The sequence below is a fragment of the Talpa europaea genome, assembly GCF_964194135.1.
Source record: "Talpa europaea genome assembly, chromosome: 14".
Taxonomy (NCBI): domain Eukaryota; kingdom Metazoa; phylum Chordata; class Mammalia; order Eulipotyphla; family Talpidae; genus Talpa; species Talpa europaea.
Genome location: NC_140082.1, coordinates 73116481 through 73188569, shown reverse-complemented (window position 1 = coordinate 73188569; position 72089 = coordinate 73116481). Strand labels below are relative to the sequence as shown.

Here is a 72089-nt window from a genome sequence, read left to right as displayed (position 1 = left end):
CAGAGGCCGCCATTGTCACCGATGGACAAAGGTGGCGGGCTGGGGGTGCCTTGGTGGTGGGTGACTGCGCCTGGGTGGGGGGGGGGGGATCTGAAACTGACACAATGCTAACAGCTGTGTGAACTAACAGTAATTGGATGAAATTAAAAAAAAAAATTGCCTCTAATCAGAGTCTGAACCTACAAATAGACTAAGTTCTAAGAAAAATCTTGGAGGAAACTGCTGTTTGTTGGCAGCTATTTTCATTAGGATAAATTTTGAGTATCCTAACAGAGGCCCAAATAATCAGGACTTAAACAAAGTGGGTGTTGGTTTCTCTCTCCCAAAAAGCCCAGGCTGGTGAGAGCCCCAGCTGGAGGGGCAGCCCCCTGTGTCCAGGGACCAGGCTCCCCGTTCCATTGCTCCGCTGTCCCTATGGTGCTGACCATGTTGGCTTTCTCCAAAGGGCCTTGTTCCACCCCCTGTCTGGTCTAGGTAGCAGGACAGAGGAAGGGGTAGAAATTGATCACGCCAGGCCTCCCCTGGTGGCACAGGCGGTTGAGTACCACGCTATGAAGCTGTCCGTAGCCTCTGCAGTGCTGGCTCAATCCCGGCCGGCCAGCAAGGGTACCACATGGCGTGGCAGACCTCTACTGTCACACCCACTGCTCCCCTCAGCTGTGTATTTCGTCATTCGGCTTGTTCTGCTCCCCACTCTGTCTCTGGTGAATCCTCTCACCCTCCCGCGCCTCTGTCCTGTACCCCAGTTCTTGTATAAAATAAATAAATAAATCTTAAAAAAAAAAAATTGATCACGCCCCCTCCCTTTAAGCATATGACCCAGAAGTCCCACCTAACAATTTCACTTGCAGTCCTTTGGCCACAACTTAGTATCTAACCACACCCAGGGACAAGGGCCTTGATACTTCACTACCCAGATAAAAGCCCTATTACTACATAAGAAGGAACAAATGACTATGGGGCCACAGGGGTTGTCTAGAGTTTCTGCTACTGAAGCACTCCACTTAGAGCAATAAATCACACCTCTTTTGAGAGTCTGAAAAGAATGGCCTGAGAAAATGATGGACCAGAAACAAGACAAATGAGAGGAGCCCACAATTGGAGTGAGAGGACTGATTTATTTGTGGAATGAATTAATGAGTCTCCTGAAGGGTATTGGTTTGGGGCCCTTTAGAGACCTGGCCCAGGAGCTCAGAGGAAAGGACAGGCCTCAAAACCCAGATGACAGTCCTGATGATCAGCTCCCTGCAAAGGCCATGAGCGGAGGTGCCTTATCTGGAACTATCCATGGAGCTTGCATCACCATACTGTCAGCACATTCCTTGATGAGCTTCCAAGAGAAACTGTACATCCTGCCCTCCATCAGCACTCCTTGTTCTGAATGGCACTGGGGCTTACCCATGGTGGGAAAACATGCTTTTGACCCTTAATCAACAAGGAAGCTTTACTTAGCAAGCTGGTCCCTTTGGATGCCAGGCCCTCGGAGCATGTATGCACAGGGGTGGGAGGGAGGGGCAAAGACAAGAAAAGGGAAGAATCTCCAAGCCACCTACTGCCACACAAACTGCCTACTCTTTGGCATCACTGCTTTGGAGCATCTTGAAGATTCATTCCCCCATTGTTCAGCAATCCATTTTAAAATTGCAGACATAGGATGGGGTCAAGCAGACTGAGGGAGCAAGTTCACCTACCAGCACAGCTGGATTTCTGGCCATTGGGGAAGAAGTTGGATCCAGAGTATAAAGTGCTGCCTCCACCCCAGGCTGCTTAGCAAAGTTGCAGCTAAATTAGGGAGACAGTGGCCCACCCCTCTAGAAGACAGATGTAAATGTCAAGGGCTAAGGAATGTGTGCAAAATGTGGCCCAAGAAAGCAGATTGTGCCCACAAAAGCATGGAAGACTCTCAAAACATAACTGCAAGAGCACTGTTTCCACTAGTAGCCTTCTGATAATCAAAGATAAAGTTTTATATTGAATTATTTGTGTCATGGAGTAAGATCAGGAGTGTCATCTAGGATGTTTAGATCACCTGGGGTACTGGGAAAAACCAGTCGTGAAATGAAGTCAAACAGGCAGTGCAGGGACCAGATAAGTAAGAGAATCTCTAATTTTACTAGCTTTGAACTAATGAGGCAAATGTAATAAAGAGGCCTCTAATGTCTCTGCAGAAGGAAGTGAATATTTACTGAGAATTTATTACATGCTAGATGCCTTATATACACTATATCATTTATCATTCCAACAACCCTAAGGACTGATACTCTACAGATGATGAACCCAGCCTCTGAGAGGGTAAGCAACTTGCCTAAAGTCACATGGCTTATAAGCTATGTAACCCAGATGTGAGTCCAAGTCAGCCTTTGTGAGGTAACTTAGTTCAGTAGGAAGGAGGTTTGAGAATAATCTACAGTGAATTTATTTCAGCTTAATATTTATGCTGTGTCATTTTGATGGATCAGAATAAGACAAAACTTAGAAGTGAGGTATTGGATACCATCTCCTAGGTTGAAAGAGAAATTACAAAACACCCTGTCAAAAAGAAATGTGAAACGCAGACAGGAAAAGGAATTATTTTTAGGGAGTAGATGCAAGAGTAAAAAATATCATAAAGGAAATATAACCAGAATTTTGTATTAAAAAGTAATGTAGGGCCGCCCTGGTGGTGCAAGGGGTTAAGCACAGCACTGTGAAGCTATCTGCAGCCTATGCAGCATGAGTTCAAGTTCGAACCCTGGCCGGCCAGGAAGCTGACCCAGTGGCGTAGCAGACCTCTCCTGTCTCACCCGCTACTCCCCTCAGCAGTGTATTTCAGTCAGGCTGCCTGTTCTGTTCCCCACTCTGTCTCTGGTGAATCCTGTCACCCCTCCCCCGCACTTCTAGCCTGTACCCCGGTTCTTGTATGCATAAATAAATAAATATTTTTTAAATAAAAAGTAATGTATAAAATCCTGAAAGTAGGGTGTTCTTATAAAAATGTAGTATCTATAGCTGAGGAAGACTTAAAGATCTATTTTAAAAGTAAACGAAATGTACAGGGGCTATAACCAAGATGAAAATGCATGCATTGTACAAAAATGAAAAATCATGTAAAATATACACAATATTTAAAAAATAAATTAATTAATAAAATTGTACTTCAATTAAAAAAAGTAAATGAAGTGGAAAAGTAAAAAATATGACATGTGGCAGTAATTTATTAAAAGACATATAAAATATTAAAATTTACCACAGTGACTAAAAGTAGAAGATTAGAACAAAAACATCAAGTCAGGAAAGATTTAAAACAACTAGATTTAAACCACTTGGTGGGCATCTAAATTGGTTTTTTGGGTTTTTTTCACTACTTAACATTACTAAAATTAAACACACACCTACACTCCGAACCACTAATTCTACTCCTAGGTAAATACCAAATAAGTGCAGTGACTATCCAGTATCTGTGCATTCATAACAAGTTTATTTAAGATAATCAAAAACTGGAACTAACCCAAGTGTGTGCTGGGGTAGATGGACATTTCCAATCTCTTGACCTTAAGGCTCTGGTGATAGGCCATTGCCTCGGGAATCCCATTTACCCTCCGTTCCTCCATTCCTGTGACTTCAAAGCTCACAGTGCCAAACCCGAGCAGCACCTCTGAATCTCAGCACCCCGCCCCTGGCAGAGGAGAGGAATGAATTAGGTGGGTGATCCTCCACCTCGGGCAGTGGGGGGTCAAAGGATGAGTCGGGGAGAGTAGGGCTTGGGAGGGAGAGACAGAGAATTAATTACCCTGGGAAGTTTTGCAGGTTTATCTGCCCAAAGCAATGTGTTTACATTTCAAAGGGTAATAAAACCTGGATCCCTTCACTTCCTCTGCAAGGGCCATAAGCATCCCTAGACTCTGGTGTTGTGATTTCCAGAAGGAAGCAGCCAATTTACAAATGGGCTCATAAACATATAAAAATGTCTGAGCTCACCAATTTTTTTTAAAGGCCACAGAATCTGGATGTTTAGTTGTTCAATTTTTAATTTTTGTCACCATTTTTAAATCAATGTAAGCAGGTGTTTTGAGATGCTCTAATAACATCAAGTGTTGGGAGGAGGAGGTATGTCTTCTCACGCACTGGGGCTAGAAGGTGCTTTGCAATCAGTTATTAAACACCCTAACTAAGGCACATCCTTCCTCCCAAAGGGAATAATAGTGAATCCACTCAAAGATCACAGGCCCTTGGGCTTCATCACAGGATTATTTATGACAGAAAAATCTGGTAGCCCTAATAACCTAGTCATTGGTTAAATAAATGATGGAATATTTACTCATTTTCAAATGTGGCAGGAAGATATTTAGTGACATGAAAAGTGTGACACGAAGAGCAAGCTATAAACATGAGGCAAAGTTATAAATTCGCCTGAGTTTACCAACCAAATTGCTGAGAATACAGAATAATTAAACTTCCTTCTCCTTGTTTTCCAAGTTTTCTAAAATGGATACTCATTACTGCAGGATTAAGAAAGAATGAATGTTATATTGAATAATATAAAGGAGTCACGTGAGGACTGGCTGTAACCGGGTGGATCCCCGGGAGGGCTTCTGTCCCATCCCCCTTCCACCCCCCCACCTCCCCTTCAGAGCCAGCCCTTCCATGTGCCCTGCCAGGGCTGCTCTGCAGGGGAGAATGGGTTTGAGGGCAGGGAGCTTGTGAATCTCCTGGGGGGCTGGCGGGATGTGATCCCACCAATATCTGCTACACACAGTGGCCAGGTTTTAGAGTATTAATAGGCGCGTTCTCTGCAGGGTAAGGAGGTGAGCGCCACGTGCCCTAGCACCTCACTCACTGCCATATATGATGTCGCCTCTGTGAGAGGACATTTCAGCTTCCAAACAATGACTTAGTGAATTTTGCCATCTAACATACATATAAATTGAGAACGGCCAATGGACCACTTTGGGGAATTCAGAATTATTCACTAACAGGCAGCAAGGGGATTTCGTGAAGTGCTGTCCTCACAGGGCCTGCAGCCAACAGCCACCTCTTGCCACTGTCCTTATACTGACCTTGTAATGAAAACCCAGAGTCTGTGAAGATCTGAGGCTGCATCACAGCAGAATTAGTAACCCTTGTGGGGTCACCTGTCCTTTGCAATGAGTGGACGTGGAGGCTCACTGACTCAGTCCTAATCATTGCCTTGTCAGAGACGCAGCTGTGATTACCACATGGGCCACACGAGTTCTGTTGCCATAGGCCTTGTCCACTGGCTGAACAGTCATCCTAAGGTCAGCATCATAACTGGTTGCCCAGGGTGTCCAGCTGAGCTAGTCTGTGCTATGGCGCCCACCTGCAGCCCTCACCCTTTCCTGGAGGGATGCAGCCCTCACCTCCCACTGCTGACCCTCTAAAGTCACCCTCCCACCCTCTCCAGGGCTCCTGCTGAACCACTCACCCACATGGAAGCAAGCAGCTTTTTTTGTTTTTCTTCCAAAGAAGGTAAATACGAACATGAAAGGTGGGCAGCACTGTGACCGTGCAAAGGATAAGAAACCAGAAGAGCTGCTTTCGGATCCTCTACCCCTGCATGTGCCCAGAAGTGGCCCTGGGGACCAGTCACTGAGATTTGATTTTCCCAATTGACTGTCAGTTGATTGGCCAATAGTGAGGATCTTTAATTAATGTCTACTTAATCTTTAGTTACTTCATAATGAATAAATCTATGCCTACTGGTCATGATCCTTAGAAAACTCCATTTTAGAGCCTCCCTGGTGGTGCAAGAGGTTAAGCACAGCACTGTGAAGCTATCTGCAACCTCAGCAGCACGAGTTCAATCTCCCGACCAGCCAGGAAGCAACCACATGGCACAGCAGACCTCTCCTGTCTCGCCTGCTGCTCCCCTCATCAGTGTATTTCAGTCAGTCTGCCTGTTCTGTTCCCCGCTCTGTCTCTGGTGAATTCTCTCCCCCCGCCCCCAGCACCTCTGGCCTGTACCCCAGTTCTTTTATGCTAAAATAAATCTTCAAAAAAAAACATTTTACCCAAAAGGGAAGGAAGTGATTTAGCCCCTAAAGAAAGATTTCCTGAGCTTCCTTGAATTGTTAATGTGTCTTCTCTCTACTTGGTTAGAACAGCTGATTGAGCAAGAGCCCAGATAAATCAGAACCCTCAAACAGTCCTCTAGACTTGAGCCCCAACAAACTATGGTCCAAGGGTCTTTTGTAAATAAAATTTCATTGAAACACAAACATTCTCATTTGCTAACTATTGTCTGTGGCTACTTTTGCTGCTACTACTTGAGTTCGCAACAGAGGTTGTAAGACCCGCAAAGTCTAAAATATTTACTATCTGACTCCTTACAGAAAAAGCTTGTCAACTCCTGCTCTAGACAGCAGAAAACCCCTGAGCCCAGGTACAGCCTCCCATCCATCCCCCAACACCAGCATTACCAAAAAAACAGCACTGCTTTCAAGTCGAGATGTAGAGAGGTTGGGGGAAGGGAGCTTAAAAGAGAAACAAGTGAAAGGCAACTTAGCATCTTCAGAAAGAGAAGGAATACTAAAAAATACACAAAATTAATTTGAATATATAATTAGACATGCAAAACTACCATAAAATTTTGACTAGTGCCTAAATCAGGGTACATATGTTATACGTCAGTGAGCATAATAAAAATTATTATAAGAACAATAAACTATCTTGGATTTCTAGACTGACTTTCTTCTAGCAAGTTCAAAGCACTTTTCTCTAATCCTTCATCCCCCTTTATAACATTTATGAGAACTGTTGTTTGATTCATTGAACAGGTGAGAAAACAGATCAAGGTATAACAAAATTGAATTTTGAGCTCTCTTAACTTTACATGACCATATAATTTTTCGCCTCATAAGACTTTTTGTGAGGAAATGGGGGACTGTCATTAATAATTTCACTCAGGTAACAGGTGTAAACCAGAGCTGTCCCAGGGCACACAGTAACTCTCACTTTAAAAACTATATCCCAGAGAGCACAGGATGGGGAAACTTCAGTTTTTATGATTTTCAGCAAGTCAAACACAACCACATTCATTCATTTGTATTTGGAGTGTGGAAGATGAGAAATGGAATGTTTGTTCAGGAAAGCTCACCAGCCTGGAATCCCAGGAGGTGGCTGAGCACCTCAGTCCGGGCCTGGGGCCACTAGCAATTAGCCCATCAACCTGTCATTCAGACTTCAAAAGCAGGGAGAATTCTGAGAAGAGAAAGGAGTGAAGGCAGGGAAGCAATACTTGGAAACACTGAAATCCGCAGACTATCCTGACCTCCTTGGGAGGCCTGGGCCCAAAGCTAAAAGTTTATTTTCTTAGGTGAGAGAGTAGATTGGTGGCAACTAATTCTTCAAATTTTTCTTGTGTGTTAGCAGAAAGGAAGGAGTGGGGGGCATTGGGGGCAGGGTCACCAGTCTCTTCACCAGTCTCTTCATCTTTTTTTTTTTCCCAAAGATTTATTTATTTATTTATTTATTTATTTATTTATTTATTTATTTATTTATACAAGCACTGGGTACAGTCAGAAGCATGGGAGGGTGAGAGAATTCACCAGAGCCAGAGCGGGGAGCAGAGCAGGCAGAAGGACCGAAGTACACTGCTGAGGGGAGCAGCGGGCGGCAGGAGAGGTCTGCGCGCCATGTGGGACCCTCCTCCGGTGGCCGGGGAGCAGCTGGGGAACGAACTGGCGCTGCAGAGGCTGCGGGCAGCTTCGCAACCCAGCGCTCAACCGCTGCGCCACCGGGGAGGCCCGACTCTTCATCTTTGTGCCCCTTCCTGACACATAGGATACATCCCATCAATGTTTGATGAATGAATGATTGGCTGAATTTGTTTCTCTGAAAGACACTTAAGCAACAGAGTTTTGAGGTTCAATATCAGACCAGCATTTAGTCACAGACCAAGACTACAGAGGGCTCCATGACTTGTGCAATTTTTCTATATTTTAGTCCAGATATTTCGCCCAAGATCTGTAAAATGAGGATAATAGTAACATGTATATAACTTTATGATAGAGTTGATGTGATGCTTACAAGAGTTAGTGTAAATGTGAAGTGTTTAGAGCAATACCTACCTCATAGTGAACATTGTATCAGAGAAGGAGGAGGAAGAGGTGCTGGTGGTGGTGGTACCAAATCCTGATGTGAAACAAAAATCTGCACAATATTGTGGCATTGGCAATGTATGTAGATATGAAATATATGACAGTAACACAAAGGCTGGGAGGCAGAAGTAGAAGTAGCTGGTGTATGATTCTTACATTATATATGACGGTAGACTTTGATTAAAGATGGGTATTGTTGCCTAAAAATAGATGACTGGATCAAGAAGATGTGGTACATGTACACCATGGAATACTACTCAGCTATCAAAAAAGATAAACTCATGCAGTTTGCAGCAACATGGATGGAGCGAGAAGGGATCATGCTCAGTGAAATAAGTCAGAAAGAAAAAGAAAAATACCGGATGGTCTCACTCATAGCAGGAATTTAGAAAACCTAAATAAGGGACCAGGAAAAAGACTAATTAATGCAAAGTAAAAATCAAAATCAACAAGCAACTATAAACCAGAGAAACACTGTGGGGAGGGCGGGGAGAGGAAGGATAAGGGTCAAAATAAGGGAGGGTGCAATTGCATGGGGAATATAACCAAAATGAAAATGCATTCATTGTGCAAAAATGAAAAATGATGTAAGAATTATATAAAATAAAATATTAAAAAAATAAAACAAAGATAGGTATTGTTGACACTAGAGCAAACACTAAAAAATAATAACAAAAGAGTTAAAGTTGATGAACCAAGAGCCAAGAAAAAGTAGTATTGTAAAAAGTACTCACTTAATCTAAAAGAACATAGAGGGCCTCCCTGCTGGTGCGAGGGGTTAAGACGCAACCTACGAAGCTGTCGGCAGCCACTGCAGCACGAGTTCGATCCCCGGCCAGGGAGCTACCCACATGGCACAGCAGACCTCTCTGGACAAGGGTGGGAGTTGGGGAGGGAGGGGGAGGAGGCAGGGGAAGGAGGGAGGGGAGGGGGGAGGGGAGAGGAGAGAGGAGAGAGGGGAGCGGAGCCCAGGAGTAGAGAAAGACCAAGCAGGAATGTGGTTTGGGCCTCTGGTGGGAGCGGGTCCCTCTTCTCAAGACTCTGCCTGATCACTGCTCAGCCTCGCAGGGGCTCTGCTTTAAGTGAAGAGTTACTTTCCAGAGTGATGATTCTCTCCCTTCCTTTTTAAGATATGATGGGCGCTGACACCGGGCGAGGGGCCTCTGTTCTTCGTGGTGCAGGAAATACACTCAGGTGAAATATTTTTTAAAAAAGGATCCCTGGGTCTGACAGAATCTACAGGAAGCTTACAGTTCCCTTTAGTAAGTAAATTACGAGAGAGCTCGCTGACTGAGTCATGAGAATTAACTGACTGCGAGGGAAAAGCTCACCGGCCAGTGTGGGCATGGGATGGGGACTCTGCCAAAGTGGCGACTGTCAGACACGTCCACAGTGCCTGACTCTCAGGAGTGGGCAGGTGCAGCTGTGCTGGGTCCAATAAGTAGACCAGGGTGAGAGTGGCCATTCCAGAGACCAGGTCGTAAGGTCACAGTGACGTCCTCCTCTGTCCTCTCTCCTCCCCCCTCCTCGCATTCTCCTCCACCCCCCCATACCCATCCCCACACTCACCCCCACCCCCACCCCCACCGTGGCCAACAGCTCCACCCAAGGGAAGCCCTGAGCCAGGATTTCCCCTCACACACTCACCAAGCTAGTCCTGAATTCTCAACCCTTGGAGAAATGAAATATTTGTCATTTCAAACAGCTACATTTCAGGGTGAAGATAACTTGTACAAGGGAAATAAGGCAGAAAACACGAAGCTGTGGCTGGGGGCTATTTTCTTCCCATTTGACTTCAGATTCACTTCCTCCTCTCCCCCACCTGTGCTCTGCCTGCCCTCGGGGAGAGAAGCTCCCAGTGTGATGTGGAAATGAGGGGCCCCTCACAGAATAACCACTAGCACCACCTGTTGGAAGCAGGAGCCAGGGTCCTAGTGTTGAAACTGCAGGGTGAAGAAGGTGTGTTCAAGTATTCATTCATCTGTTCATTCATTTATTCTTTCTCTCGTTCACAATTGTGTGCTGGGCACCTGGGACCTGGTGCTGTGCCACAGGAAGGGGCAAAGTAGACAGGGCCTTTGCAGGCTAGTGTCTACACTCCAGTCTCCTCCTCTGTCCAGTCACCAGCAGACAACAACGCAAAGATGGAGACATCAGCACAGACTTAAGCACAGAATTTTCAACTGCTGGGTGTCCCCACATTCAAACAGGGCTCCAGAATGGTGAGAGGTACGCATGTTTTATTTTCTAGATCAGAAGTCAATCAGTGTCTTTCTGGAGGCAGAGAGACTCCCAAAAATTTAGTGGGAGGGAGCTAGCGGGAAAAAATTCAGCACCCAGCCTGCTGGTTTTGCTCTCTCTGACCACACCACCCTGGGGCACACACAGGCCCACCCATTCACCTCCCAAATAGGAGGCCCCTCCCCAGTGTTGCTCAGGTCCCCACACCTGTCATTTTGTATCTCCCTTCACAGCGCTACTGGGGAGTGAAGATGAAGCTGAGCTTGGAATGAAGATGAAACTGAGCTTGAACAGGACAGGTGATGGAGGACAAGAATAGAAAAACTGGAAAGGAGGCACCACAAGACCAGAAACCTGGCTCACACAAGGAGGTGGGTGTAGAAGGGATTAGCATAGCCATTGACCCAGCTATAGAAACCAAGATCCTTAGGTGCCAACACCTAGATTGCAAAGCATAAGACCCAAGCAGCTATCAGACTGCTGTGGGGAGTGTCTAGAGCACAGCCCCAAGGGTCAAGATACGGGGATTGAGCCCATTGTGGAATCTCTGGCCCCTTTCAGATTCTGCATAGTTATCCAAAATCAGCAAAAAAAGAAGGCTCACAAGGGGTGAGCCCCTCCCAAAGGGAAGTCTCTATCAGTGCAGTCTCTGCACAGGCTCGGGGCAGCACTCCCACTGCCCACCTGTGCCTATGCAGGTGCTTCTTTTCACCAACTCTCTCCCTCTACAGGGCAGCAGCTTCCCGCCTGCCCGTGACCTGTCCCAGGCCAGGGCTTCTCCTCACTGACCTCCCTCAGAGGAGGCCGCTCTCCTCAAGCCTGCCCACCTGCAACCAGGCAGGCCTCTCTCAGCAAACCTGTCCTTTTTGGGGCAGCTCTTCCTACCCGCTTGTGTCTATGTAAGTGTCTTTTATGCTCTGTCCCTTTCCTAATAAACCTGCTCTTTAAATATAACTAATGTCTCTGTCTCATGGAGAAACTCGCCTGGGGAACTCGGTGCTGGTGAAAGGGGAGCTCTGGTAAAACCAAGGACCCCGCGCTCCAAACCCACTAATTCCAAAAAAATGACCTCACAGGGCATTCAGCCAGCACAACAGCGAAAGCCAGGTGTACTCCTCACGCCCAGGACACTCAGATGTGCATGCAGACAAGGCTGTAGTCTTGGCAAACAAATCCTGCACAGCCCCTGAGATGCCCACCTCGGTCCCCACTCCTCTCAACTGACATGAGCTCCCCGGCTCCAAGTTCTGATCCATCATGTCATTTCCCTCACTCCCTCCCCCAGCTTTTCCCAGTTTCTCCCCAGATTCCTCCCCATCTGCACACCACCTTGGCATCCTCGTTCTGTAAGTGGCCACTCTGCTCCATTCATGCTGGTGGGTAATTCCACCCCGAGCCACACGGCCAGAAGAAAGAGGGTTCCCAGGGTCCAGGGAAAATCTCGAGGTTGCCTGAGAGCCCAAGAGATGAGCAGGATATGGGGGTGGTGGACTTGGCTGTGAACGCTGAGCTCATCACCCACGCCCTGACCTCTTACTCCCACGTGTGATTTGAGGTCGGACAAACCGCCATTGTTGTAAAGAAGGAGGCTGTGAGCCTCAAAGAACTACTTTATGCCTGTTTTATATGACAACAGAAGAGGGGAACTCCTTGCTGTTGCTCCAACAAGAGGAGAGTTCCCTTGATTTCTTAGCAGTGACAGCCACGCCAAGATGTAGGGCGGGAAATCTCTGTACATCTGTTAGCTCCCCAAAGCTCCAGCCTTCGGGGACAGCTCCGCCCACCCAGGCACTAGCCTAGGAGATTATCACTAAGTCCTAGAAGTGACAGTCTGCACTAGACCTGCAGGTCCTTCTTGTCAGCAATCAGGCTGCCGCAGAGCTTCCTGGAGACAAGGTCACTTGTTCTCATAGCCTGGCAGTGTTGCTTTCACCAACTTCAAGCTTAATAAAATGACATTATTAGGGGCCTCCCTGGTGGCGCAGCAGGTTGAATGCAGCGCTGTGAAGCTGTCCGCAGCCTCTGCAGTGCCAGTTCGATCCCGGCCAGCCGGTGAGAATCCCACATGGTGAGCAGATCTCTCCTGTGTCGTCCACTGCTCCCCTCAGCAGTGTATTTTGTCAGTCTGCCTGTGCTGTTCCCCGCTCTGTCTCTGGTGAATCCTCTCACTCTCCTGCAACTCTGGCCTGTACCCCAGCTCTTGTATAAATAAAAAAAAAAATCTTAAAAAAAAAAACCTTTAAAAAATAAACAAATAAAATGGCATTATTAGGACTTAAATCCAGAGCCATTGCATTTGAGTAATCAAAATGATCTGTTGAGCCCATCGATTCCTGCAAGTTCAGATGTTATGCACGAAAGTCAGCAAGCGCTATGTAGTGGTAGCTCAGGATAAGAGTCAGCCTCCTAAGTCACTTGGAAGTGGGTGAGTCTATAAGGCTCCTCAACCCCACCTGTAAATTGGGCAGAAACCAAGCCTCAGAGCTTTGGGATTACACTGTTCTCCCTGTCCCAGCCCCACTGTGCTCCTGTCAGTACAGGTAAGAGGCTTCTTGACAAAAGAATCAGTCCTGCCTAATCAGTCACTCGGCAAGTCTAGGAGTAAGATTCAGGAAATGAGAGCAGAGATGAAGTGCCTTCCTGTGCCCAAGAGCACTGGTGAAGCCTTAGTGTATCCATTCAAAACGCTATGTAGTGAGTACCTGTTCTGGGCCCACGTTGCTGGCACCGGGGCTGCCAATAAAGGCCGCCACATCTACTGCCCTTCAGGGGCTGTCTACCTGCACAAAGCATTATGGCACTGCCAAGGCCTACAGCACTCCTGCTCTGAGAGATGACTTATAATCTGGACTTTGAAGGATGAATAAGAGTTTACCAGGAATAGAGGAGGGGAACAGAACCATGGAGAGGTGACAGGTGTGGCATGTTAGAAGAATTTTGGAGTGGAGTGGCCAGAGTACACTGTTGAAGCTGGAAAGGAAAGGGCAGCTTATGAAAGGGCCTGTGCACCATTCTAAGAAGCTCATGGTTACCCTCTTTAGACAGTCTGACATTTAGTCTGGTTACACAATAAAAATCTGATGCTAACCTCGGGCGTTGGTCCTAAGTTTCACCCAGTCTCTGAAGGGTAAAAAGTGACTTTCTTAACTTACTTCTTTTCTCTCATTTTTCTTTCTTCAAACTTGCACTGAGGACTTTAACCACCATCATTTTTTGTTTCCACTTAGTCTGACTTGAAGCTTCTTAACAGTAGAATAATTCATTTCTTTATTTCTCACTGTTGCCCTTTTGAAGGTTTTCAACTTTCTACAAATCTGAATACTTTGGGTGATTGTTATTTAGGGAAAGCCTGAAGGCACTCAAAGTACAGCTGAGAGGCCAGTGTCCTGGGGACAAAGAGTCTGTGTTGGATGGAATCACGGACGTGCACTTGGCCCTACGAGCACTGGCAGCAAGATAAAAATGTAAAATCAAAAACTGCATAAAGGAGCGGGGGTGTAGACCTGAGGTGTGGGGGAGTGAGAGGATTCACCAGAGACAGTGGGGAGAAGAACAGACAGATCCACTGAAACACACTGCTGAGGGGAGCAGCAGGCAAGACAAGAGAGGTCTGCTGCACCATGTGGGTCACCTCCCTGGCCGGGTATTGAACTCAGGCTGTAGCTGTGATAGTGCTGATGTTTAGGCCCTAGGACACCAGGGAGGCTCCCCAGGAACATTTTTAAAGATGGTAGAGCCTTTCAGGTTCTCATAAAAAGTTCTCACTTCTCCCTGTAGGAACATCACGTGTTTCAAGAAAAGAGCCCAGGACACAGGATCAGAGCTCCTGGTTCCCGGTCGCCATTGAGTGGAGCATTAGGTGATGGGGTCTTTGCACACACTTTCCTTTTCAGATCTTGTGTGAAAAAATAAAAGTTGATTGTTTCAAGCCACTAGGCTTCGTGGTAACTTGTTACTGAGTAATAGATGACTGATTAACTTATTTCAGGACTCATTTGAGAAGTTTTCCTGATATTCTCCTTGATGATCTATCACACACGGACCCACCCGGGCACACTGACTCTGAAGTCTCGCTCTTAGCCCTCTGAGCCAACACACACGCTTCCTCCCAGCTTCCTCACAATCATATAATACCAGCACAGTGCTCTGCGATTCACACACTCACACTTCACCTCACAGGATCCATGGGGTATTAGGACGCTTACTTTTGCATTTCTTCATATTGTAGTTAAGAAAATAGAGACTCAGAGATGGTCTCATAGTAGTAAGTGGTATCTGGGACTAAACCGAGTCTTCTGAGTCTAAAGTCCAGAGTCTTTCTGTATTAGTTTGCTGGGGCTGTTGCAACAAAGAAATGCAAACTGAATGACTTAAAAGGAGTAGAAATTTATTCTCTCACAATTCTGAGCCTGGAAGTCCAAAATCAAGGTCTTAGCAGAGTAGGTTCCCTCTGGAGAGTCTGAGGGAGAATTTGTTCCGTGCCTGCAGCAGCTGCATCACTCCAATCTCTGCCTCCATGCTCACTTGACCCTCTCTCTTATGTGCCCAGTTCACGTCTTCTACAGACGCCAGCCACAGTGGATTAAGGACCTGATCTTAATTTACTTCTTAATTATATCTCAAAGACCCTGTTTTCATATAAAGTTACATTTACAGTACCAGGTCAGGACTTCACCCTATCTTTTGGAGGAACTCAAGTTAACCCATGACACTTTCATAAATCATAATCTTCCCTACAAGATAATCCCTGGAGAATCATAAGGCTGGGAATCCTTGGAATTGTCCTCCCTGGTTGAAGCGGAGCCTGAGAAACAAGCATTTTGGGAAAGTATAGCAAAGCATCCACCAGGGGGAACCACTCAACCAGAAAATAACTAATACTTGCGGATTTTATTGTCCCTTAATGAGTATTTTCTTGACTACTTACATTTGTTCCTTAACTTGATTTCTTCAATTAGGATCTTCTAATTCAATAGCCCAGGGATATTCAAAGGTTTCCTGATTTTTCAATAACATATTTCTGAGTAGTTTTTTTTTTTTTATTTTTTTTTTTTATTTTTTTTTTTTTTTATAGAGGCATGTTTTATTTATTTATTTGTTTGTTTGTTTTGTTTATACACGCACTGGGTACAGTCAGAAGCGCGGGAGGGCGAGAGAATTCACCAGAGCCAGAGCGGGGAGCAGAGCAGGCAGAAGGACCGAAGGACACTGCTGAGGGAAGCAGCGGGCGGCAGGAGAGGTCTGCGCGCCATGTGGGACCCTCCTCCGGTGGCCGGGGAGCAGCCGGGGATTGAACCGGCGCCGCAGAGGCCGCGGGCAGCTTCGCAACCCAGCGCTCAACCGCTGCGCCACCGGGAGGCCCATATTTCTGAGTAGTTTTAAAATTCATTGGTCTCGGGGGGTTTTGCAGTGGAGCTCATCTCACCCAGTGCTGGTAGATTCCTAGGGAGGAGAGAGGGAGCTCCTCAGAGTCCTTAAACGGGTACTTTCTGGGGGCCCCAGGAGATCTAAATTTGAAGTGGCAGGAGTTCCTGATGGATCCAAGATTCAAGCATGATCATGAATCTCTAAGATGAAGAAGCTTTGCGGGGCTGGATCAATCTCTCAGAGGTAATTTCAACTCTCAACAAAGAGCAGTCTTATTAAGCCATCACTGCCTTAGGGACCCCCTCACTGCACCCCTCCTTTCTGCTCAGACTCATGTCCTACAATTTGCCCCAAAAAGGAAATGGCACTAATGAAAATCTGAGTCTATACCAGGGGCTGAGGAGTCCTAGACAGGGTAACCATGTGGTAAATGGAAAATACTTGTTCTTATTACCTAAGTCTATCTAAAAGAGAGTTTGCTGGGAAACGTGGTATATACATGGAGTAGAGCATTATTCAGCCTTGAAAGGAAAAGAAATTCTGACACATGCAACAATATGGATGAACCGTGAGGACATTAAGTGAAAAAAGCTATTCACGAAAGGACAAACATGACTCCACTCACAGGAGGTATGGAAAGCTGGCAGGTGCAGTGCCAGAAAGCAAAATGGCAGTTTTCTGGGGGCTAAGGGAGGAAATGAGGGAGTTCATGTTTAATGGGGGCAGCACTGTTTTATAAGATGAAAAGTTTCTGTGAATGATGGCGCTGTGGCTGTGCATCAAGGTGAAGAATGCTAGGTGCCAAGAACTGTGGGCTTAGGTGGTTAAAGTGATACAGTTTATATTGTGTGTATTTTGCCAGAACTTTTAAAAAGAGAGAAAACTGCCTAAAGCAAAAAAAAAAAAAAAAAAGTATAGCAAAAATAACCTTTCATGTGAGGTATATAATCAATGTAGAAGCAGGACAAACACAGCAGAGTCGGTTGGGGCCAGGGGGAGGTTCTTAACTCTCCATGAAATCACACCTTACTTGAAGGTGGGCTGTGATAAGTTCGAGACCCATACTATAAACCCGAAAGCCACCACTGAAATCCCCTCACAAGAAGTCATCCGTAATAAGCAACATAGGAGATGAAACAGAAAAAAAAACTTCTGTCCCCTGGAAGGTCTAGAAGCAGAGATACGCCAGAAGCAATGAACACAGGTATGAACATACATCAATTATCAGTGTGTCCTTGAAATGTGCACAGTTTTGTCAACTATATGTCAATAAAGGGACAGTTGTCCACCTCACCTTCTTTTGTCTGAGACATCACAATAGCACACTCCCTGTTCGCTTTGAAATTTGGCAAGGCCGCATCCTTTGTTTTGGCCCAGAAAATGAAAACAGAAGCAATTCTATCAATTCCAGATGGATCTTCAAAACGGAATGCATGACTGGAGCCATCTCCCTCCTCCTGCCTGAGTGATGTAGATGCATGTGTTTAGGGGGGACCCCGTCACCCCACATGGAGTGGGGAGGACCATGTGGGAGAGAGATGAACTTCGACACCACAGGCACATTGGCGATCTTTGCGATCGCTGCCCATTTAGCCTGTCCTGATTGGACAGTCTCCCACAACCCATGTGTCCCCACCACAGAGGTGGCTTTGCTTGGCTCTTCCAGGTCTCTTCCAACTAGAAGACAAGAGTTCTCCGTCATAGGCATCACCAGCCTGGGTGTTTAACTGAGATAACCCTTTCAAGCTTCCAATTGCTTGTGGCAAAATTGACTTCTTCTGAAAATAACACCCAGATATTTCTGAGTCCCCAGGTACTCTGACCCAGCTTCATTTATGTTCAACTCCAGGAAAGCCACCATACAATAGAGGCTGGGCCCAGAGCCCTCTGCCCAGGAATGCCATTGCTCCCTGGGAAGTCGGAGTCAGGCTGAATTCTCCTTCCTAGGCCTCTCCAAGGCTCCCCTGGGGAAATGGGCCACTGTTCTAAGTCCAACCCTGTGCCTAGGAGTCCAGAAGTTGCCTTCAGTCATTGGCCATCTGTCCTCACTGTCCCCTGCAGAGTCAGTGCTGTCCCCACCTACATGGTTCTCAGCCAGTCCTCTGCCAGGACTCCTGATGGGGAGATGGCAGCCCTCTCAGCCTCCTGATTGGCCATCAGATGAAGCATGGGGAGGGGGAGGGGGGACAGGCAAGAAGGGATTTGCTAGCTATCTGCAGGGCCCACCAACCTGAGGACTGGGTGGGATCTATTCTGAAAGGAATCCTTCTTCCTTCATTCCCCTTAGACCAATCACCAATGGACTTAGGCTTCTGAAAACCTGCTTTCACCGTGCCACAGACAGACCTCTCCCAGAGAGAAAGGAGAAAATAATTTGAGAAGACAAAAGTTAATTTTGTTTAATAAGGTGTCTTTCCACACATCACAGAAATGCCTCGGAATCAAAGCAGTTTCCAAGAAAACGTAGGAAAAATTTATTTTCTGTAAGATCCAAAGTCTGCAAAGATACAAAGAATCTTTCATGTTACTATTCAAGAAAGGTTGCCTCCTTCAAAACTCAGCTCAGGGACTGGATATCACGTTATCTTGAAAAAACATAGACGTGTAAGTCTTTATGGAATGATTAAAAAAAAAAAAAAAACTCAGCTCAGGGATGTCCTCCCCTGCCCCCCCCCCCAGTGGTGATCTTTGTCTTTATATTTGCAAACTAGATGATTTGGGGGGGTGAATTTCCCAAAACAAAGACTTTCCCAAAGATTTATCTAAGTCTTCATTTTCCAAAGAACACAAGACTGCTCTTAGCTTTGAAATGACAGCTTAATTCTTAGTTCTATCACCCTGCCCATGCTTCAAACATCTCAAAACCCAGTAGATTCCTTTCTTAGTCACAGAAAGTTTCTGGCAGGGATCGCTTTCTTTCTGCTGAAATAGTATTCATCAGATTTATTCTGCTTTACTCAGTATAAATCAAACCTGCCAGCAAAATTCCAGACAAGAAGGCAACGAAGAAGCTGAGCCTCTGAACAAAATATATAAAATAACTCTCAGGAAATTATAGCTCCAGTATTTGAGCCTGGGCCTTCTCTGTGACTTTGAAACAAACACATTTCTTGGGTAGAAGGATCACAGAGGAGAATAAGACGCAGAGCCAAATAGCCATTGGAGAAGGCGGAGGAGTTCAGGTAAGGGCTGAAGCTAATTTATGTGAAGGATGGACTTGAAAAAAAAAAAATTGAGTTGAAATTGACTTGGAAAAAAAAACAACGTATTTTCCCCAAGGTTCAAGTCACTTAGGAGCACAGCCAACGCTTATTTTTAGTATTCTGTCTTTTGAGCAAGGTCGGGTCTTATGATGGGACGTGGGCAGATCACGCGCAGGTGGAGCAAACTCCCACCCCGAAGTCTCTTTTCAATAAATGTTTCTCTCCACATTTCCAGCAGAAGCGGAATCTGAATTCAGTTTAACCTCTTCATCCCAAACACCACGCCAGCGCTTCCCAGTCTCAGAAACGCAGCCCCGGCCGCAGGGCGGAGACGCGTCCCGCACCCGCCACGTTCCCGCAGCGCGAGCGGGAAAGTCCTCAGTGTCCAGGGCTCTCGGGTCAGGTCCGTTGTCAGCTTCTGCCGTTTTCCTCGGACGCCCGCTCGGCCTGGAGAGGGTCCGGGCAGGCTCCGGGGCGGCGGCTGCCCGGCAGGTGGGCGGCCTCGCGGCGCAGGGCGGGCCCGGGCTGGACGCCCCGCAGCTCGGGGCCCGCGCGGGGCCGGCAGCGCCGCCCGGGGAGTGTCCCGGCGAGAGCCGCAGAGGCCGCTCTCGCACGAGGGTTGTCTTGCTCCCCAGGGCGGGCACTTTGCCCTTCGGCCCAAGATCTCGCGGCCCCGGCCAACCGCACCCCGAGCTGCCAACCGCCGGCCCCTCCCGGGCCCCGCGGCGCGGGCTCGCCCAGCCGCGCCCCCCGCCCCCCGCCCCTTCCGCCCGCGCCCCCCGCCCCTTCCGCCCGCGCCCAGCCCAGCGCCGGGCTCCCCACGCCCCTCGGCCTGGCCCGGCGCCTCCCCGCGCCCCCCGCCGCCCCGCGCCCCCTCCGCCGCCCCGCCGCCCCCGGCCCGGCCCCCCGCCCCCCTCCGCGCCCGGGCGCCCCCGCGCACGCGCCCGCGGGCTGGGCCCGGCCTCGAGCTCCCGGCCTCTCCGCCGCCGCGTCCCCGCCCCGCGCGCCCCGCGGAAGCGGCCCCGAGGCCGAGCGCCTGCGCGAGCTGCGGGGTGGCGGGCGGTTGCCGGGGGACCGCGGGCCCCTCTCCTCCGCCCCCCCGCCCCCCCCGCGTCCGGGGCCGGCCCAGCCCCCTGCGCCGGCCGGGCGGGAGCTGCGGCGGCGGCGAGAGGCGGCGCCGCTCCAAGATGTCGCAGACGGCCATGTCCGAGACCTACGGTACGAGGCCGGGCCGGGCTCTCGGGGCAGCGGGCCGGGCCGGGCCGGGCCGGGGGGGCGCCGGAGCGCCGGGGCCGGAGTCCGGCTGCGGGGCCGCGAGTGTGGGGCGCGGGCCGGGGTGGCGGGGAGCGGGGTGCGGACCCCGAGTGCCCGGGCCCGGGCCTGCCGCCCAGTGTGCGGATGTGCCTTTTCAGGGTTCGTCTTGCTTTTCCTCCACTTACCCCGGCAGGCTTTTTCTTGGTCTCGTTTCGGTCGCTCGGTTCTGGGGGAGCCAGTTCAAGACCCAGTTTCCCGTGTGCTGCTGCCCCCCGCGCGGCGTGCGGAGGGCTTCGCCCGTCTGTCGGGGTGTTTCTCAGATACTCCAGTCTGACCTTTCCTGGCCTGGAATGCCTTTCTTTGTACTGGAATCCCAGTGGGTATTGACAGACTCATCTTGTTCTTTCTCCGACGACCTCTTGTCTCTTCTCTTTCTCTCATTTTTCATTCCTTTCTAGATGGCGTTGTGGTTGTTTATTAATGCCTTCCTAAGAGCTAAACACCTTGGAAGGCCCCTGCTTAGTCTTTACTTTTCCATAGAACCTGGAGATGCTCAGCAATTAAACAAAAGCCTTTCCAATAACTACACTGTGTTTTATTTTGTTTTTGCCCTGTGTGGTAAAAAATCAGCAATGCAGTGAACCTCTGCTTTGTTATCAGCGTTGAGATGTTTGTCACTCTCTGATCACTTTATCAGATACGTGCCTTCTCAGATGGAGGCTTTGATTTGGGCTTTTACAGTCCCACAGAGAGGCTCAAGTTCAAAGCCATGGATGCAGAGTAAGGTCAGGCTGGCTGCATTGGTCCCCTTCCCCTTCAACACATAGTGTGGAGTCTGGTTCTACAGATGCTGTAAATAGTGCAGGAGACACAACAGGTACTGCCTGGTCTCAGGGGCCTTTCACTGTGGTGGGAGAATAACAGTTCAATCCTGTTATGACACCAGTGAATAGTTAAAACCCAGGCGGGCTTTCTGAAACACCATGGTCTCTGAAGGAATCTTAGGAAAAAACCTGACCCAGATTGGAGGTGGGGTATCTCCACCGGTCAGCATGGCAGAGCAGGGAGCTCCAGGGAACTGGAGTTCCAGTGCCAGAAATGTGGTCCAGGCTGCATTGCCCTGAGAGACAGGTGAAGTGGCGCTGAGGCCTTTTCACCTGACGCTGATGCCTTTCTCCTGAGAGGGCTGGGGTCATGTGCATTTGCTTCTCCGGCAGCCACTCCTGTGACTGCGCCTGCTCTGTTCTTGGTGACACTTGGGGCATATGGTCTGTTTCTGGAGGGCTAAGGAAACCCTCAAGGAAGTCCTGGCTTCCTGGGGGCTCCTGCTGTCAGGCTGCACTTGCTGTCTGTCCTATGTCACATTTCTGTAGCGAACTACTGCCACACAGTTCGTAAAGATAATGTGTTTCTCCAGTAAATTTTGTTATACTTTAGCTTTTCTTTATTTTCAAGTGCTCCTTAGCTCAGACTTTTTTCTTGAATCCTGGGAGGGGTAGAAAGTCCAAATAAGAAAAACAAGTAGGGGCTAAGAAAACACTGAAGAGTTCAGGAGCGAGAGCTCTGTATGTTCCATTTGTCTTCGGTGAAATGATAACTTTGATAAGGTATTAATATACCACTGGCATCTCTGCTTCCCTTCAAATGCAGCTAATTGAACTTTTGAGCATCACAGATTAACTGATTAAATTCTGACCAGTAGACTTTGACCACTGGAATTCTATCATGGTGCCTTTCCAGTATGCTTTTCTTTTTTCTTTGAATTTAATCTTTAGCTCTAACAGAGAAAAGTAGAGAAACTAATAGAAAATTAGTTTTAGAGCAAGCTGAAATTGTCAACTTAAAAGTCACCCAAAACCAAGTCCTAAGCTATCATCGCCAGTTATCATCGACCATATTTGCACAGCATTGTTCCCTAAAATTAAAGCAGTCAGGTGACCTCCTTCTGGATGTTTGCCTCTTAGGTCCCTGGTGAAGGAATGTTTGCCTAACCCTTACACCCTATTGTAACTCTCTTCATTTTCTCTCTTCCAGAAAAGGAGACTTTGTCTAGCTTTACAGAAATAGCAAGCCAGTGCTTATAATGTACTGTTAATGAGCTATATTTACCTGCCTCTTAACACTATAAAGCAGTATTTCACTACATTTTGCTACTTGGAAAGCACTAACCATATGAATACTACACTTTATATAATACTAGAATACAAAATTGAAGTCTTAAGCAGGTTGCAGATGGAAGCCCTCAATGTGACTATCCCTAAACTGAAACAGTGTTTTCCAGGGCAAGAATATAAGAGAGCTCCCTTGCCAGAAATGGTGTTGGTATCTGGCATGGCCATGCTAGACGGGGCTTGGTAAAATTCATTTGGGGGCCAACTTACACCACAACTTCACAAGAAAATCATGACAATTTAAGTAAATGAGTTTTCCAAAACTTCTTGAGCACCTTGAAAAACATTTTGAGGTAAGCGTAGGTGTGACGTTTGCTTCCAAATATAGTATTGTAATATCTCTTAAGGACCATGTCACCAACTTTCCTTTAGAAGCACAGCATCCCACACTCTGGACCGTCTGTATAGAATGAGCCGTGACAGAAATCTTTTGCAATTGCCCAATACTGTAGTAATCACAGTATGTAATGTAACCAGGCACATGTGTTGATGGTCTCTGCTCTGAGTATTTCTTTAAAATGAGAAGAAAGCCTGTGTTGTTTCTTGAATTCCTTCTCTTAAACCATTTTCAAGAGATTTTTGAACTGATGTAATAGATATTTGTTCTCATTCCTAATAACTGCATTAGAATACTTGCCTCTGAAAATAGTTTGAGGGGAAAACCTTTGAATCCTCCTTGTCCTATACCCATGTCTTTGAATTTCACTGCTTTCTCTGCCATTCCTAATCTCGGTAATGGACAGTATTCTGTATGTTTGAAGAATAATACTTGACTTTGGCCTCTCTGTAGTTATGACTGTGGATTAAAAGCTAAAGTGACTTCCAAGGCATACTTGTTTAAGGGGTGGATAAAGGAAAGGCAAATATAAAGAACAGTACGACACATAAATCAGAGAAACACTGTATATCTACGAATTTTCTTCTCTAAGATTTCCAAGCAAACAAAAGCTTATATTAAGAAATTTTTAGCCAATACAAATAAATCCCTGATAATGAGGGACTAGATTCCTAGAGAAATGATGCTCCATACTTCTGTAACAACCAAATGCATCCATCCTGTGCTGATCAGAACAGTAAACCCTTGCCTGACAGTACTTAGTGACTTTAGTCTTTTAATTCTGTGTCTCTTATGTGCTGTGTTTTTGGCGTTTGCTAAGTCTTAAAAAGCAGCTAACAATATTAGATGTGACGAAAGGACACTATTCATAAAGGGCTTATAAATTATAAATGAGAGGAAGTATTTTAGAGGGAGGTTTATTAGTCTTTAAATATGAATTTTTAATCATGTAGAAGAAAATTGGAGGACTTAGAAACAAAGCAGCTGTCTCCCCTTTGTTATAATTAAATATATTATATGTAGTTTGCTCACTTAATTGCCACGCTGTTTTTCTTATTCATTTGCTCACATGGGCTATTACAGGAGTCCTCATCAGACAAACACATTTTGCTCTGCTTGTAGGGACTTTGCAGAACTATTCTGCAATTTCTTCAGCTCTCCATTGGACAAAGAAATACTTCTTACAAAACTAGACGATAAGCTCTCTGAAAGCAGGGGATTGCTTAAGGGCCTTTTGTCCCTGGTTCTGTGAATAGTTCTTGAATACAACCTTCAGAGGATCCTTAGGGTCCTTGATTTGATTCCATTTAAGAGATGATACGTTTTCCTCTCATACAGAATATGAAACAAATAACCAGGATAAATAGGAAAACTGACTTTAAGACAACAAGCTTTAGTTATTTTCTTCATGATAGACACTTAAAAGATTTTATATTGTTTATAATATAAATGCAACTCCAATTAAAACCTCTTGCATGGTCTGTACTGTCTGAATTAAGGAAGGCACACATGCTTTAAAAAAATGTGGATTTCCCTTAGAGAATTCAGATCTGAAGTCTGAATGGCGGTAAAAGAGCCATGGCGGTAAAAGAGCTCTGACTTTGGGATATCCATCAAGCACTGCAAGGGGATTCTAGTACCCTGGCTATTTCGGAGGCTGGGAGCACCCAGTGGCACATGAATGAATGATCTCACTCTGGTCACTAAACCTTCAAATGCCTAATATTTGGTAGTTATTAAGAGTTTGTTGAATGAACTCCCCTAGTTCTAAATCCATACTTAACACCCTCCTGATTATAAAGTGATTCTATATTACCAAAAATAAATAATTTTTTTAAATATTAGGCTTAACAGAAAATATCTGTTTAACAAATAATAGGTTATTAGCAATTTCTGTCATTTTGGAAGGTACAGTGCTTCCTAATGCAAACGGAGGAAAACGCAACTCAGAATGCCTAAGATAACATGAAAATGTATTTGTTCAAATACCTGTAGGTAGGATTTCAGAGCTGGTTGATCCAGAAGCTCGACTGTGTCAGCAAGGATCTAAGTCCTTCCCCTCTCTCCCTGGCAGTTTCGCCTCCTCCTCTCAGGCTGGCAGTGGCTGCTCTGTTATCTGGTGTTCCTGCCTGTTTACCTCCATGGGAAAAGGAGTCCTTTCCTGCATTTATGGAATAAAAGTCCTTCCGCCCTATATGGGCCATGTTAGGTCAAGTGCCCTACCTGGACAAGGGGACCAGGGGACTACCTTGCACTGATTTCAGATCCAGCCTCTGGCAGATGGGAGCGGGTAGGTTGATGATAATTGCTTTAACATGACCAACACCCAGCCTCCCTGGTGGCGCAAGGGGTTAAGCACCGCACTATGAAGCAATCCACAGCCTCTGCAGCATGAGTTGGATCCCCTGCTGGCCAGGGAGCAACCCACATGGGAGGCAGACCTCTCCTGTCTCGCCCGCTGCTCCCCTCAGCAGTGTGTTTCGGTCAGTCTGCCTGTTCTGTTCCCCACTCTATCTCTGGTGGATCCTCTCACCCGCCACGTCTCTGGCCTGTACCCCAGCTCTTATATGCACAAATAAATAAATCTTAAAAAAAAAAAAAAAGATGACGAACACCTGTCCTGGAGCTTCAGGTCGTGTTTCCCTGGATTCCTTCAGCTTCTTGGGGGAATGACTGTTAGGCTGACAACTGCTACAACAGCATCTGCAAAAATTATAAGCTGCAGTTCAGTTTCAACTTACTTGTTCTAGTTAGCAAGCTTCCTAAAGTAGGTGATGGACTTAAATGTCCCTTCCGCTTCCTTCCTTCAATGGGGAGGTCATCACAGAACGCACAGGCTTCAGTGTTGGGCACACGTAGGTTCAAATACCTTGTCCCCTTAGAAAGAGCAAAATTTCTCCTATGATTTTGCAAACACAATATATTTGCATTTGATCTTAGTTCCTACTGCCGTTGGGAACTTGTTTAAAAAAAATATTGGATGTTTTGAAGTCTGCATTCCTCATCAGAGCCATTTTGACTGATAATACTTTGGGGAGGAAAAATGGAAGTTAGCTATTTAGTGACTTTTGCTATTTCACACTTTTTACATCTTAGCACTTTAAGTAGGTTTAAAGTCCATATTTTGCATTATCTTTTTAATATTAAAATCGATAGAGATCTTCGTAGTCTTGGCACTGATAAAACTTTATCGGTAAACTGATATTAAAGTAAATTTTGTTATTAAATAAACAAGCACCTATAAATGTCCACAACTATAAAAGCACTATAGTTAAAAGCCGATCCATCCCTTATTTCTTCTGGCATGCACATTTAGCAATAAAGGTAATTTCCCCTATGTACGTTCTCCCATCAATAGTGTTATTTCTAGCTCCTGCATGACTAAAGAAGCTTTCAGGTCAAATCCCTGAATGTGCACTGACCAAAGATCCTTCTGGTATTAACCTATTGTTCTGTTTCCATTTCTGTACCAGGAAATCTTTCCTTACTGAGAAACCATTGGTGAATTTTATACCTAAGCTCTAGATAAAGTTTGGAGTTAGAATAAACTATACAAAGCTCTTTGTATCTATTCTCTCTAATCCCTACAAACACAGTGTGAGGCAAACACTGGGACCCACTTACAGGTCAGGAAAACTGAGAGATTGGGTGCCTGCCAGGGCCCAGGGCTCAGAGTTGTAGCGCTAGGATGTGAACTCAAATTGCCTCACATCTCCAAGCAGCTGAGTTCTCACCCTCCTTCCCATGCAGAAATCTCCATAAAATCTCTGAGTAGTGGTAACCCAGATTACACTACCCCCAGATCTCCTCTGGTGCATGTTGTAGATGAACACTGAACTATTAATCTGTGTCAAATTCCATCTCTGAACTCAGCAAAATTGGGGGTGGGGATCAAAGCTTGTACCTTCTAAACTAAGGCAGGAGACCTTTAACATTCACCAGGGGGCTTTCACAGGTCCATGTAATTTCTGTATTTATCCTCAAATAAAAAATTATCTGCTCAACTTTTCTTTTTGTAAAACTAGTTGGAACGTTCTCTCAGACATTTGGACAAAACCACCTGTCTTTATTTCTTCATAGGATTTTATATCTCCTCATATATCTAAATCAAATCTAAAATTCTACTTTTTATGGCCACAACTTCTTCCCTGGTGAAGGATAATTATTTTTATTTGGTCTCTTCATTTCTGGCTGCCTTCTGGCTGCTGCCTTTTCTGGGTCGTTCTCCAGTTTAGGAGAATAAGTTCTTAGGGTGGCGATTGAGCAGAAAGCAACTGAGAACTTAGCGTGTCAGTGGTGGGTGGCTGGTCAGGCTGCCCTCTGGCTGTGTGCACACACCAGCCCCCCTCCCCACCCCACCCCCCCATTTTGGTCCACATGACCTCCTCAGCAAAGCCTGAGGTCCTGACATGGTCCTCAAACAGTCCCCAGGGAGTCTGCAGTGCAGACATTAAATCCAGTGTCACAGGTCCCCTCTGCTCACATAGTCCTGGCTCACCACTGTCAGTTCTGCCTAGGACAGCAGTGGAGCTGGGATTATGTTCGGAGCTCACAGTCCAACTTAAGTGTGTGCTTCTAATCTGCTGTGGTCTGGCCCATTTGACAGTACAAGTTGCTCTAAGTGAATGTAAAGACAAGTCGGTAAGGTCCAAATGAGGTCTCGCCGTAGAATTCATCCTTCAGTCTGCGTTCACTATTTTCATGGCTTGGAAGCTGTTTTATCCTGGTCTGAATTTCGCCTGTGTTTTTGAGTGGCTGACATTTTCCCAAGACTGATACCTAATTATTTGATACCTTTCCTATTACCTCATTAAATGTTCCTCATGAAAAATCAAAAGTATGTGAGTAGCAAAGCACATACCCATTTTAGACTTTCTGTTTGCCCCCACCTTCAAGGTTCATTCTTTCCTATTGGATGTAATTATTATAAATTGGATGCAGTTTATTGCATGTGGTTTTGAGCCTGCAAATTAATACCCATTATAATAAAACCATACCATATCAATTAAAGTAGACAATCACTTAACTAGTTCACATCTAGTTTCTTATACAACCTGGACATTTTCCCCTCATTAATTACTCTGGCTATTTACCTGTTCCTGTGAGCCATTTTGTAGCTATTAAGCACCATACATTTGGCATATAAAACATACATATGCTACGCAGTGTTTATATTATTCAACTTCAAGCACGGAAAGCTAAGAAGTGGGAGGGAGGCAGGGACCAACAGAGTAGAAAAACAAAATAAGTTTTTTTTTTATGAACCAGAGACACTTTTAGGGGGGCGGGGGTGGGAGGGAAGGGATTGGGGTCAGAATGGGGGGGCTGCAATTGTATGGGGAATATAAAAATAAAATTTATTATTTAAAAAAAATAAAATAAAATAATTTTCCGTTAAATTATAAGATGAATTATTCACTTTCAAATGCAAAGTTAATGGTGACATATTCAGTTATATCAGCAGATCTTAGAGATATAAATCATCATGTAATAGGCAAGTATTCAGTTACTAAAATGGTTAACTCTTAAGGAAATCAACTATTTCATGAACTATTATAAAGAAAAATATTTTAAAAATAAAAAAAAAAAAGGGCCTCCCCGGTGGCGCAGCGGTTGAGCGCTGGGTTGCGAAACTGCGCGCGGCCTCTGCGGCGCCGGTTCGATCCCCGGCTGCTCCCCGGCCACCAGAGGAGGGTCCCACATGGCGTGCAGACCTCTCCTGCCGCCCGCTTAACCCCTCAGCAGTGTACTTCGGTCCTTCTGCCTGCTCTGCTCCCCGCTCTGGCTCTGGTGAATTCTCTCACCCTCCCGCGCTTCTGACTGTACCCAGTGCATGTATAAACAAAACAAACAAACAAACCAGCAAACAAATAAATAAAGCATGCCTCTATAAAAAAAAAAAAATTTAAAAAAAAAATAAAAAATAAAAAAAAAAAAGAAAAACAAAATAAGTAAAACCAGAACAAATTCTAACATCCCCATAGTGGGTGGGGACTTGATGTGTGAGATCCTCATTGCTGCAAGCCAGCAAACCTCAAACCCTATGAGAAGAGAACATAAAACTACGTCCCTACCCACACCCACTTTGCAGATGACTGTGTGGGGCTCCTGTCTCGGAGGCTTCGCTGCAAGGAGGTGAATGACATCCACATCCTTTTGTAAACAGGAGTATTAATTGAAATTCCTCATAAAGCTGGATTCTTGTAACCCTGCAAGGAATAATTTATTACCCATTGTGGGGCTTGGCTTTCTTCTGTGTTAGCCAGACACGTATATCTCCAGACAGACAATAACCTAATGGACTATGGCTTCTTCCCTGCCACTCCTTCCTCTGGGTACCATTTCCTCCTCGAACCACATTCCTTGGTAGTTCTTTCAGGTTAGGGCTGTACATTGTAAACTTAGAGTTGTCTGATAATATTACTATTTTTGTTCTTTTTCATTAAAATATTTGAGATAATTATCAGTTCACATACAGTTTTAAGAAAAAGTGTAGTCAGATTCCAGGGCACTGATGTTGCCACAGATACAGAACATTTCTGTCACCATAAAGATCTCTCCTGTTGCCCTTTTATAGGAACACACTCTTCCTTTTTCCCCTACCTCTTCCATAGCCCTTGGCAACCACTACTCTAGTCTTCATTTCTATAACTTCAAAAATGTCATATAAAAATGTCATGCAATGTGTCATCTTTCAGGGTTGACTTTTTCACTCATTGTGCTTCTCTGGAGATTCGTCCAGGTTATTGCAATATCAAGAGTTCATTCCTTTTTTACTGCTGAATAGTATTCCTTGTTATGAATGTGTCAGTGTAGTCATTCACCTGTTGAAGAACATCTGGGTTGTTTTCCAGTTTTTGACTGTTACAGCTAAAGCTGTATAAACGTTCATGTTCAGGATTTTGCATGAACATAATTCTTCATTCTTGCAGGGTACATGCCAAGGAGTGCGATTTCTGAGTCATATGGTAAATGCGTGTTTAGTTTTTCAGGAAACTGCTAAACTTATTTTCCAGAGTAGCACTACCATTTTATATTGACAGCAGTAATGTGTGAATGATCCAGTTTCTGTGTATACCTACCAGCATTTGGTGGTGTTATTATTCTTTTATTTTAGCCATCTGATAGATGGGTAAAGAGATCTCATTATGGTTTCAATTTGAATTTCCCTAAGTATTAGCTAACGATGTTAAACATATTTTCATGCACTCAATTGCATTTGTCATTTTCCATGAAGTGTCTCTTCATGTCTTATGCTCATTTTCTATTCCCTTAATAGTTCTAAGGCTATTTAAGTGATCTGTTTCATGTTGGGTGAATCCTGGTAGTTTGTGTTTTCAAAGAATTGATTCATTTCATCTAAGTTGTCACACTTATGTGTATAAAGTTGTTTTCTTTTTTTGTTAGCCTTTTGATGGCTGCAGTGTCTGTAGTGATATGCCCCATTTTGTGCCTGATATTGGCTATTTGTGTCTTTTTTTTTTTTCCTGTCAGTCTTTGTTATATAAATGGGTTAAAGACAGCCCCTAGACATGGGTCCCTGTTTCTTTCTTCTTCCCTCAAGCCGGGGTATTAGTTCAAAGCCTGTCAGCACCAAGCTCAAATTCTTATACACTCACTTGCTTTAAATGTTGGTCCAAAGAAGCATAATGTTTAGCTATTTAGAGAGTGCTGCTTTGCATGCCCTGTGAAATGGCACTCACCACTGCTGACCTGTGATAAGACTAATTCTGGGGCTAAGGTCTCAGAATGCTGTTGCCCATCAGGCTGCTGAGCAGCAGCAGTGCATCCTCTTTCCAGCTCCCTTTTCCCTCACAGATTCCCTTATACTAGCCCCCTTCTTGGGTGCCTTGTCTAGAAGGGTCTGCTGTAAGGGACATCCCCTCCCATGCAGCCTCGCCAAGTGTGTATGCTGCCCAAATAGTGTGCTGTTTGCCTGGTCCACTTCACCGTCATGTCTTTCCTCCACCTGCCCCAGATCCTTAAACTTGCTGCAGTTTTGCTAGAGGTTTGTCAATTTTACTGGTCTTTTCAACCAACCAGCTCTTTGTTTCATAGATTTTCTGGTTTGGGTTTTATTGATTTCTGCTCTTTAGTATTTCCTTTCTTGTGTTTGCTTTATTTTGTTCTCTTTTCTAGGTTCTTGATGGTAGGTGCTAAGATGATTAAGCCTTCTCTTCTTTTCAGATATTTGCATTTCACACTGTGAATTTTCCTTCCAGCACTGCTTTGATTGTATTCATTCTGCTCTTTTGTTCATTCTGTTCTGTAGCCCATTGTTGACTCTGTCATTTTAATGACTGAATTTTTTATTTCTAGATGCATTCTGGAAATTTATCTTCTCTTTCTTATTCCTATGGGTTAAATTCCTTTTTTATTCATCAATTGTCTTTCATATACTTTATCAGGTTCTTTTTTAAGTAAGTTCTTAAAAGTATAATCTCTCTGCAGATTGCTGACTCACTCATGGTGATCCTTCATTTTTTCTTGAATGTTTTATAATTTTGGGTTGTGAGCTCATCTTCAGAGGGGTCATATGTATGGGAATTCTGTAGACCTTGGGCTGTGGTCCTTCCAGAGTAATCTACATTTACTTCCAAGTGTCCCAGTAATAGCACATTCTGGAGTCACTTTTATTGTTATTTTCTTGAACTGGATGTTCATTGGCCTCTTGGATATTTAAATTTGAATTTCAAGTCCATCTGCAGCACCATCTGATGATTAATCTTCAAAGGGAGTGTTTTTCCCATTCTGCTGAGGGGCATGTAAGAGTATATTGAACAAGATTGAGAAAGTCAGATACTTTCATTGTAAGTTGTCAGTCTTAACCATCTTCCCTTCAATCTTGGATTATAAAAACTGTTCAATGAAAAGAATTAGCCTTGGCATATTTTTTTGGTCTGTGCAGGAAAATATACATAAGATTTACCATTTTAACCATTTTTAAACCTACAGCTTAGTGGTATTAAGTACATTCACATTGTTGTACAACCATCATCACCACTATCTCAAGAACTTATTCATCTTTCTAAGTGATATGCATATCCATTCACAATTACCCCATTTTCTCTTCCCTTAGCCCCTCAGCAAACGACTATGGTTTTGGAAACATGCTTTCTAGCTCTATGAGTTTGTGCTGGGTGCCTCATAGAAATGAAACCACCAAGTACTTGTCCTTTTCATTTAACATGAAGTCCTGAAGTTTCATGCATTGTTGTAGCATGTGTCAGAATTTCCTTCCCTTTGAAGGTTAAATAGTATTACATTGTATGTATATGCCATATTCTGTTTATCCATTTTTCTGTCCATGAATACTTCAGTGGCTTTCTTACTTTGGCTACTATGAATAATACTGCTTTGAGCATGGGTGTGGTGTGTTTTCAAACACATAATGCGAAGCTTAAAACTGTTGGTTCTTTAAAATGCTGACAATTCCAATAGTACTATTCTTTAAGTAATTATAACTATTTAAAAATCATGAGGGTGAAAAGGCTTAATGATTGATTGATGATGACTAGAGCTCTTCAATGGGGCTAGGGAAAGCATCAGAAAGAAGAGGACTATTTGAGAACTACACTGGGGGAAAGAAGGAGCTGGGGCAGAGTGTGCTTGTTCTGGGTCTGAAAAAGAAGGGTGGAGTAAACAGTTTCAAAGGGCCAGGAATGAGAGATCCAGAATATTGAGTGCAGGATCTTCAGGGCCAAAATGTGAGTGTGGTGGCATGAAGGCACAGGGGTTAGAGATGGTGGGTTAGGATCAAAGTGTGAGGGTGGGAAAGAGATTTGGTGCTCTGCAGCTCCTGGGCTGCGCAGAACTGACGTTCTTTGGTAGCAAGGAAAAAATGAACCTGGAAAGAGGGGATAAAGGAGGGGACTGATGCTATGTGGGCTCCCTGGCCCTCCTTATTCTCAGGATATTGTTTTGGTGCCCAGAGTTCCTGCTTGTCAACTAGATGTAGGGTCATGCAGGAAGCCTCTCTCTCATCCAGGCCAAAAGTCCTGGTATGAGGAACATACTGGGAAACCAGTATCTGCTGAAAACAGCAGGCAGATATTAGAATAGAGATAATATGCCTTGACTAGCAGGAGCAATGGAGCCCCCTGGCAATAGACCCTGGCACTCCACCCTAGCTTACATCCCCAGTACCACCCCCACATGTGTACACTCCTGGTGTACTTGCCCCACCTTTGTACCTGATTCCAGTAATTATAACTGCCTTCGGATGGGGGCTGCACACTACACACCTGTGTAGCCCCTCTAGGCTTCTCATTGCTCCACATGGACTTTGGGTAACTGTCATCCCAGCCGCTCCAACTCTGCTGCCCTATGAGGCGACAGTGCTACATAGTACTAATTAGCATATCCCATTCGGGAAATCCTTTATTTACATTTTATGGAAAATAAAATCCCAAGTTAAATATATCACACTATGTAAAGAAGGAGGCAAATCTCCATATTGAAGGAGGCAAATCTCACACTTCAGACTAAGCAGGCTAAGTCACAGTAGATGGGGAATAGGGCAAGACAACAATAATAATCTGCAAGCATGGGGGGAACTTATACCTGTTTTTAAAAAAGAAAAAGGAAGTAGGCTTTTAGTCCACCATATTTTTTCTTTTGTACAGAAAACACTTGAAATTTTTCTGGTCACTGTGTTGCTTATTTACTTGAGTGGTGGCTAGCAGAGGGACAGATTTTATTCATTACAAGAGTAGTTTTCAAATTTCTCACATCAAAGGAAATTGTGCTGAGAGCACAGTTTGAGAAAAATGACAAAATTAGCATGTGAGCCAAATATCAAAAAGGCAATTGGTAAGTTTACATGTTTATTGTCATTTTCACAAAATACTCAGGTTCCCTCCTTTATTATTGTTGTATTAAGTAACTAAGATTTCATTACATTTTATGATCGTAGTCTAAGAATAGATAAGTAGTAGCATCTGTTTAAGGTAAGTTTAAACAGTCTCTTCTTGTTTTTCAGATTTTTTGTTCAAGTTCTTGGTTATTGGAAATGCAGGAACTGGCAAGTCTTGCTTACTTCATCAGTTTATTGAAAAAAAATGTAAGTGACATCAAGTGGTCGGTGTCCCCCATATGTCGTCTTCTGCCGGTGCCCTCTTGCTCACATATGTCTTCCAAGTCTTTTTTCAGAAGAAAGGGTATAGTTTATAAATACTTAAAATAACATTAGACTTTTATTACTGAACTCTTAGTAAAAGATTGAGTTTTACTAAGTTAGCATATTAATTATATAGTGGTTCAACGTTCAGCATATAGTTACTCATAACTGTACATCTTCCAGATACAAAGCTAGAACACGGTGATGTGGAAGGCAGTCAAGGAATTCCATCTCCTGAGAGGGAGCCTCCCAGGAAGCCTTTAAACTACCTTTTGGATAAGATGATGTTTGGTCCTCGGTGGCCTTGTTTTGTAGTTAAGGCAGGTGTTGTCCTCAGTTCTGCTTTGCAGGTGAAGAAAAGAGGTCTAGAGAAGTTGGTGTGTGCTCTGGGGGGCTCACTTAATAGCTTGGTAGGCACATACCCAGGATTTTTGACCACAGAACCCGTCTTTTGCCATTGACTTGCACTGTTTTGGTGAGAGAGGTTGATTTTTTTTGTTCCAAAATATAGTAACAGAAAATGCCCTTCAAGTAAAGTGCTTTCTTAGTAACAGGAAGAATTGTGGAGAGCGACCTCCTTTGTGGCAGTCAGGTCAAGGCACAGACACCATTTGTTTCATTTCATGAAGTGCTGCTTAAGCAAGTGCACAAGATATCTGAGTGGTGGGTAAAGTGGTGAAAGAGACAGCTCAGGTGACTTGGCAAAGAGCTTTGAAGAATACATTTCTAAAAATGCATTCTGCTACTTCCGTCTTCATCAACCAAAAGAACAAGGTCACTAGCCCTCCATTTAGTGACGCCAACCAGCATGAGTTGGTCACAGAACCAGCCTTTGTAAGTGTAATGAGTATTTACTCACTGAGCAACTGGTTTTCCTTCTAAGACTTTGCATTGGACCCTCTCAGGAAAAACTAGCCAGAAGGTATTCAGGGCAAGTACCCAGGTTCTTAGTCTCTCCCTCCTCTGTGGTGAACTCTCCCTGCTAATCCTCCTCTGCTCCTCACAAGGGAGACCTGCATGCTTGCTTGGTTGGTCTCTGTGGCCTACAGCAGTAAGGGAAAGGTTTTACTTTCTTTATCTTGTGGCCATGTCAAGTCAGGATGCCCTTGGCCTTGGCTGTCACGCCTTGAAGACTTGTACTCTAAGGTTTGCCTCATAGTTTGTTCTAATAGAATGTCCATACCAGTTCTACACCATCTGGGCATGTGGCAGGTTGGCATAGTTCTCTCTCTCTCTCTCTCTCTCTCTCTCTCTCTCACACACACACACACACACACACACACACACACACACACACCAGAAAACAATAAACACAACTGTCAGGTGACTGCTATGATTTCTGATACAATTACATTTCATCCTACACTTACAAGAAAGACATAATCAATGGGCCATGTAGTCAAGACATTTGATTTTTACCTTATCCTCTCATCATCACAGATATTTACACTTACAGATAGCTTATTCCAGGAAAGTACTCTTTTGCTTGCCTCCCTGCCCATTCAAACAGATAGTATTGATTTCTCTAATAAATTAATCCCAAATAATGGCTGCACAATACTAAAATTCATGGAACACCATGGTTGCAGCATGCAGAGTTTTTGTCTTTGAGTTTGTTTTGAAATTTTTACTCCATCTCTTCCTCTTTTCCCCTTAATCTTTGGTGCCCATCAAGTTTCTTTTGTGGACCTCAGTGCTTTTCCTTCTTTTCACTTTTATGCCTTTAGAATATCTGTCCATTCAAATAGCTGAAACTGTTAGCACCTCCTCATTGACCAACCTGCAGGTCTGGGCACTAAGTCCTTAAAAATGGTGCCCAGGTATTTTATATAGTCGCCATTTGTGATCACCTTGAAGTGAAGGGTGGGTGTGCTTCTTGTTTGCTGTGGCCCCCTCCAAGCTTAGGCTTTAAAATGTTTGGCTTGTTTTAGGGCTTTTGAGAAAAAGCACTATTGCCTTTTGGAGAATTGAGACTATGTGTATTCTGTTTAAAACAGCGAGTGCTTCTTACCAGCTGACTGTCACAGAAATGAACAGCTAATGGCAATTATATTTTCCATTAAAACCCTGGATTTTAGTGTAACTTATTTATATCTGTAAAACTCTATCCTTAATGTTTTAATACTAAATCTCTTGTTGTTTTTCTTTTTCAGTCAAAGATGACTCAAATCATACAATAGGAGTGGAATTTGGCTCAAAGATAATAAATGTTGGTGGCAAATATGTAAAGTTACAGATATGGGATACAGCAGGCCAAGAACGATTCAGGTAGTTTTTTCTCTAACTTAGTAAAAATATTTGAAAATCGAATTTGAAATAATCAATTATATTCAGTTAATATATATACTTCTGGAAGTTTTAAGATTAACCAAAAGTCATTTTGTTTCTCCATGTAACATTAACTTTCTAAAGAAAGCATTAGAATGTCTTTCAAGTGATTTTATTCTAGTTCAGAGGTGAACTTATTTTGTGGGACTAGTGAGTACATTCAAAGGATATGGTATTGTATATTCCAAGTATACTTCTAGGTTAAAATCAAGGCAAAGAAATAGCACATGCAATTGTTCACTAAAGGAGAATTTTTTAGGTGTCTCTAGGGGTTTTGTCTGGTTTCACACTAACTAAAGCATGTTCTAATGATTGGCATATTATCCACAAGATGTTTTCTCCCTCACACCTTTATCACACTGCAGTCATAGCTGAGGTTTGGAATGATGGCCCCAGGTTGCTGCACATAAGCATATGTGTTTACTATTCTGCAACTACTAATAAGAAAGATTAATATTTTAGTTGTATTTTTTTAAACAGGTACACAAAGTCAAAACTGAACAGATACTAAGTTTCAAAATTCAGTTAAATAAACTCACTTCCACTGCAAGCATTTCACTTAATGTTAGGTAGACATCCATCTCTTAAATGCTCAGTATTTGTTCACAATAATTTCTCTAGAAGGACTGATTAAACATGGTAGACTTCATTCCAGCATGAACATCTTCTCACCTCCAGAACCCTGCTGAAGTTACTATAAAATACCCAAAATAACACTAACTGAAGAGGACAGAGATCGGGAGAGTACACAGTTACCATTAAGAGATTTGGGGGGAAAAAACATTAAAGCCAGAAAGTGGTCGCACAGTGACTGCCTGACGCAGAGAGATCGGCATCAGGCTTGTAGTGGGGAAGGTCAGCCAGCCTTTTCTTTCTGCTGAATCCATAAAAGATCAGGATTTGGAAACATTTGGGAAGGTTAAAGTGTGTGTGTGTGTGTGTGTGTGTGTGTGTGTGTGTGTGTGCGCGCGCGCGCGCGCGCGCGCTTGTGCACACAGTGAGAGGTTCAGTCTCTGAGTTGAAATAGAATCTGGACCCAGGGTGACAGGCACAGCAGAGAGTAGGGATGAGGTAAGGAGAAAAGAGGAAGATTCTATAGTCACTCCCCCACCTCCCCCAACTCTCCCCTACGTGCTGGCAGCCAGAGTATCTCAGACAAGAGAAAGGATTGTTCTTTGTAGAAAACTAAATGGCACCAAAGTGTTAGGGGGGAAAAGGATGTCCTAAAGCTAATTTCATACAGGCTTTGTGGACTGGTTTTCTTTCACACTGGAACCTGGTAAAAATGTTCATCTGAGACTGCATCCCAACATCCATATATTCGATCTTCATCACCATGGAAATGGTGGCATAAAGTGAAAGGGGGGAATTGTTAGGGGGAAAGGATGTCCTGAGCTAATTCCATACAGGCTTTGTGGACTCCACCCCCACCCCAGACCAAAGCCAAAGACACTGGGAACTCCAAATCCCATCACCACCAAAGGGAAGGTGGCTGGGACCTGAGGGTGGGGTTAAGCAGCCAGGTTGGTATAAAGCCAGACACGTGGGCTTTGGAGGGTTCCCCCATTTTGACTCTCCACCAGCTCGCAGCGTCCAGCCAGCTTGGAGAGTACATTTTGGGTTTCCAGGTCAGCAGATCGGGTAGGACGCATTAAAGACTTTATTTCCCTATTTTCTCCCTGAGTTGTACATTTTCCTTATTTCCTTTTCCCTTGTAAATAAACCTTTTATTAACCTTTTGTGTGTGTCTGTAGTGGAGTATTCATAAGTCCCTTGTAAGCGCGCGGGTGAGGACCCACAGCCAGGCAACCCGTTCAATATCGGGGCTGCCCTATAACAAAAGGAAATAAAGATACTCATATTTGGCGCTTCACTGTAAAACAGCCCAATTTCTGTCCAGTGTCTTATAGTGAAGCCTCCAGCCCACACATAACAAGCTTCTTTAGACATTTTCATCCCTTGTTCTTAAATAGAAATGATCAGCCAAGGATCACAAGACTTTTAAAGAAAGCTTCCAAAATAAAAGGAGCCCCCAGGACAAAGAAAATAAATAAGAAATAAAGAAAAATCAGAACTTGGGGGAATAGGAAAAAAACATTAAAAAGTATCTTCAGAAATAAGAGAGCAGAGATAACATTTCAATAATAAGAACAAAATTATATTTGAAAAAAACAGCCAAGGTAATAGAGTAGTCATCGTCCAGAAATTAAGTGAGAGTCTTGAGAGGGAGAGGGGGAGAGACAACATAAGGATCTTGCAGATTGACACAGCAGCCCCATCAGTGCTTGGCCATCAGGTTCCAGAAGAGAGGCCCCGGGGAAAACAAAGAGAGCAGCAGGTGAAGGAATTTGGCCCACGTGACACCAAATACCCAGGCCTGGGCATGTTTGAGATTTCAGCACATCAGGGAGGAAGACACAAAAGATTCCAAAAGGAGAGGGGAGCGACGTTCCCAGATAGAGGGTTAGATGCCGGAATGACATGGAACTGGTCAAGCAGCACAGCTGGGAGCGCACAGAGACTTCAAAACTCAGCACAGAAAAATGTTTTCCAACTAAAGAGTCTCACTTTAGCCAGACTACTTATTAAGTGTAAGAGTAAAACCAAAATGCCTTCAGACATGCAAGACTGGGGAAGACACAAAAGTTTTTTCACACAAAGTCTTTCTTTAAGAATCTCAGGATATACTCCAACAGCAGGAGGTGGGACTCAGAAAGAGGGACTGAGGCAGCCAGCTGTGAGAACAGGAAAGGGCACTTGGCAGCTTCACACGCTGCTGCTGCTGCCTGTGGAGTGAGGCCTGGAAAGGAAAGGGCCGTGTCAGCTAAAGATTCCCCTCAAAGCAGGAAACCAATAAACCCTTAATTAACAAATAGTTTCATAAGCACTTCATAAAGAAATGGGAGCAAATACCAGAAGAATGACTGTTAGATGCAAATAGAAATTTTTGCATTTTTTGTTTGTTGAGAGTCAGAATAGTGCCTGGCACACAGGTGTTTGACATGTACTCTTTTAATGACTTGAGCCAAGAAAAAAAATCCCAAAGGGGTGTACTTGCCTGGGGGGGAGAGGCAGGTCTCACAGGGAAGTCAAGGCAGGAGAGGGGGGTGTTTGATCTTCAGCCATTTAGCAACCTTCAGCCTTATCACTGTGTTCATGTATTGCTTTGGTTTAAATTACTTTTGAAAAAAAGTCCCACAATTTACTAGAACTCGCCAGAACTCAGGAAAGCACTCTTTTTACTGTTCCCGGGTTATTCTAAGGATAGACTTGGGAAGCACCCCAGGGAAGCTCTGCCCAGGGGGAGCACTGAGAGCCAGTGCTGAGCTGCCTGCCTCTGGGCACCACCCTCTCAGCACCTCCCAGTGTCCACCCACCTTCAGGCTGCCTGAACCCCACTGTTAGGGCTTTTTATCACCAAGCTTTCAGCACAGAGGCGTGGTTGACAAGCTCAATTGGCCATTGGGCAAACTAGCCCCCAGCACAGTTTGCCTCGAGGAGCAGTCCACTGCTGCAGAGACTGGGCTGCGGGACATCTGCAGCAGTGGGGACTCTGACTGGCAGCTGCAGGGGCCTGGCAGAGACCTGTGGGTGGACGAGGCACTGCTAGTCACAGTGGATGTGCAGCAGGTGGGACATGGTTAGTTAGAGAGACAGACCCTGCCTACAGATCAGACATGGAAGAGGAACGGAAGATAAGCAGATTCCAGTGTGGACAGCAATGCCCACCCCCGCTCCCAAGGGTGGAACGGACTGGTAGGAACTGAAGAGGACTGTCTTATAAATGTTCATTTTGACATGTTAATTAGGCAGTCATGTGGAGGTATTGGCAACAGTTGGATCTTACCAGAAGTCGTCTGTGCTGAAGATTACATCTGAGTCAAACATTAGTAGAACTGAGAAGCCAGGCCCCAGCCTTTGGGGAGGTTTGCTATGAACAGGGCAGAAGCAGAAGAGGGAGAGAGGGTGGGGTGGAACCTCAGAGAGGAGCAAGGAGGGACAGAGAAATGCTCCTGGGTTCAGACACAAGTCCGCATTGCCCCACGGGCTGTTTCTATGGAGTAGCAGAGAGGGACACCGGGTGTGGGGGGGGGCGGGGGGGGCAGCTGGTAGACAATTCTTTTTTTTTTTTTTTAATTTTCTAGAGGCATGTTTTATTTGTTTATTTATTTATTATTTGTTTGTTTGGTTGGTATACATGCACTGGGTACAGTCAGAAGCGTGGGAGGGTGAGAGAATTCACCAGAGCCAGAGCGGGGAGCAGAGCAGGCAGAAGGACCGAAGTACACTGCTGAGGGGAGCAGCGGGCGGCAGGAGAGGTCTGCGCACCATGTGGGACCCTCCTCCAGTGGCCGGCGAGCAGCCGGGGATCGAACCGGCTGCAGAGGCTGCAGGCAGCTTCGCAACCCAGCGCTCAACCGCTGCGCCACCGGGGAGGCCCTAGACAATTCTTTTGTAGAGAAGTAGCTGGAAGGATGGTGTAGCATAGCGTACCTTGTTTTTTAAGATGGGAGGCGCCAGAGCAAATTTTATTCTGCTAATGAAAAAAACTAACAAAAAAAGGGAGAGGCTGGTAATGTTGGGGAGAAAGTGTATTAATGAAAGGAAGACAGTCCCCGAGAAGAAATAAAATGTTCTCTGTGGCTCAGTTGAGTTAGGAAAAGCAAGATGTCCTTTTTCATAATGGGGAGGAGCAAGAGAGGAGGAGGAGAGGCCCATGGCAGCAGGTTGGTGCTTGGAGGATGGCGTTTCAGCTGTGGACTTAGCCTTTCCCTGGGTGAAGCAGAGGGCAGCAGGGCAGGAGCGGGGAGAAGGAACCCCCAGAGGAAGCCACGTAGAACTGAGTGCTTAGGGCAGAGCTCTGTGTGCCTTTTTCGAGAATCCCCTGCTTGCTAACATCCCACCTCCCCATCATTTCTGTGACCAGACTTTGGACAGAATTGCTCCTCACACATACTCATCATTCATATATCTTTGAGTCATTTCTCTTTTAAAGAGATGTCTGTCCATCCCTGTGTTGTGGTTTGCAAAGCAAAGAGGGTGCTTTTGTCTGGGAGGATGATGCTTGGTAGTCCAGAACCAGCATGGTCTGAAGTAAAGGCGGTGTGACGACTCTTGCAGGTCTGTGACAAGAAGCTACTACAGAGGAGCAGCTGGCGCCCTCCTGGTCTATGACATCACCAGGTAATACACACGCCCCATGGAAGGAGCCCCCCACCCGCTGCCCAAGCGCATACCGCCCTGTCCAGGGTACTGTGTGTGGTGGGTGGCGGGGCTGGGAATCAGGAAGCCCGTCTGCCCTTCCACTTGGGCTCTTAGAGGTTTTAGAACTAGCTGCCTTACCATGTAAAGGAACGCTTGTCAAAGCGCCCCACTGTTTATTGTGCTTCACAGGATGCTTTGACACTTGCCTGAAGATTCCCACAGGCTTTAATTACTAGAATTAATCACGGTGATTAAGGTTGAGGGCACAGTCTGGGCTGCTATCACCTGGGTTCAGATCCCAGTTCAGGGTGACGCATGGAGTGGGGTCTCGGGGCAGGTCCTCAGCTCCATGGCGCCTCCCTGTCTGTTATTTGGAGACGCGATGATCGTGCACTAATCCTGAGATTACTGGGCGGTTCCGTTGGTTAATAGAAAACCTCTGTCCATCACAGGGCTCTGAATCCTTATGTGTAACTATCACCCACGTGTTGCAGTTCAGCTGAAAGTTCAGTCCCTCGGTAGCCACTTGTGGCCGGTGGTAGCCATACTGGACAGTGCTGATGGTAGAACATTCCTGTCCTCCCAGAAATCCCATCAGACAGCACTGGTCTCTAGTTTTTGGTTGTTTTTTTTCAGCATCACCATAAATCTGTGTGGTAGAGCATGGGGAGGGCAGTCCCTTTTGGTTGAAACTGTCCAGTGAGAGAGCCTGCTGCTGTGACACCCACCCAGTCTGAGTCCAGGACCGGGTGCTGTGGGGTACCCTGGGAGGAGGTGGGCAGCTGCCAGGCTTTACCAGGGGCCGAAAGTCTCAGCTCGCTGCCGTCAAAGTCTCCAGGCTCCCATGGTGTGAACTGTCCTTAGACATGGAGGCTGGAGCAACAAGTCTGAGAGTTAGTTCCGAGTCCACAGACCTGGTCTCTGCTTGGGCAGCTTTGGGGAACTTAACCTCGCTGGGTCTCAGTGCAGAAAAGGGAGAGGATAGCGAGTCTGTGTCACGAGTCCTTAGGGAGAATGGAGGCAGTAAATCCCCACGACACAGAGCACCGCACAGGCAGATGTGCTGCGGGTGCCGTCAGCCGCTGAGCCTCGCCCTGCTGCACTTATGGAGCACTCAGTATTTAAAACGATGCAGGAATTTCTCTTTCTTTTTGCACCCCATCCGGGAAACATCAAGCAACAAAATGTCTGACTTGCTGTTTCATTTTTCTGGAAACAAAATGAAGCCAAGCCTGTGGTGTGCACTTGACCTCAGCGTTGTCCGAGTTACCTTCGAGGTTGTTGGCACTCCCCTGACATGCTTAAAAGCAGTGTGAGTAGTGTGAGTGACTGGAATGAGTTGCTGGTTTTATAAAATACATGTATTATTTTCACAATCTTATATTATGCAGCCGAGAAACCTACAATGCGCTTACTAATTGGTTAACAGATGCCAGAATGCTAGCGAGTCAGAACATCGTGATCATCCTCTGCGGGAACAAGAAGGACCTGGACGCTGATCGGGAAGTCACCTTCCTAGAAGCCTCCAGGTTTGCTCAAGAAAACGGCAAGTGACCTCTTTACCTATTGCTGCTTTTCAAATGCATATCTCGGGGCAATATTGCTTTGAATTTAAAACATTAACTGGAGTGTTAAGTGTAAACTATATTAAGAAATGTGTAACTTCTGTCTTTACTATATGTGTAGACTTATTTACTATGTTTTCACTGTATTGCATTCTACCCGCAAAGTTATTATAATGTAAAAAGCAAATGCATTCATATTTGCTAATGACTTTTCAGTGTAGGATCTTTGGATATTATTGGTCTTGGTTTCAAGTGAAATTTTACAACAATTTTTAAAGGTTCTAATCAAATGATCTCATCTTTTTTACTGAATGTAATTTGAGGTTAAGTTGGTAAAATAGTACATTTAAATAAAAAAGAAGGTAATTGGCTTTATTACATTAAGCTTAAGTCATTTGGGCATTGATGCTTTTGAAGCTTTTGTCAACTTCCATATAGAATACATGAGGGTGACACAAAATTGATGTTTGCATATAGATAATAAAATAAGGATTCAGTTATTTTCAGTAATTTTCATTTTTAGAGCCACTCAAAAATTGAAATATCCTAATAACAATTTTCAGTTGGACTCCAGGACTACCAATATATATTCTTACACATCGACTGGCTTTCTGTTAAGAAAATAAATGTGAGAAAAACATAAGCTGCCATGACTTTGTAAGGAAACTAGAAATACAAAAGCATAGAATGTTAATGCTCAGAAGGAGTGTAGCAGTCACTTAAATTCATTTTTACAAGAATGGACACGCAAGCCTAGGGAGGCTGAGGCTGCCTTAGGACCATAGACAGGTCCCTGGGGGTGGAGGAAAGGGGAGTTGGTTTGGACCCTCCTGGTGATCAGAATGACAGTTTGCACCATAGTCCCTGCCAATATGTAAATGCATGTAGGTCATATAGATAGATATAGATATATAAAAATAATTTGGAGAAGGAAATACTACTTATATTGACAGCTGGATCCAGCCAGCCTGCTTCCTTACCAAGCACTGCTGTTTGCGAAGTTTCTTGCAGACCTTAGTGCCAGCACAAGCTACTCATTACTTTTCAAAAAAGGTTATAATTCTTCCAACATTTAAAAAAATATATTGACACGTATTGGTTTTTCATTGGCATAAATGCATGGTTTTATGTAAGAAATTACATTTCATCTGCTGTTCTAAGGGAACACTAGCCAGGCTGTTGATAATTGAATAATATGATGATCCTCTAAATATGGCTTTTTATTTTGTTTGATGTCAATTTTAGAACTGATGTTTTTGGAAACAAGCGCACTAACAGGGGAGAATGTAGAAGAAGCCTTTGTACAATGTGCAAGAAAAATACTTAACAAAATTGAATCAGGTAAAAGACTTTCCATGAATGAACTTTTCCTCAGCATGTTACTTTCTAGCTCAATAGTGTCACTTCTTAATGTTTCCAGGAGTAACTTGGTCAAAGGGTCTTCTCCATCTTTGAATTTGAAGGTCTTGCCCACATGACTAAAGGGAAAGCCCACCTCTCTTTCTTAATGGCTTCTATGGTCCCCCACTGAAGGAAGGGGGTGGGCCATCAAGGTTTCCGGTTGTGCTGGGGGTGGGGCAGCTATGTGGTACTGAGGAATTTCTGGGCACATTGCATGATACTGGTAATTGCAGACTGTGCATCATGGGGGATTTATTTCTGAAGTTGAGCACACCTCAGTAGTCATCTATCTCATCATTATATTTGTTGCTTCAGTAAAACTAAATTTAAAATAGCCCTGATTTGAGTTGCTGAGAAAGTACTATGTAATTATCATTTATTAAAGTTAATTTTTATTTAGATATTACCAAAATGATATGTAGGCATTTACCTTTCAACTGATTCATTCAAATATCTGAATGCCTATTCTTTGCCAGGTGCTAAGATAAAAAGTGAGTCACAACCCCCTTGCCCTCAAGAAACTTTCTTTTGTGGAAGGCAATCAAGAGATAATTATAAAATGATCTTACGAAGACGATAATTGAGAGGAATGCAGGATCTTGGGGTCACACAGAAAAGGGGAGTCTATCCAGCCAGGCCATGAAGATGGTGTCAGGGAAGACTCCTAAGAGAAGGTGATGACTGGACTCAGTCTTTCAAATTAAGAGGAACAGCCAGCCAGGGAGAGTAGTTTAGCAGAGGAGACAGCATGAGTTGAGATTGGCAGGAAATGACTAAAAGTTAGTTACCATAACAGAAAGATACTCGGCAGGCAATAGCCAGAGAAATTAAAAGAGAGTCTCAGCACAGAACTTGACCTTTTGGGTTCCTGTGTCTCCACCCTGGCTGTACACTAGCATCACCTAGGGACATGCCGAATTGAATCCTAGGCCCCACCCCCTGGAGATGCCGAATTAACTGGGCTAACCTATAGCTTAGGCTTCATTTTCAGAAGCTGTCTCAGATGATTGAGTCTCTGTTTAGCCAGGATTGAAAACCAGTGCTGTAGGTGACAGGACATCATTCAGAAGTGGTAAGCAAGGTGTGATGGGGTCAGATTGTGACTAGAGATAAATCATGGGTGTAGGAGGCTATGCCTAGTTCAGCTTGAAAAGAGAACAAGGCCAAGATATCAATGAATGGGCTTTTGCGTATGCTACAACAAAGATGACTGAGTAAAACTTTAAATAAGTACATGGAAGTAGAGATGAATCTAAGAAATATTTCGGTGGCAACACCATATGACTCATGGGCTAAATTGTAGAGCAGTCCACTTGATTTGGGGGTGGTGGGGTTAGGAGGAGAAGAAAGAGTCAAGGATATCTAGATGTCATACTTGCGAAACTCAGTTAAGAGATGGCATTAAGCCAGTGGGTGAGCAGAATAAAGATGATCCTGGATTGGATGTGTTCCCTTTGCAGTAGCACTGGGGCAGACACAGGGAGTTACTTGGCGAGTTTGCTCAGCAGTCCAGAATTCTGGGTTGGCAATATATTTGAGAGCCATTGATATATGGGAGGAGTTAAGACTATGGAATGAACGTGATCTTCTAGAGAGCAATGGAGAGGGGAAAGAGCAGGGATCAAAAGCAAAACCCTGGAGACTGGAGATGGATGAGCAGAGAAAGAGGAACCCACAGAAGAGCGAAGGAAGGAAATGGTCAGTTGTATGAAGAGGACTAGGGGAAAATGGGTATTATTTTAGCAAAATTATACGATAGTCAATGCATTCGTTCATTTTCAAATGCAACAAAGAAAAGCCTCTTAAGCCAAAAACTGAGCTGGAAAATATCTATTTGGGTGGGCAAGAGGAAGTCATTGGTCATCTTTATAAAGAACACACAATTCCCAATGCGATAGGACGAGAAGTGGGAGGTAAAGGAGAAAAGGATGGGAGAGGAGAAGACAGAAAGTAGGGCCTGGGTAGGTAGGAGGACGGGAGAGTCAAGGACCCAAATGGCGGGGTCTCAATGAGAAGAAAGACACTTCATCCTTGAGTAATTTTTTCAATTTGAGAAACACAAAAATTTTTACTAAAATTTATTTAAAAATTGATTTAAAATGCTGTAACTTAAAGTTAAAATTGTTTTGGTGTTGAGTATTATTAAGCTCAACATGGCATTTTATTTAAATTATTTTGCTACTTTAATACTGCATCCGTGAGGGTAATTGATGTAAACTGACTCAACACTTTTAAGATCTATTTCTTCTGAGATCATCAAAATCATAATTACATCTCAGTACAAAATATAAAAAAAAATTAGAATTCTTTAGCACTACTTTTTCATTTTAAATGCTAAGTAGGCAATATATTCATATGGTTTTAAAATCATTATTTGTTCCTCCCTTTTTTACACAAACTTTGTAAACTTTGCTGTTTCTTATTTTTTGTACCTACTATTTTGTACCTACAGGTACCTATTTTTTGTACCTATAGGTTATTCCAAATTAAATTTTAGGAACAAATATATACCCATACACATATATGTGTGTGTATATGTGCATGTGTGCATGTGTGTTATATTCAGTTGCCTGTTGCTACAACTTATTTAACCAGTCTACTTTGGACATTTGGATTGTTGCCAGTATTTTGCTGCCACAAACAATGCTGCCATAAATAACCCTTTATATATCATTTCACACATGTGTTAGAGTATGTGTGGGACAAATCTCCTAAAGTGGGATTGCTGGTAGAGACTGTCAAATCCTCCTATGAGCATTATAGCAATTTATGATCATATTTAATATTGAATAAAAGCACTTATTTTAGCAATGTCATGCCCATAGAATGTGTTATATGTTTGGGTTTTTAACAGTCTGACAAGTAAAAACATGGTATCTGATTGATGCATTTTAAATTAATTTGTCTTTGTTTATATACTCACATAATTCCAAATTCAAAAAGTGCAAAACAGGATACAGGGAAAATCACCCTCCATGACCACCCCTGTCTTGTCCTCTAGTATCTAGAACTCCTCGAAATCAGCCACTACCACCTGTTCTTTCCAAAGATAACTTCATGCCTGTGCAGGCAAGCATATATGTATTTATTTTTTCCTCTTTATTCAAAATGGTGGTGTAAAAACAGTGTTCTGCACTTTGCTTTTTTCACTTAATATATGTGGGTAATCACAGAAACAGAAAAACTCTTTTAAAAGAAGACTTGCGGGCCTCCCCTGGTGGCGCAGTGGTTGAGCACTGGGCTGCGAGGCTGCCCGCAGCCTCCGCAGCACCGGTTCGATCCCCAACCAGCCACCGGTGAGGGTCCCACATGGCGCGACAGACCTCTCCTGCTGCGCCCACTGCTCCCCTCAGCAGTGTATTTCGTCACTCTGCCTGTTCTGTTCCCCTCTCTGGCTCTGGTGAACTCTCTCACCCTCCTGCGCTTCTGACTGTACCCAGTGATTGTATAAATAAATAAATCTTTAAAAAATAAAAAAATAAAAGAAGACTCGCTTGGTCCTTAGGTGAGCTGGACCCAGAGAGGATGGGCTCAGGTATTCAGTATGGAGATGCCGCCCTGAGACAGCTGCGGTCACCACGACGCTCACAGGCTCCAAGCGCTCAGGAGTGCGGCTGTTAGAAGCAGCACAGGAAGACACAGGTAGGTACTCAGACACAGCCCCCTGCCCCAGGACTCTGCACTACCCCGGGCTCCACATATTCCTAACTACAGAGGTGGTCATTAGTCTTCCAGCTACATTGTAAAAAGGAGAGGTGACTGCATAATTAATAGTTCAGTATTCCCTACCACAGTAGAAATCACATTAATTCTCAGGCTCGTGGAACATTCACCAAAACAGAGCACACTTTAAGCTTAGCAAAGTAAAAAGACTAGAAATCATACATTTTATGCTCCCATACAACAATAGAATTAAATGAAAAATCAGTAATAGAAAGATAACCAGAAAATCCAAAATAGTGAAGATCAAAGGACACACTTCTAAATAAGATAAGGGTCAAAGACACTGCCAAACTTCAAGACATTTTAAAGCTACAGTAATTGAGACAGTGTGGAGCTGATCAAAGAACAAGCAAATAAATCAACAGAACGGAGAGCCCAGAGTAGACTCAGCTAAGTGTGGTCAACCATCTTTGACAAAAGAGCACATGTGAGGTGAGGGAGTAAACAGTCTTCAACAAATGACACTGGAGCAGTTGCCATCCACATGCAAACAATGACTCCAGACAGACCTTACCCCCTTCACAAAAAATTATCCCAAGAGAATCATAGGCCTAAATGTGAAATGTAAAATACTCCTACAAGATAACATAGGGGCAAATCTACATGACCTTGGGTACAGCAGTGACTTTTTTAGACACAGCACCAGAGGCACAGTCCCTGAAATAAAAAATTCATAAGCTGAACTTCATTACATTTTAAAGCCCCATGCCCGGTAAAACAATGACAAGAGAATGAGAAGACAGATCACAGAATAGGAGAAATATTTCCAAAAGACATATCTGATAAAGGACTGTTATCCAAAATGTACAAAGAATTCCTAAAACTCACTAAGAAAACAAACAGTCCAATGTAGAAACAGGCCGAAGACCTTATCAGACCCCTCACTAAAGGGATACACAGATAACAATAAGCAGGTGAAGAGATGCCCTATACCATGTCATCACAGAAATGCCAATTAAAACAATGAGCTCCCATTGCACACCTGCCAGTGAGGAAGTGGAGCAGTAAGAGCCAGTCACTGCTGGTGGGAATGCAGAGTGGCCCAGCCTCTTTGGAAGAGCCGGCAGTTCCTTACAAGACCACAGCTCCTCTTACTACATGACCCAGCAACCTCACTGCTAGCTATTTACCCAAAGTGGTTAAAAACTTATGTCCACACAACATCCTGTATATGGATGTTTGTAGAAACCTTGTTTCTAGTTGCCAAAACTTGGAAGCAACCAAGATGTCCTTTGAGGGGGTCATGGACAGGCGGTGGTACATCCAGACCACAGTGGACTATTATTCAGCACTAGAAAGACGTGAGCTGTGAAACCACAAAAAGACCTGGAGGAGCCTTCAATGCCGATCTGAAAAGACTGCTATATATTAGACAATTCCAACTCTGTGGCATTCTGGGAAAGGTAAAACTATGGCAAGAGTGAAAGATCAGTGGTTTCCAGGGACTGGGGTGGCAGCGATGGACAGGCTGAACACAGAGCATCTTTAGGACGGTGAAAATACTCTAGCACCGCAGTGGTGAATACATGTCACAGCAGAGCCCATAGTAAGCACAGCACCGGGAGCGAACCATAATGTGGACATGGGCTTAGGGTGATTACGATGTGCTGATCATAGATTCATCAGTGATAACAAATGCACCCGCAGGGGATGTTGATTTGAGGGGAGACTGTGCATGTCTGTGGGCAGAGGGTAGAGAGGAAATCGGTGTGCTTTCCCTCAGTTTTGCTGTTGAACCTAAAACTGCTCTAAAAAAATTAACTCTTGATAAGAACAAAATTCTAAAGCAACCATTAAAAGAATACCACAAAGATTTTTGGCTAATAAACCCAGTAAAGGAATTAAAATGGAGTAAATACATATTTAATCTCAGTAGGCAATCAAATAGAAAGCAGAAAAAGAGAGGAACAAAAAGTTAGACAGTTTGAACAAATTTACTCTATCGGAAATTGTCATGGTCTTGCTGGGAAAGGTAGGGCAATAGTTGATGGGAAGAAGGAAAACAGAGATTCTCCTGCCATTATGTCAATGAAATATTCTTGGGTTAATTGAAGTCTCAATGAATGTCTGTTGCCAAAGTCAAAGGCTTATTTGTAAAATTTGCAAGTGGGAGATTTTTAACTTTTGAAAGCTTCCTCTTTTGCTTGTGTGGCCTTTTTTTTGTTTTATTGTTTTTTTTAAGATTTATGCATACAGGAGCTGGGGTGCAGGCCCCTCCCCCCACATCGTGTGGCCTTTGTGTGTGGTCACTATTATCTAGTGGGTGGAAGTAGAGGTGGGGAGCCTTCACTCACTCTCTTTGGGACTGTTAGCTCTGCTTCTTTGTACTCTCATACTTACGCACATTCCTAAATTGTTCTTAATATTTTTTAGGTTCATACAATGGTATTTGAGACACAATTGTCGGAGCTTGAAGAATCTGAAGTTTTTTATCACCATCTTTTTCTACTTTATGCAGAAGTAGATCTTTGTGCAAAAAAAAAAAAAGTTAGATGTGGCACAGCAAACCAAATCATATAATAAACCTAATTCAATGGACAGTCCCATTAGATGTAAACATGTACGTAAACACTTTCTGTTCCATATTTTCCCTTTCCTCTTTGGTTGAAATCCTGGCTATGTACTGTACATACTCCAGCCGGGAAGTCTCCACAGCATGGCATCTGACGTGTGATCCGACGGAACTTGCACTAAATGCAGTCTAATTTTTTTTTTAATCATGTCAACTAAAACTTGCTAATCATGAGGTGTGCTTTGCTCATCACATTGCTACAAGGCCAGTCGGTTCTCTTTATGACCTGAGGTTCAGAGACTCTGGCGTCTAGGCCAGGACAGTGTTGATTTTAGCTCTGCTTCCCTCTGTCCACAAGGCGTTGACATGACCACACTTGAAACACTAGATCGGTAGTTAACTCACAAAGCAAAATAAAATGAAAAATTGAGTCTTTCCATAAATGTTACACTGTCCAGCACTCTGTTGATTTTAAAGCATCTTTATCCAGCTCCATCCAGGAAGTGTAGCCTGAGTACCTGCTCTGTGTGAGGCACTGTGAGGCACAAAAGGATTCCGCACTTGAACCAAACTTAACTCGGCAACGGATTCTACCCTCAACTGTTGGTAAATGCAACAGACCAAGTAACTTGGGACTGCTTGTCTGTTCCCAGTTTGCTGACTTGGTCTCCCTACTACAAAAAACACATTGTTTACTCCTTGCTTTTTGTGGGTTTCAGCATTACAGTTACCACTGCCTCTTTTTTAAGTCTTTTATTGTTTTGTGTTTAAGGAAACCCACCAAATCAAGTTAATATTAAAGGGAAACCATCCCTTAGGAAATTTCTGTAGTGCTTTTGCCGAATACTTAAATGCCTTACTTACCGTTATCAAGTTGACATGTTTTTAATTCACATAAGGTTTGTTGAAATATAATATATATTGTATTACAAAGAAGTGTTCTAATATTTTAAAATGCAATGCAAAAAATATAGTGTAGCATTTTTTCCTTAAAGTGGAAATATAGCATTTAAGGCTGCAAGGTCAGAAAGGTCATCTTACCTGTTCTTCCACTGTGACTTTTTAGCTGCGACTGCTTGGCAGATTTCATTACCACTTAGTGAGTTAGACAATCCCTACTGCTTTTTGTTGCTTTATTTTCATCAACAGCATAGTGGCATTACAAACTCTGGGAAGTGATTTTTAAAACACCATCTGCTTTAGCTCTTTTAATTTTGCTGTTATAATGCCTTATTTTCTTTTAAGAAATCCTCATATGAAGCAAATCCTCAGACAGAACTATTTCCTGGACCTCACTGGAAGAATTGTTTCATTTATGATACTTTTGCAAGCTGCTCATTTTTGAAGTTTCTTGCCTGGGTTAGGAACATGTCCATCTAACATCAATTTGTTCAAAAGCAAGAAATTTAGAAATAAGCTAAATGTCAAGTTGATTTACAAATGAACCTGTTCATTAAACCACAGGCACTGTATTTCCATTCCACATCCTTTGGCCAATAAAAGTTGCTAGAGAACTAGTGGTTCTTAATAAAAGGCCTTTAGAAAAAAATAAAGAGGGGAGGTGATTTGGAATTGGGAAATTCAAAGTGTTTTAGAACTAGGGACAGAAACCAAATGTATTTCTTATTCCACTGTTAGTCTAGTAACAAGCGTCATACATACATTCCCCACAACTTAAGTTTTCTAGATGCTCTTAATTTACATTTCTAGAAAAGTATTACTTCACTCTTCTTAGAAACAAATTCTAAGCTCCCCTTAGGCTTGAGGTTATAACTTATTCTTTTGCAGTCCAGCATTTACATGAAAATAAGAACATCAGAATATTGGGATTCCGTAATGATTTTATTGAGAACCTAACACCTGTGAATTACATAAGAATTTTTGGAATCTTTCAGAACATTGATCCCTTGCCAATGAGCATTCGCCATTGCTCAAATCAGAACCTTAAATGATTTGTCATTCACACTGTGACACAGTTGATGATTCTTCATTCTCTGCCAAATTTGTCTTTTTTTCTTTGAAGGCAGAACTAGACTTTAAAACTCCTCTAAGTTTTTAATCATGTTTTGTACCAGCTGTACAGTGAGTCTTACTTTCTGTTCATGTACCTATACCTACCTGTTCATTTACAAACCACTTGACTTGGTCTCTGGTTTTGCTTGGTCACTCCCAATTGTGTAAACTTCTTTGATGAGCTGTTTTTAGAATTTTAGAGGAACTGTTCTGAGCAACCTACTAGTTGCAGAAAGACAAGTGACTTGAGTAAATTGTTACCATTACCCTCTGACTATACTGCTTACTGCTAGAAAATACTGTGATCAGAGAGTCTTTGTTTTTGTTTTGTTTTGTTTCCTTTAAAATAGCATTGATATGCTTTTCAAGTTCTTATAAGGAGGTTTTCAAACATACACAAGTATGGAGAAGATCGCCCAATGAACTACAGTATCATCCAGCTTCAACAATCATCCACATTGAGCCAATCTTGTTTGATCTACATTTACCCACTTTTTTTAGGCTGTAGTATTTTAAAACATCCAAAGCATCTGTCACCTCACCCAAAAATAGTTCAGTGTTCATCTCTGGCAAGAATTTTGTTTTTAATTTTTATAATCAATCTATCTTTGGAAATTTCTGAAATAGAAGGCCAGGAATGGTTATGCTTTCTCTTATCTTACAATTATATGAGGTTGATTTTCTAAAACAAAATTGAAAAAGCAAAATGCACATCTTTCATACAGTGTTCCTGGAGGTTATTTCCCAGCATGTGGCCATTTGGACCAGAAGTGCTGTCCCCTGGCCCAAAGGACAGTCAGGCCCCCAGCAGGTGGCCCGTCCTCATGGCCAGCACAGACAGCTGCAGGGGCATCGAGCCGCACAGGGCTGGCTGTTCAGAGTCTCATTATGGCCACGGCCAGTGCAATTCCATGAAGTAGACCTAATCTGAATCCTCTAAATCTGTGTACATACCATTATGAAGAATGTATTTGACTTTGACGCATGCGTTTCGCCACACTTGGATGCACGCTCACTAAATATGAAGTGAATGGAGCCACATCAGAAACTTGCAATAACTCCGTGCTCCTTCGTGCCAGAGGACAGCTTCCTTTGCCTTCTGTGGGAGCCAGAGGAGGAGTATACAAGCTGTGCTTCAACAACTTTCTCTTACTTCTTAATGTAATGTGTAAATTTCCTTCTGAAGAAGACCAGAGTTAAGAAAACAAACTTGCTAAATTTTGGAATATTTTATATTCCAAAATATCCTGTAAATAATTATGATGACTAAATATTTAAGGACCAACTATGTATGAGTGTAAAATGTGAATTTCTGTAGGTTGGGTGGGATGCCCTCAAATCATTTCACATTGAATAGGAAGTTTTGTGAGATGGTTCATCAGACTAATTCTACCACATGATTCTCCTTTCTAGAAAGTCATCATGTTGGGTTCTGTGGCCATAAATGTCGTGCCCTCATACTATGACCATCTCCCCGGGGGGGACGTGATGCTTTAAAATACCTGTGCATTTCTCCGGACACCCCTAGCTGTCACATCACAGCACAGGCTGTGACTCCCTCACCTATGACCTCCCCAGCCCCTCTCACCCCCCCGCACCCCGACTCTCCAGGTCTGTTGTTCTATAAGGAACAGCATACACTTCTGTCTGGAGCTTCTCTAACCTCCTCCCACCCCCAGGACACGCAGACATTCTGCTCCGTCTAGTCTCTGTCCTAACCCTTTCTTATGGTATCGATCACATTGGTGTCCGTGTGGTCCTTTAGTGTCCTCTACACGAGGCTAAGGTGGCCCCAGGCCAGAGCTGCCTTTTGTGTGCCTGTTCCTGGCACCCGGCAGGGGCTCCAGTGCTGCTGGAAAGAGCAGATGATCAGTCAGTGTCCCCAAGTCCTTCTAAATACCTGGGTATCCAGCTGCTCACTGCAAGATCCCTTTGTACAAAAGTTTCAAAAGGGGACATAGGATTCTGCTAAATCCTTTCTGTCCTGGGAATGAGTTTCATAACTCCTAGAGCCCTTTTTTCAAGTGATGCAACCAAGAGTGTGAAGTAGAAGACCCCCAGTCTCTACCCCCTTCCCTCTCACAAAGATCAACAATCAGACATCTATTCACAGACAAAAAAAAAAAAGCTGTGGCAGAGTCCAGACATCCACTCAAGAAACTAGCAGCACAGTGGAACAAAAGCCCTGGAAATGATCACCTTCTATTTGCCTGCACCTCCCCCCACCCTATAGCCCCCAAGTTGGCATCGCTCAGCACTAGAGGGAAAACCCAGCAAGGGAAGGGGCAGTGCATGAGCCCCAGCTTCCCTAGCCTTTCCAGTGACTGCAGAGAAGCCCAGCTGCTTCCACCAATGGAAACTTCTACACAGGCACACCAGCCACAGACCCCCTGTGGATTTCACCCTGCAGGTATTCCCATTAACAGGCCCCAGCCACCTGCATACCTTCTGCTCCAACTCCCAACCCACTCCAGAACCCGGGATCTTCACCGGTAGCCTGACCAGGCTTCTGCAGCTACCTAAGCACAAGAGGCCACTTCCACCCCATGCCTAACCCCCATGGCCATGTGCACACTGTGGCTCGCCCCTCTAGCTGTGCACTAGCAGGTCTCCAGCCTGACTCCTCATCAGCAGATCCCGTAGCTGTGAACATGCACACCATCACCCAAGCTCTGTGGCTGCCGGTAGGAACAGATTTGGCCTTATTTCCATCACTGGCCTGCACCTCTGGGTTCATTTGCATCTAGCCCCACAGTGCATGTGCACACCCCAGTCCCTGCATGTCCCTGGGGAGACAATGCAGCTATAGAAGAGCACATGACACCAGGGCCGCCGCTTGGCCCCAGCCTTGGTACTGGCCCTGGCTCTCACCACTGCGTGTGTGTCTGCAAGGGCCCCTGCCACGACACAGGCACCTGCAGCTGCACCACAGCCAAGTTGACCAGTCGGTTCCATTGAGGCCCTTACAGCCACTACAGACCTCCTGTGGGCACTTGCCAAGGACCACACAGTCAGTGGCATAGAACTCAGTGGCCTAATAAAACATCACATCTCCCCTTCCCCAGACAGGGACTTGGCACTCTGCACCACCAGTCCTGGGGACACAGCATGCCCCACCCACAGGTGAAGGGTTTCCCTACCAAAGTCAGTCCATAAAGTATGGAAGAAGTGACTCCCTCTTCAAATGCACAAACACTGATGCAAGGCCACAGGGATCACAGCCAGGGAAAGGACACCGCCGAAGGATCACAGTAAGTTTCCAGTAACTAGCTCCAAATACATGGAGAGAGATGAACTGCCCCACAAATAATTGGAACAAATTGTTCTAAAGACGCTCAGAGAACTGCAGGAGAAGACAAACAATTTAACAAGATAAGGAAAGTTGCACAAGAGCAAAATGAGAAGCTCAAGTGATAGAAAATACAAGAAACAAATTCTAGAGCTGAAGAGCACAATGACTGGACTGAAGGATTCGATAGGGAGGTTCACCAGCAGGCTGGACTAAGCAGGAGAAAAAGTTAGCTTAAAGACAGATCTTTTGAAATTATGCAGTTAGAAGAGGAAAAAAAATCCAGATCGAAAAGGAATGGAGAAGGCCTTCAGAACTTAGGGCCAGTCACTAAGAGACAAAACATACATCACAAAGTCCCAGAAGAAGGAACAGAAAAGGCATTTAAAGAACTTCCCAAACCCGGGCACACTTTTGTACATCCAAGTCCATGAAGCTCCTAAATCACCCCAAAATTTCAATCCAAAACTGTCTTCTTAAGACCTACAATAAAACTGTCTCAAGTAACTCCTGCCACAGCCTGCTTCCTTTTTAATGGTTGGTTTAAGAATATAGTTCCCCATTCATCTTGTTTTACATTAAAGAGTTAAAGAGTTTTACGTTTTAGGCTACAGGTTCTGGTTGGATTAGTATTTGGGGAGAATTCTGGGCACTCTTTATTGGCCCTTTGATCCCCGTGTTCTCTGTCTTCGTGGGTCATTCGCTGTAAGACCAGAGCTGTGGGCTTGAGGGCCGTCAGAAGCAAGTGAGGATGTAATTGCCTATTCCTGGGCGTGCCGTGGACCAAGTGTGCCCGACCTCAGTGCTCTTGATTACACACACTCTGTCACAGCAAGCGGCTGTGTTGAAGCAGAAGCCAGGGCTATAATTAGATCTTAAAAACCTGGTACCTATTCAAAGGAGTAATAGATTGGCTAATAATTCTTTTCCTACTCTAAGATTAAATGATGATATCTCTGAAACTTTCAAAGTTTGTATTCTATTTAGGTTATTTGTGTGTTTTTACCTGATTTCTTCAAACTTTAGCCCTGTGTGGGCCATGAGAATTCTACTTTTGCTCTTAGAGAAACCCAGTTATGGGGTGCTGCTAGGCAGGTGGAGGGAGCTCACTGCAGCCCTGATCAAAGGGAGAGGATTTAAAGCCCATTTGACTTTTCTTATTTAAAAAAGAGTTTATTGGAGAAATTGCTAGAGAATTTTTAACGAAACAAGTTCCTTCATGTTTAATACTATCAACTGAACTCTCTATAATAAAACTTTGAAGGGACCTAGCATTTTTTACAACTTAAAAGTGTTCTTGGGCCTCCCTGGTGGCGCAGCGGTTGAGCGCTGGGTTGCGAAGCTGCCCGCAGCCTCTGCAGCGCCAGTTCGATCCCCGGCTGCTCCCCGGCCACGGGAGGAGGGTCCCACATGGCGCGCAGACCTCCCCTGCCGCCCGCTGCTCCCCTCAGCAGTGTACTTCGGTCCTTCTGCCTGCTCTGCTCCCCGCTCTGGCTCTGGTGAGTTCTCTCTCCCTCCCGTGCTTCTGACTGTACCCAGTGCTTGTATAAATAAAAATAAAAATAAATCTTTTAAAAAAAAAAGTGTTCTTACACTTAACATTCGATTTAAGCTTCAAGACAACCTTCACCGTGGTACTTAGTGATGTCAGCCCATCTCACAACGGTGGTCCAAGATGCAGAGGCTGGGGTCCAGCCCTCAGGATGGCGCAGCCCACAGGTGCTGCTGCAAAGTGGGGCAAAACTTTGGGGTGTCTGTAGTTTTTTTGTCCCTCAAATTTTATGCAGTTTTCAAATACTAGATTTTAACAACTAGCAACAATTTTCACCCCACCTGGTGAAAGCATTTTGTTTGTAGCCTTTTGAGCTGAATTGTTTTTAGCCTTTTGAGCTGAATTGTTAGAAGTGGGAATAAGTGGCTCTCACCACTGTAGACGCGTGCTCTGATTTAAAGGGGAAACCTTGCCACTTTGAACACTGACTTTTTTGTCCCTGACTTTAGCAGATTGAAAATATTCTAAGTGACTATAGATGGAAACACATGCTAACTGGTTCTCAGACGCTTGTCACAGTCACTTGTGCTCAGTGTCCAAGGCTGTCAGCACTGAAAGTTGTTTGTGAGTGAAATGTTTCTCCCGTACAGGTAAGAACTCGAGGCCTGTGCAAAGGGCGTTGGTCCCTCGTGGGGAGGCTCTTTTCCGCACTAGATGCCCGTTTACAGCGCTTGCTGGCAACATTTGCTGTGTTGTGGCCACATCCCATGCTGTAGGCTAATAAACTTTTTTTTTAAGATTTATTTATTTATTTTACACAAGAACCGGGGTACAGGCCAGATCCACGGGAGGATGAGAAGATTCACCAGAGACAGAGCGGGGTATAGAACAGGCAGACTGACGAAATACACTGCTGAGGGGAGCAGCCGGCGAGACAGGAGAGGTCTGCCGTGCCATGTGGGACCCTTGCTGGCTGGCCCAGGGCCGAACCGGCGCTGCAGGCTGCGGACAGCTTCACAGCGCGGCGCTCAACCGCCTGCGCTACCAGGGGAGGCCCAGGCTAATAAACTTTCGACCCTGGTCTGCTGCTTCTTCTCTCTATTTAACTTAGTCTTCAAATAAGCCAGTAGCAGGAAAATTTCATTATTCAGGACTTTTTTTACATGATCTGTAACTTTCAAATTATTCTACCAGAGTCATCCTCTTTCCAGCTCCAAGGAATAGATTTGACTTTAAACCCTAGGCTGTCACTCCAGAATTCTACCAGAGCAGTTGCAGTTTGGGACCCATCCCTCACCTTTCAGCCACGGCTGCTATTTGTTCATCGGGATCGTGTGCCCAGTGGTCTGGTCTGTTATCCTGGGCACACAGCAGAGTGCTCAGCTGTGTGCGAGAAGAGGTTGGGGGGAGAGAGAGAGCAGGGAGACAGGCAGGTGGTTCCCCGGGCACCACCAGGATGCCCTGGCGAAGGCCCCTGGGGCTAACCAGTGGGGTGCCCTCAGGAAGAGGCTGCAGGCTGAGCAGGCAAGGGGGCTCCTGCAGGGCTCTGAGCAGAAAGTGAGCACTTGGTTCCAACTCCCAGCGTTCCTCTCAGAGACCAGAAAGCAACAGAGAGGAACTCCCCAGTTCTGAAACCCTCAGGCCATAAAATAGCGAAAGAGAAGCTAACTGTAGTCATCACAGGTATTAGTCAACACCAGAGTCACCATAACAATAAAAGATAAATGAGTGGCCAAGGCAGTTTCCTCAGATGGTCGCTGTTAACTCGTTCAGACCACCCTGCAGATAAACGAGGCCAGTGCTTAGAGCTTGAACTCCGACCGCAGGCACAGAGTCCAAGCGGCAGGCACGAGTCTCACTTCCCATGGGAACCAGTAGTTTCTAGAAACCTGTGCACACAGCAGTTAGCACCCTGCCAAATGTGTCCATTTGTGTGTTTTTCAAACTTCTAACTTTACTCCTTTCCCAAATGTTACGAATTTGTCGGTCACTTACACATCTGTACGACTTTGGGGACACATTTTCGCTCCTCCGTATGTGCACATGCTTCATCACCCTCCACCAAAATTATACCCCCTCCCCTCAACTTTCCTCCCCTCATTCTCTCTGCTAATCAGTTCATTTTTCATGGAGTCTGGGAATTCTTTTTGCCCTGCTTTGCAGTTTGTGTTCTTTGGCTATTGCTTTCCGCACATATGGGATCAGCTGCCCACCTCCCACCTGGCCCCTGGAGGTCTGGCTCCTTTGGGGCAGGGTGCTGCGCCCTGGTGGCCTCCCTGGGCTAGGCACCCCGCACACATGGAAGTGTTTAGCAGTGGAATTGCCTTGACCAGGAGACGTTGCTATGAGCCTTAACACCAAACTGCCCTACAGAGAACTTGTGCCAACATTCACTCCAGAGCAGGAGGCCCGAACTTAAATCCACAACACCTTTCTCAATGAAGACTTATGTTGTGTCTTTACTAAATCTGATCTTATGCTACAAATACTACGTGATCATGAAGGTGTCCTTTCAGTCCACAAACTGCAGGGCATGGGCCACTGGAGCTCATGTAAGATCCCAGCATCCAGGAACAGCAGTCCCTGTGCAGGGTGGGGCAGGGAGTGGGGGTTGTGCCCCCCGCCCCCACTGTGTCCTAATCAGAGCATGAGAAACAGCTAGTTCACCTATAGCACCCCTGGCCTACTGCAGCCCTGGTCCCTTTGAAAAAGATGGGTGAGCTCCAGCCACTCATCAAGCAGCTGTATTGTTGGAGTAACAGCAGGCTGTGACAAAGCACTTGCAATGTATTTACCAGAAGAGCAGCATCAGACTTACAGAGACCCTAACAAGTTAGACAGAAACCCAGGTGTTGTTTGTTTTTTTTTTTAATTTGGGGGTTTTATATCTTACTGTAAGTTTAATTAACATTTCCTTGATGATTAATTTTGCTGAGATTATTTTGTGTGCTTAGTAGCCAATTGTAACCTTTTCTTTTTTCTAAAGGCTTATTTATTTGTACATATAAGAACTGGGGTAAAGGCCAGAGGTGTGGGAGGGTGAGAGTATTCACCAGAGACAGAGTGGGGAACAGAACAGGGAGATTGACTGCCTTGTGGCTCAAGGGGTTAAGATGCAACCTATGAAGCTGTCCGCAGCCACTGCAGCACAAGTTCCATCCCTGGCCAGGGAGATACCCACACAGTGCAGCAGACCTCTCCTGTCTCACCTGCTGCTTCCCTCAGCAGAAACCCAGTTTTTAAAAAGACTGTGTCCTTTTCTAGTTTTTTTTTCCCAAATAGTTTTAGAAGATTGGTTATTGATCTGAGATGTGAAATAGAGCAGAGGTGGGGGACCACTCACGGTAGTGGGGTTCTCACCCATGAGCTCACAATCACAAATCACCACACAGGCTCAGGCTGCCACAACAGGGTTTCATTACAAAGAGAGACTGGGATAAGGAAAGCATTCCTAAGGCCACAAATGACCACTGTCCTAGCCCAGGTAGTGTCCAAGTGTCCAGTAGCCCAAACCCAAAGCTACTTGTGCAAGATGGTGTTGCCCCTCCAAAGGGAGACTGGAATGGATAGCTCACTGGGGCGACCAGAATCCAACTAATCTGCAGCATCCAGGGGTCAGTGCAGCAGTGTCTCTCCTGAACCTGAAGTCTGTCTCTACCTGAAGCATCTTCCAAGGTGAGTCAAACCTTCTTGAATCACGGAAGCCTTCCCAAGCAGCTTCTCTCAAGCCGACTGAAGCCTTCCCAAATGGAGTCCAACAATAGCTTCAAGCTGCCTTTCTTCTATCCCTCTTGAGGGTACCCACCTTTCCAACCTGACTGGCCCATTTTCCAAACCACCTGTTCCCAAGACTTAATTGGTGCAGGTGCAAGCTTTCACCTAAGTGGTGTCCATGGGAGCTCGGACCTGTTTGATCTGTTTTCAAAACCAGCTGAGGATTCAAAACCAGAACCCTGGAATGCATCCAATCTGCCTGCATCTCCTGCAGGCGCTGGGCAGTACGTGCAGCTGCATCTGAATAGCAGGAGCAGGGTTCAAACCTCACCCACTAGTCTCCAGTACTGTGGACTCTTTCTTTTTCCCAAAACCCGAACGTGGCTGTGCCAGGGCTAGTCATCAGACATGGCTAGTCCAGGCTGATGCTGCTCAGCTGAGGGCCCCGCAGAGGACCAGGAGCCACGAGGGCTGCTATTACAGACCTCCTGTCCTGACATAAGCACATGTTACTATAAATTTCCTTCTAAGGAACCAGGTTTTCTAGCTCTTTGGGCCTCCTCTTTGGTCCTCCCGTCCAAACTGCTCTCTTCTGTAACTGAACCATGTCTGAAAGGAGGAAAAACACATAGACTCAGCTCACCTTTGGGCCAAGGTGTCACCAGTTGGAGGTGAAGCGCCTTTCCCTCCACCTTAACTCCTGCAGGCTCCCCGGGGCAACCAGAGGATTACCTGGGGGCTCCAGCAGGACAAATGGAGGAAAAGGTGGGGTGCAAGGGGACATTCCCCACTCTGTGAGCTTTAGCATCTCCTTTTCTGTTCTCAACCAGGCTCCTCCTGGATCTGGGCGCTGGTGCTCATGGTTGCATTTGGGGCTGTGTTGCATTCAGGTTGGGAGATATCAGAGAAATAAAAAAAGGGACAACTCACCACTCTAGCTGTACCTAGCTTTTGGGGGTCCTCCCTGTCTGTGTGTTCTATTTACTTCTCAGCACCCTCATGCATTCTGCCCCAGTTCCACAGTTGTGTTTGGTGAGAACGAAAGGAGAGTGGAACTCCATCTTAACTAGAACCCGAAACTTCCCTAAGATATGAAGTAAAGAAGATATATAGAATGTGTACAACGTTATTCCATATTTGGGGGGGGAGTTTGTATATTTTCACAGTATATGCTTAGAAAGTGTCTGGAAGCTTATAAACCAAACTTCATTCTGATTTCCTTCAAGAAGGGGTTTAGAATTTTAGTGAGAGGGTGTTATTGAACAGACTCTTCCCTTTTTACTCTATGTCTTGTTTTAAATTATTCTAAACATGCACTGTTACTTTTATAATAATTTTCAATGTAACAGAAGATATGAGGGGAAAGACAGAGAAAACGTTTAGTTCAACTCAAATGTATATACAAAAAGTAGCTTCCCCGGTATATTTAATATATCTTTCAAACATTTATCTAAGGAGAAATCCACTTAAAGCCAATGTGATCATTAATTTTCTCCAACCACTGATGTATTAGAGTTATTTCCCACAAATTAGAAGTCTCAACCTGTAATGTTAACTTTATTCACATTTTCCTAAGTAACTGCAATATTAAATATAAGTAAAAAGCAATACATAGTGCTTAGAAAATACAACCCAAAATCCTCACTGCATGAGCTTTGCAATTATAAGTGCCTAGCCTTTGTTCCTTCAGAATGTGAAAGAATGTGCAGTTCTCAAAATAAACTTCAACACTGGGAGACTGTTCTTAAATAGTTTTGCTAATTATAAAAAAAAAATTCCAAAAAGAGGCTTCTAGTGTCTTCATTCAGGTGTCCTGAATTTCAAAATGGAAATAAATATTAAAGGAACAACTTTTTCCCCATCTAATATTAGCAGGCTAAAAGGGAGAAAATCTGGGTCAATATCTAGACAGAGCTCTTTGCATAGAATTTGAATTTAAGCATAAACTTAAAACGAATAACTCCTGATTCATCTTATTGTACAAATATCCAATCTCAAAATGCAGACATTCTGAAATGATCAGGCTACATTTTTAAGGTAACTTTTCAAATATTTAAATGATCACAAAACTAGTAGGGATCCTATAGTCAGACATTAGCATTTTGATACCAAGCAACTATTGAGTCAGGCTACAAAAATATTAGTTCCATGTTTTAATCTAATTCAGCAAAACATAAAACTATACACTACACAATTTTCTACTGAAACAGTTAACAAGAAAAATTGCTTTTACTTCTAACAGGTTTGCCTCTTTCCCTCTTTGCCAATAAATACCAAATACTATAGCATACCATATATATGGCAAGTACCACAATGTTCCATTAAATGTCAAGTACCAGACATTCCATTTATAAATGTTTTTCCCAGCACAGCATCATTCTCAATTTAAAAGGAAAGGAGCTATGCTAGGTTTTTGTTAAACCTGCAAATTATGCAGAGTTCTGTTTTGGACATTAAAAACTTCCAACAACCACCTTTCTTTCATGCAATTTAACTGGCTGCATTGGCTGACCCAGTGCATACACCTATCAAATTACTAGCAGTCTGTATTTTCTAAAACCCAGTGGCAAAGCTATTACCTATGAAGTGGCACACATACATGCCTACTACAGTGTGAACAATTACAATAACCTACATTTTTATACCTTAAGTTAACTTTAAAAATGCACACATATATGTGCACTTAAAAATTTAAGTGGGGGTGGGGGGAGAGGTTTCCAAGTATTTTTTTCCTATTTCTTTTTTATTCCAAGTATTTTGATGCCTCCTATAAGAGCGATCTTTCAGGTTTTAAAAGAAAGGAAAACTCCTATTTACTTCCCATTCACCTGTGCCCAACAGAGTCCTAGATGTTATTCAATAATCTATGACTGATTTTAATAAAAGTAACAAAGAAACAGCATGTTTGTGGCAAATTGTTTTAATTAAGAACTTAAAACCAAATTTTTAAAAGAGAATCTGATGTAGCAATGATTTTATTCTATTTTTTTAAATATCACCGGATTTTTGAAGTTTCAAGCTTTTCAACATTGAAGGTATTTTAAGCTTTCTCACTGTCTTGCAAGTTGTCTGAAGAATTAGTAACATTATTACAAACACATTCATTTCTAAAATGAGAAAGAGTAGGACCATCAAATTGTTACAAATTTAAAAATTGTATAAGCTCAAAAGGTAATTTTTACCCCTAAAAAAAATAAGAAAAGAAACCGTAACTCCGACATAGGAGTGGGCTCACAATGGATTTATTCATTATTCATGCACATTAAAAGCACTTTAGAAATCTTGTTTGTCCTCTACTAAAAAATGAGGAAAGTGGCCAATATTGCCTTCTAGATTTGATCTCCATCTGGAGTTTTCAGTGGTAAGCACATTAAAAGTGAAATGTTTTCGAAAGGAGAGAGTCTGGCTTGTGCAGAGTCTAGAGGAAGCTGAGTTTCTAAGGCGGTCCGTCAGCAAGGGGCCAAAGCTACTCCCCCAGGCTCTCTTCCCTAAGATTGTCAGCTGCAACATGAACACCCGAACTGATGGCTAAACCTTGACATACAAGAAGTGCTTTGCAAGGAACAATTTTCACAATCAGTGACACCTTCACAATTGCCACATTAATCTGACCTTTAGATACCTGCAATGTTTAAGGGATGTATTAACAATCACAGCGTAATTCACCAGAATCCCTAGCAAGGTTACTGTGGACAAGTTATAGAACTTCCCCTTATTAAATACACACCTCAGAGATCAGAAGAGCTCAGTTCACCTCATATTAATGCAGATCTTTAAAAAGTCCTTTTAAAAAAAACTCTTATTTCTTCAGGATGAGTTTTCAAAGCTTAATACAGTTGTATGATACGATGTGAAGATTTTATGTGGAATAAAACACATGTGTGTTCTAAAAACAGACCATAATACTTCAATGACCCAGAGTACAAATATCAAGGAAATGTTCATCCTCATACCCAACACCAAATTCTCATTCACACATCTCCAGGTGCTAAGCAAGCAAAGTGCCACTCTTCTCTCATATGAAGAAAGGAGCACTCACCCTTCCTGCAAATACCAGCTTTGTTCCTTAAGAAAACAGTGATTCCTAAGGCTGCTCTCTACCCCAAAAACCAATACACTGAAGAGAGAGATCATGCCATTTGCACACTTACATTTGTACCTGCACACAAACCATCATTCATTCTCTCTCACTAAATTCGATAAAAACCTACTGGCTGGGAATCCAGGAGTAACGGATTTCCACCTAAAGTCTGATGAATGTACATCATCCGGCTTTGTGATTAGCAAGTGCTGAAAAAAGTAGTGAGTTACATCTCTTATGGGTATCTTAATATTTGCCTCCTACCCCCAATGAGCAAGACAATCTCAATTTAGTATATGAAATTTCAGAGAATAAGTTCTAAATGACATTGCCAACTACGTCAGGAGAGGCAGAAGTTCGCCAGGCATGCGCACCCAAAGGCCAGTCTACAGCTGAGTGACCGATCCTCCACCAAGTTCTAAAGACAATCTTGTAATAAAAAAAAAAGTGGCAGTCTTGGGCTCCGAAGAAACATCAGGACTACTCTATACACACTGCACTAGCACTTCATTTAGTGGAATGCCTCTGAACTATTAAATTATTAAATAATAAGTACCTAGATGATCATTTCAAGAGAGACGATAACCCTACCCAGCACAGATAATCTTAAATATCATAGTCGAAATGAAGTGCTGAACTGAAATGCAAGTTAGATTTTCAAGAACTACCAAAGTTCTAGTTTCACTACACATGGAATATTAGTGTAAAACTCACTTGTGACTTAATATTCTCTCACAAAGAAAACTGCACATGAGGAAGTCTTATGCTGCAAGGGGGGAATGATTACTGGTATGGAATCTGAAAAGTTTTTCAGAATAGGATGAGAACAGGCTCTGCCTAAACTTAAGAATACTGAAAGTCAAGCATCTCTAGCCATTTAAAGGCATTTGGTGTCAGTTATCTGAAAAGATTAAGATGCTTTAAAACAAAATCCTTATAAGATTATCAAAGATTTAGGGAATTATCTTCATAAATAACCAAATGTCTATGGCTTCAACCATCGCCCTACTGCTGAGGTAGGTGACCAGGATTCATCAAAATAGAACAATCTTTTGTAAATTCCCTAAGAAAAACCTCGTTTCATCAGCTGGTTTCTTAATCTGTGTCCAGTTTCTTTTGATGGTTTTTGTTTTCCTTTCCTTTGTACTTTCTAAAAAAAAAAAGGCTGTCCAGGCAACTGCTGCTTCCTTTAAGCTCTTGCTGAGTAGCATCTCATGTACTCTGTCATCCATGGGTTCTCTGAGGAGGAAGCCTTTACCTTTCTGTTCTTCTCCACATCCACAGAATGGGCTCGCTGCCTGTGGGCAACCAGTCTCCTTTTTTCCACCTGTCTTCTGTTCTTGGCCCGTAAAGCTGATTCGTGAATCTTAAAGACAGTTCAAAAATAAAAATGTAATGACTTTTGAACTAAATAGTCAATATTCACCTGCAGGTCACCTGAAGCCAAGCAGAAGGAACCCAGTCTTGTGGATTCTTCTATCAGAACAGCCTCCCCTGGGGTTCTATGGTTCACCCATTCTTGGTGACAAAGCACCTAAGCAACAGAAAGTGTCCACCAGCCCAAATTGTAGATATAAATGGCAAGTCACTAACTTGCATGTTCCTTTAGAAACTGGCTCTGGGAAATTATTGGAACCACTTAGCACCGAGCATGGGTAAGCATCCCATCAAATGCAACACTGAGATGTTTTACAGCAAAACAATGAAAAAAACTCAAGGGATTTGCAGCAACATGGATGGAGCTGGAAGGGATCATGCTCAGTGAAATAAGCCAGAAAGAAAAAGAAAAATACCGGATGGTCTCACTCATAGCAGGAATCTAGAAAACCTAAATAAGGGACCAGGAAAAAGAGTAACTATAAGAAAGAAAATATCAAAATCAACAAACAACTATGAACCAGAGACACTCTATGGGGGGGCGGGGGCGGGGAAAGGAGGGATTAGGGTCAAAATAAGGGGGTTGTAATTGTATGGGGAATATAAAAATAAAATTTAAATAAAAAAAAAACCTCAAGGGATTTTACCACCTAAAAATGTTTCTTACTACAGATAAACCCTGTGAAACATAATCCCATGGAGTTTCCAGGGGTCTTTTGTTAAACTACAGCTTTGTTATCTCAAATATCACTCCAAATAACACCATCTGCTAAGGGTACAGAAATCTGCTCAGTAAAATTGTGATTATGGTATTTAATCCGATTCAAATAATCGGCACTTTCTCCTTCTGTTTGCCTTGGTCCATAGTAATGGTATTAACACCAATGTACATAATTGCTTTGTGGTTCAACATGTGAGGACTGTCTCATCTGACATATTCTCAGCATGTCACACAGGGACAAGCCAAGGCTAAGTCAGAGGAGAGTTAGAGGCGCGAGGAATAAAAGGCATCAGGGGTGGATGAGCAGGAGAAAACATAACCGCTCAGATTTAATCCAAAAGCAAAAGGGAGCCTGCAGGAGATGCAAGAACTACAGGCAAAGCAAACAGGGAAACGGTAACAAAGGAGTCAAGGAAACATCACCTTCAAAGAGAGCCTGAAGCTCCTCAAGCGGGTCCTGGCAAATGTAGATGGCAGCTCAGTCACGGCCATGCCCCCCTCCCATGCCCCTCCTGCCCCCACTTCAGGAACTTGAGAACCTTAACCCCAGTGACTGCTTCACCTGGCTCAGTGTCAATCAACCCTGTAGCTGACTCCTAGCGAGCTTCTGACCTCCAAGCAGCCAACATTCAGGACCCTGTTTGCCCTTCAGATGCCCAGTTTAGGGCTTCCTTGGCCCACCTTGTCATCCCCTAAGATGCACCATGATCCCAGAGCATCCCAGTGATGCAGGACATGACACCCAAGGACAGAGCAGAGCCAGCCCTGATGCAGGGAAAGCAGAAGAGCAGGGCGCACACCCACCTCATGCACCGGGGCGGACGCACACACGTTGTGAGTTTTTTGGCTTCCTGTATTAGTCTGTTTTTCTCCCCACCCATAAAGAGCAAACGGATGCTTTTCTTTTATTTTACTTGATGATCTTTGAGGACTTTGGACTGTTTTTCTGCTTCCTCTAGCAAATAAGGCACGTTGTTGTTGGGGTTCGGTCCCCTTGGGTAACTTGTCAGTCTCTTTTGTTCTGATCTGTTGCTCAGGTTTTTCTTTTACATCTGTTGCTGGCAATGCTTCTGAAAGAAGAGATAAGACAAGATGAATGTGCTTTAAAATCAGCTTTACATATAATTATTTGAATAACTGTGTTGAAAAAAAATCTTCAATGCTTAATTCAGTAACATTTTCAAATATTGCTCAATTCCCAAGTTTCGCTTAAAGTAAAAAAGCAGAAACAAATTAGCATAATAATGTTCAGTCTAGTCCATATTTCAAATCAAAAACAAATACACCAAAACTGAACTAAACCTACTCAAAAGCAACCACCTTTACTCATAGTCTGAGATTAAGCATCCCCATTAAATATTAAAAGCCAGAAAGTGCACCACAGCCTAATGGACATGGCTACAACCCTCCAGGTAAGTTCAATCATCTTAATGCCCTGCTTCTGGGAAAGATCTGGATTTCTGCTGATCATGCAGGAGCTGCAAAAGGTTGGTTTTTAAGTCACTCAAGTTGCAGAATTCCGTTTCTTTCTGATGCTCCATGATTACAAGAAATGCTCCTCATGGAGATGCATGCCCATAGCCAGGGACTTTAATTTGAAAGGCTCTCAATCGCAACAGGGAGTGGTTTCCATAGTTGCTCACTTGGTGCAGCGCTATGGACCCCAGTATAAAGAGTGGAGATGAGAGCTTCTGTTTTTAGGGGGCCTCCAACACTCACATCAGCAATGACCACACAAACCCCGGCCCAACACCGACAAATCTGTCAGCAGAGCTGGGGAAACTGCTGGCAAATGGGGCCACCTGACCTGAATGTCAGCTGCCAAGATTGCACACACCAGACACATCCATTTCCCTTATTTGCCTTTTATGATTTTGCCATTTATCACTTTTATAAATCCTTTATTTTTTGTAAAAGTTATATTATTTTGTTTAAACTCTTTGTGAGTCTGTGTTTCATTTCAGCCTAAACTTACATATGGATAAGAATTCTTTATGTATCCAGTGTGCACCCCTCATCCCAGTTGTGCAGGTCTTTTTTTTTTTTAATAGAGGCATGTTTTATTTATTTATTTGTTTGTTTGTTTGTTTTGTTTATGCAAGCACTGGGTACAGTCAGAAGCGCGGGAGGGTGAGAGAATTCACCAGAGCCAGAGCGGGGAGCAGAGCAGGCAGAAGGACCAAAGTACACTGCTGAGGTGAGCAGCGGGAGGCAGGAGAGGTCTGCAAGCCATGTGGGACCCTCCTCCGGTGGCCGGGGAGCAGCCGGGGATCGAACTGGCGCCGCAGAGGCCGCGGACAGTTTCGCAACCCAGCGCTCAACCGCTGCGCCACCGTGGAGGCCCCCAGTTGTGCAGGTCTTAAGGACTCCCTTGCTCCACATGCTTCAGGATTTGGCTCTAGGCAATGATTTTATAGACTGACATTCTGAAACCTCATTACCTCTTTAGGACATATTCTTGTCCCCTGCAGCTTTTAGTTTTTAATCTTCTTTTATCTATGACCAAGTTCCCTTTAAAGTTGAACGCGCCCTGCAGAGGCAGTCCAGACACAGTGCAAGTTCATGTAAGAAGCCTTGATAGATCACATGTCATTTGTCTTTAGCAATGGCCTTGATTCTACCAACTTGCTTCCTTTACACTAGACACTTTAAGGAACAGACACCCTTTGGCAACCCTGGGATTCAGCAGTCCATGCCACTGGGCTCCCGGTCTAAGCCAAGCCCTTGAGCTGTTCAGGATGTGAGATTCAAATCTTCTTTATCACGAGAACCTAAATCCATTCATTGCTCAAACATTTCTGAGTGGGGCATCCCAGCTTGTACTCTTGCCCTCCCTGCATCTAGGAAAGCAACAGGAGCTATTCTGGACCAAGACAAAGGGAAACGGAATGGGGGCCAAGACTTGTGTCATCATGATTCTAAGGGGAGAAAAGAACCTAAATCCTCTTTGTTGAGTCATTCCCCTTGCTTCTTCCTCTCCCACCCCATGAGTGTCTAACCCAGATCTCTGAAGGAAGCCTGTCCCAAAAGTTTAAATAATGATCTAGTTTAAAGGACAAGCTGAAGCTAGCCAGGAAGAAGCTAGAAAAGGGAATCCCAGGAAGAGGGGATGGCTTGTTGAAAGGCCAGGAGAGAAGAGGGAATACTAATAGTTCGAAATGGCAGATGCATGGAGTCTGGGTAAAGGCATGGGGAAGGCAACATTAGAGAGGCCAAGGCAGTCCATGCCAAACTCAAGAAGCTTTAACGGTATCCTAAAAATGAAGAATTACTGCAGGATTTTAAGGTGAAAATGACAGAGCTTCTTAGGAAAGACTTTGAGCTACAAATGTGAAGCATGAGTTAGATCAAAGAGATAAGGGCAAAAAGGCCATCTAGGAAAAAGTAGTAGAGTCCAGGGGTGAACTGAAAATGCTAGAAGGGGTGGAGAGATGAAACAGAATCAGAATAATGCCCACCCAGCCTGGCAGGTGCTCAGCCTCACCTGGGCACATATGAACTGATGAGACCAATGGGGGTGGTGCTGAGGCACCTGTGTTGTGTCTAGACGAGGGATATAGCACAGGCACTGGGAGGCAAAGGGGACTCTATGTCTCCAATGGAGAGGATGGCCACGCTATCCTCTGAGAAGGCCACAGAGGATGAAAGGACGCTTGTCACCTCGTGTGTGAGATGTTCCTGGAACAACCAAGCAGACAGCAGCTGGCCCCTCAATATGGGGTTCAGGTTGTGAGCAAGCAGGTAGGAAGGAAAGCTGGGTTGTGGATCAGGTCACAGAAGAAACACAGAGATGGAGGAAAGAAGAGCAAAGCCAGGCCCCTCGGGACACCATCATTTCATAAGCAGACAGGCAGAGGAAGGAGAGTAAAGAGAGAGATATGAACAGCTAGAAAATTAGCAAAACTAATCAGGAGAGAAGCTGAGGAGAGCTGAAGAAAAGGAAAGCAATTAACAACGACAAATGCTACAGAGAGGTTGGTAGGATGAGGTAAGGACTAACATTTGGCAGCCAGGCAACTCAGGGGTGGTGAGGAAAGGTGGGAGCGAGGTCACTACAGGTTTCAGAATGAATGGAAAGGAGACCCCCAATTCTGGCAGTGCTGGAATACTGCACAAACCCTCCCCGTCATGGGTAGCTGAAAGGGCAGACATTAAAAATGGATGGTGTCAATAGTGCTGCTATAAACATAGGGGTGCAGGTGCCCTTTGGAATTACTGTTTCTGTGTCATCTGGGTAAATACCTAGGAGTGGAATTGCTAGATCATATGGAAGCTCTATGTTTAGTAGGTCAAGAAATCTCCACACAGCTCTCCATAGTGGTTGGACCAGTTTGCCCTCCCACCAGCAGTGCAGGAGAGTTCCTTTTTCTCCACAACCTCGCCAACATTTGTTGTTGCTAGTTTTTTTAAACATGTGCCATTCTCACTGGTGTAAGATGGTATCTCATGGTAGTTTTGATTTGCATTTTCCTGATTGCAAGTGATGTTGAACATTTTTTTCATATGCCCATTGGCCATTTGTATTTCCTCTTTGGAGAAGTTTCTTTTTAGCTCTTCTGCCCATTTTTTGCTATGGAAACAACCCAAATGCCCAAAAATAGATGACTGGATCAAGAAGATGTGGTACATATATACAATGGAATATTACTCAGCAATCAAAAAAGATAAACTCATGCAGTTTACAGCAACATGGATGGAGCTAGAAGGGATCATGCTCAGTGAAATAAGTCAGAAAAAAAAAGAAAAATACCGGATGGTCTCACTCATAGCAGGAATTTAGAAAACCTAAATAAGGGACCAGGAAAAAGACTAATTAATACAAAGTAAAAATCAAAATCAACAAGCAACTATAAACCAGAGACACACTACGGCGTGGGGGG

The 72089-nt window shown here is 44.1% G+C and overlaps 2 protein-coding genes across 3 annotated transcripts in view; one reads left to right on the top strand and one right to left on the bottom strand.

The window, feature by feature from the left end:
• Nucleotides 1–20094: 20094 nt before the first annotated feature.
• On the top strand, nt 20095–50434 carry RAB4A (RAB4A, member RAS oncogene family; the record flags this gene model as incomplete). Its single annotated transcript, XM_084253656.1, has 8 exons — nt 20095–20125; nt 33651–33731; nt 35942–36056; nt 41238–41300; nt 42713–42867; nt 44132–44227; nt 47793–47929; nt 50384–50434. 7 exons carry the CDS (start codon nt 20095–20097, stop codon nt 47906–47908), a joined length of 657 nt encoding a protein of 218 aa, XP_084109782.1. The 3' UTR covers nt 47909–47929; nt 50384–50434.
• A 15866-nt stretch (nt 50435–66300) lies between these two features.
• CCSAP (centriole, cilia and spindle associated protein) overlaps nt 66301–72089 on the bottom strand; it is a gene marked incomplete at both ends in the record, with an annotated part of 14420 nt that continues 8631 nt past the window's right edge. The window contains 2 exons of one of the 2 annotated variants that reach the window (XM_084253998.1): nt 66301–66477; nt 68014–68279. In XM_084253998.1, coding sequence (XP_084110124.1) covers nt 66301–66477; nt 68014–68279 — 443 coding nt within the window. The remainder of the gene's footprint in view (nt 66478–68013; nt 68280–72089) is intronic. The other variant, XM_084253999.1, reaches the window with a different exon arrangement.